Source organism: Apodemus sylvaticus, chromosome 5 (genome assembly GCF_947179515.1).
Source record: "Apodemus sylvaticus chromosome 5, mApoSyl1.1, whole genome shotgun sequence".
Taxonomy (NCBI): Eukaryota; Metazoa; Chordata; class Mammalia; order Rodentia; family Muridae; genus Apodemus; species Apodemus sylvaticus.
This window is the reverse complement of record NC_067476.1, coordinates 137,286,827-137,342,410: the sequence shown is the minus strand read 5'-3', so window position 1 is coordinate 137,342,410 and position 55,584 is coordinate 137,286,827. Positions and strand designations below refer to the sequence as shown.

Sequence of the window (55,584 nt, the reverse complement as noted above, 5' to 3'; positions counted from 1 at the left end):
TAAATGAACAAATCTTGCTTTTCAGCTTCAGTAGTTCTGAGTCTGCCTAACTGTTCTTGTTAACCGAAGCGCCTCAACTCAGGGTGTGTTTTTTGTGTTTAGAAGCTCACCTGAGAAAACCTCAGTGCTACACTGGAATTCAACCATCCAGTGAGTCCCTCAACAGCTAATTAAGACTTTCTTTTGCCTTAAACCCAGGTTTGAGTAGTCATCTCTGGTGAACACCCACAACAGAAACAACTGAAAGGAAGAAGCTCACTTTACTCATGGCTTTGGAGGTTTTGGTGCATTGCAGTGGGGGAGCGGAGAAATTCACATCATTGTAACCAGGATGGAAGGAGCAGAGAAGGTGGGGAGAAGAGGTAGGGGAGGGGGAGGAAAGGGGAGACAGAGAAAGAGGTGGGAGGGAGAACCCATGAGAAATGGTTACAGCTGTGATTTCAAAGAGATGTGTAGCCCAGCAGCAGCTCACTTTACTCTTCTGTAAAATGGGTCTCCCTGTGCTGGACTGTCTGAGGAGGGGGCTGCAAAGCACAGAGGTAGTGCTCAGAGAACCAGTGATCTAGCAGCGTCACAGCCTCCCTCCCTCCCTCCCTCCCTCCCTCCCTCCCTCCCTCCCTCCCTCCCTCCCTCCCTCCCAGTTTCCTTTCTTCCCCAGTATTTTTTTCATGTTTACTGTGATTATCATCATCATCATCATTATCATCATCATCAATTTAAAGCTAACATACAAAAGAAGAGGTTTAAGTCAGGTGGGGTGGCACACACATCTTCAATTGCGAGGCAGAGGCAGAGGCAGAGGCAGAGGCAGAGGCAGAGGCAGAGGCAGAGGCAGAGGCAGAGGCAGGTGATCTCTGAGAATTCCAGGCAGCTGGGGCTACATAGAAAGACTCTGAGAAAAACAAAAGAAGGGGTTCTGCTGCAACATTCTCAATACGTTGGCCATTACGCCTTGTCCCCCATTGCCCCCATCTCCTCCCCCCACCATGCTGGCCTCCTCTCCCCCTGTGTCACACATATTCCATTACTTTGTTTACCCCTCCTCTCTTTAGACTTCTTCCTCCCTCTCGAAGCTCACCATCAGGTTAGCTTGAGAGCAAGTCTGTGCGGGCTTGATCTAGATCCATGATTGACGTGGGAGGGCTCTGCCCACTGTGGGCGGTGCCATCCCTAGGCAGGTGGGCGTGGGTGTATTAAAAAACCGGTATCTGAGCAAGCCAGAGGAAGCCAGGAAGCAGAGTTCCTTGTGGTCTCTGTATTAGTTCCTGCTTCCAGATTACTGCGTGAGTTCCTGATTTCCCTAAACGGTGGACTGTGACATGGGGTGCTGGTGGAGAAAAGGATGACTGTGGACAGGGCTACCCCTTCCCCTGTCCTTCCTTTCCCAGCTTCCCAGACACTGCTGCCCCCTGGTGACATAGATAGGTATAGAACAAGGCAAGGGTAGAAGCAGGAGTCGTTGCAGGACAGAACTGTGGAGCAGGTAAGGCTTTGAAGGAGTGTCTATGCTGAAGACACGTGATTTCACTGGGGTTGGTGAGAGAACGGAGGGACAGATGGATTGATGACAGACAAATCTACCCACCTTGAGGATCATCACTGTGTGCCTGGGGTTCGCATTTCACCGAGCTGCCTCCACCACCATCCTGGGAAGGCCACTGGGACAACATGCTCGCTCAGGGTCCAGCAGCCAGGCAGGCATAGTCCTGGAGACATGCCCTGTGACTTGCTGGCACACTCGGTGGCTCCACTTCAGGGAGGGCGGAGGAATCCAGGCTGTGGCTGGAGGCACAGTCCTGCAGTCTGGGCCTCTGGACCCTGGCTTAGCAGCACTGCACCCAGATCCTGCTCAGAGCTGGAGGAGGGGAACATGGTCTGTGTGGACAAGAGCAGGCTTGCTGGGAAGCCGTGGATGGTGCAGCCTCCAAGGCTGGGCCCTGAGTCTGAGAAGCAGCTGGAGCTGCACACTGCGGGTAGGGAGTGTTCCTTCTTAAGTTCTAGATATCTAGATATTGGAATTTACGCCAAAGCCTTTGGAGTCCTTTTAAGGACATCTTAAGACCAGTTTTCACACATATTTTCTTGACCCGATGCTGGTCAATGGCTTAAACTCAAAAGGCACACATGTGAAAAGGCAGGTCCCTTTCAGCCTCCCTCCAGGTCCAGGCTTTGCCCAGCTCCCTAGAGCCCTCAGGGCATCGGTTCTAATGTCTTCTTCACGCAGGCTTGGCGCACAGCTACCCTGCACACGAGGTGCTTTCCTCTCCTGAACTCTGACGTACCTGCTTCTTCTCTCAGCAGCACATCTCTTTTCTGTGTTATCCATCACAAGGCCCGTCACAATGCCTTCATACCATGTGGTGTCCAAGGAAAGTGAGTCTTACAGAGCCCTCCTTTAGATCTGGATATTTCTGGTTTTCTTGTGTGTGCAAACATACAGAGTTGGGGGGGGGGGGAGGCGGCTTTGAACCCAGGAACCTTTGCAGTTTCACTCGTGGGACAGCCTAAGTGAAGGGGAACCAAGGGGCCAGGGTCAGAGGTCATGTGCCTGGCCATTTGATGGGCACGGTCAGATGCCGTCTACAGCAGCAGGGCTGAGGCTCACTCCTCTGAGGAAGGCAAGGAGAGAGACCTGCCTAGTCACCCTTCTGACTCCATGAAAATGGTGTGATGTGTCATCATGATGTCCAGTGGGAGGAGCTGTCCTGCTCTCTCATGTCTGTCATGCAAAGCAAGTCTCACCTTTTAGGGGCCCTACAAGCGGCAGGAAGGGCCGTGGGATGTCCCATGAGGCCCTGGGCAGCGGCTGGTCCTGGTCACTGAACGATGTGGCTGTGGTAGAGGGTTTTATTTTTTAATAGTCCAACTCTACTACTTATTCTTTAAGCCTTAGATACCATGTTTGTGAAAAAAAAGAACTTACTGAAGAGGAGTTCAGGATGAATTTTGAGTTCCATGTTAAATGGCTGCCCTAGCTTCTGGCTCCAACATCATGTTTAGTAGATGTTTGTTGAATCAGTGCAGGAATGAGTAGAGCCATCGTAGGCACTTGTGTATCTAAACTCTCTCACATATTACCTTGTCGAAACCTCACACTGACAGCGTGGAAACTACTGGTACTCCCTTTCACAGATGAGGAGATTGAGGGCCAGGAGTGTAGGCTCTTGTCTGTGGCCCACAGCTGGGCAGGGTGGAGATGGTGACTGTGGCCATGTCCTGTTCTTACATGTCTCACATCTGCCCTAGGAAACAGATGCCAGGATCAAGCCACTGCAGCTGTGTACTCCTGTGACACAACTCTTCCCCTCCCCCCCTCCCCCCACAGGAGCAGGAAGCATGGCATCTGCATGACGTGTCATTATCTGGATTTCCTGCGAGAGGACCTCTCCTACTCTCCTACGCTATGTAAAGCAAGGCTCATCCTTCAGATATGAAACAAGTGTCAGGAAGGGCCATGGACCTCAGCCCAGAGATGTCCGAGGACCTGGGTTGGGGCTGGTCCTGGCCTGTGTACGATGTGACTGTGGTATGTAGGAGGAGGTGCTGATAGTAAGGTCTGTTTCCCTAACTGGTTCTTGATTTGATCAGTCAAGGAGGTGGAGAGCCAATTGTTGGACAGAAGGGACAGGTGGGACTTCTGGGTCTCAGGAGGAAAAGGAGATGCAGGATAAAGAAAAGGGGCCTTTTGCCCGGGCTCTGGAAGGAGAAACATGAGACAGCCACGTAAGATCTCAGGGAAGCTAGAACCAGCGGCCTCTGCCACCAGCGGATAGCCAAGGAGGTCGGTGGGGACTAACTAATAAATTTAGGGCAGGAGGTTCTGTGTTCAGCAATTGTGTTAGCCAATAAGTTTTAAAGCAATAAAACTAAATCGTGTTTTTATCCGTAGATGTAAAGGTCTCGGGTGGGGCTGGTAATGTAAACCCTCTAGGGTAGAGTTGGGTGGGTGGGGGTTTGTTGTTGTTTTAATGTTCCAACTCTACTACTTTCTGAGCCTTGGGTTTCCTGTTTGTCATGCTCATTTTATTCATGTCCTGAGGGTCAGGAGCCCTCACTGGAAGACTCCAAGCTGGGGGCAGGAGGAGCCGCTGCCCAACTGGCTTCTCCCACTGCAGGGCAGGGTACGTGTGTTCCACCTCAAGGAGGAAGAAGGGCGGAAACCCAGGGCTGCGGGGTGGGCTGGGTGATGGAGATCCAGGACAGGAGCGGCAGCCTCAGGATGGAGCCTGTGGTCCAAGATCTGGCAGTTTCCGAGGCTGCCATGTCGGGATGGGAACTGATCCTTGGGCCCTTTGTGTAAAGGGTGACTCCACACATCCACACATCCCCCTCACGCCTTCTGCCATTGTCTGGCTCTTGGGGCCTGGCCAATGGGCTAGGGACAAATGTTTTGACTTTCTTCAAGAATGTTTGTCTCCTTTGCAAAAGACCTTTTACCATTGGAGCTGACGGAACACACTGGAGGTCTGGATCTTTATAACCAGTATTTTGCAGTATGAGGCACATAGTAGACATCTTATGCTTTTTTTTTTTTTTTTTTTTTTTTACTGAGTGGATGAGGCTGATGGATCTGGATGAGTTTGTTTCTTTATAAGGTGGCTGAGGGGAGTGTGTGTGTGAATACACAATGTAAAAGTGTGTCAGGAAAGTGTGACTCGTTACACTCTCTATCGATGGGATGATTAAGCAAACTGAAACACAGCTGTAAGGCTCTTAACATCTGTACCATACACTAGGTGCTAAACTAATATGGGTAACATCTCCACCATCACTATTTTTATTGTTAGAATGTACATTTCCAAGTCAGAAGGGTCCCACAGTCTGAATGAAATTGTCTTGAAACTAGCTGGGGTATTCACTGTCACCTGGGGCTGGTGTCTGCAGGCCACTCATGGCTGTCACCTGGGGCTGGTGTCTGCAGGTCACTCATGGCCGTCACCTGGGGCTGGTGTCTGCAGGTCACTCATGGCTCTCCTGGAATGTTAGACTCTTTTGTCTTCTGAGTCAGGTTTATGTTCTGGGCTTGGAATGGCTTGGGAGCTGGGTCTGGAGTCTAGACATTGTGCACTGCAGTGAAGGCCATTCCACTGAAGTCACTGTTCAGCTGAGTGGGAGGCAGCCTCTCGCTACCCCCCCACCCCCAGGACAGCAATATGCCCCTAAGTTCAGCAGAGTGGGCAATGACCAGGCTGGCAGTTCCTGAATGAGTGACTCCCTCTGGTGGCTGTATATGGGAACATCAGGCAGCTCCGGGTGACCTGGTACAACCCCGCAGGAATGGAATAGGAGGGGCCAAACAACCTCCTGGGCCTTTTCCGTGACTCCAGCCAACTGTAGAGCATTTCTGAATGTCCCGAGCATTGCCTGGTGAAGCACCTGATGACACGGGGCTTCTCTTTCCAGGGAGGTGGGAGAGGTGTACGGTGAAGGCATAGCCCTAAACTTGAAAACATTGACGTTTAGGCCCAAGACCTTCCACTCTTGTCCTGAAACAACTATGGAATTTAGGGCCTCCAGTGTTCTGGGGTTTGACTCTTAGCAGGAAACTCCAGGCAGGACATATCTGTATTTCCTCCATCTATCCAGACCCAGACCTTTGAGCTGTGTGGTCAGAGCTGGGCCTGTGGCCCTCAATCCAGATCCTGGAACCCCAGGTGCCCTTCCTCCCAACGTATCCTAGAGTAAGTTCTTTTATCTTATTCATTTCTCAGCTTGTTCATATTGTATAGGTCTGGGTGGGACCCTGAAATCTGAAGCTGTGAAAACCCCCTTAAAGCCCAGCATGTGGCAGAACCTTCCAGATGCAGGCAATGGAACAGAACAGCCCTACCTCTTCATTCATCACAAGAAGCAACAGAAGTCCAGAACTGGCATACATGGCTTGGCCCGACTCCAGCTACCTGCTCACAGGCTGAGCTTACACCAGGTCACCAGCAGCCCAGGTTATTCCCTTGAGTCAGTGAGACTGTGTTCTTTCTGGAGGCTCCTGGACTCCAAAAAGCCATGTAGATCATAAGTTGGGGCCTGGGCTATACATAATTCAGGAGTCTGAGAGTTTCTGGTTTTTGATTCTGGCTGAAGCTCAGGCAAATTCTCTCTCTCTCCATATATATGTGTGTGTGTGTGCACCTATTGTGTACTAGTGTGTAGAGGCCACAGGATAACCTCAGATGTTGCCCAGTGCTGGCCAACTTCTTGAAACAAGGCTCTTTACTGGCCTGGATCTTGCCTCTTGGGACAGTCTGACTGGCCACCAAGACCCAGGCATCTGTGTGTCTCTGCCTCTCCAGTGCTGTGACACAAGGGCGTGTCGCTATGTCTGGCTTCTTCATGTGGGTGCTGGAGGTCAAACTCGGGTCCTGTGCTCGCAAAGCAAGCACTTCAATGATGGCGGCCGTGGAAGCCTCCGTCTTAGGAGGACGTGGTCAGCACGGCAGCAGGAAGACTGTCTGTCCTCAGTCAGTCCCTGTGAACCTTGGCTCCTCTCAGCCAGATCACTCTGGTGAAAGCTGCCTCAGGACGTTTAGAGTCCGCTACTGTGAACCCCCAGGCATGGTAGTTCCTAACACTATCTGATGCCCAAGAAGTCCTCACAAGTGTCTTTCTTTTTATCTTTAAAAAGTTATCTGGGAGTCTTGAGACAACAAGAAGGCATTTCAGAGGTGTGGACTTCCGCAGAGAAGCAGGGGATCCAGCTGTTCTCAGTGGGGCACTCAGGAGGAGCACAGCTTCAGGGTCAGGAGTGGTCAGGAATGGTGCTGGGGACCCCCACTGCCAAGTGTGCAGTGACCGTGAAGGTCACTGTCAGAGAGAGTGACATTATACCCATGCAGCTTCAATCTCTCTCTCTCTCTCTCTCTCTCTCTCTCTCTCTCTCTCTCTCTCTTGCGCGCGCGCGCACCCATACCACATCCATCTCCAGCCATCTTTGGGCCTAACGCCCAGACTCCTCCCGGCAACAGTCGTAGCTCCTGGGCCAATGGCAGGGGCGAGGACAGACTTGCCATTTAGTTTGTTCTACTTGAAGGGTCTTTCCGGTATCCTTCCCACCTGGAGTTGGGGGGTATCACAGTGAAAGAGAACACTCAGGGTATCCGTGTGGGAGGTGTGTAAGTGGGAGGTCACCCCAACAGCTAACCCAGCAATTCTCTCTATTTCTCCAAACACACTGGAGCTTCCTCACAGAGATGTGATATGCAGACCAAAGACAGAGTGCCCATCACTTCCCTAGACCGCAGTCTCTACGGGTGCGATGGGCCAGGTAGCCGGGCGGTGGGTGAAGTGGGTGGGACCACCTCTAAGCTCCATTTACCTTCGATAGCCTTTGGGATTATTGAATAACAGGAATCACAGTTCCACTTGATCCTGGGTATGGCTCTCCAAAGGCCTTGGGAGGCTGGTCAGCTGCATAAAGGCCATGGGCACTATGAAGGGGAGACCAGAGTGGGGTGGGATAGGAGATGAGGGTGGAGAGGTGGGAGGGTGATCAGAGGATGTGTTGCAGCACTTCCAAGGGGATGTGCTGGTGGGCCTGGGCTGTGGTCTAGCCAAAGCGCCCCTCGCGGCTCCTATACCACCATCTTTGATAAGGGGGTCAGGCTGGGCCTTTGGAGGTCCCAGAGCCCGTCCCTGGTGGCCTCACTGCAGAGGCAATGGCTGAGGGCTGAAGAATCAGCCCTAAGGGAGTGGCCTGGTGTGAACGGTTCATAATTGCAGCTGCAGGGTCTGCCTCTCTGGCTAGAAGCAGTGCTCTCAGGACTTGTCAAGTTGCACCCAAACCGATTCCTTCTAAATTGTAACTTTGCAAAGGTGGAGTAAGGAGTCACAGAAGGATCTAGAAAAAAGGTTTGCTTTGGAGCCCAGAGAGGCACATGGAGGACAGAAGCTCAGCTTCTCTCTTACGTCTATCTCTGTTTGGGGGGTGGACAGTGAAGATCAGAAAGGAAGATGGAAGGAACTGAAGAAACAGGTCCAACGGAGAGAAGGAAGGGTTCGAAGAAGAAACAAGGACATGAAGAACGAGGCGAGCGCGAGAGAACAAGGGAGAGATAAAATCTAAAGGGAAGACCAGACGGAAGGTAGGAAGAGTGAAGGATATGGAGAAAGAGCTGGGCAGGGGAGAGGGAGGGGCCCGCGGCGGAAGTGCAGCCAGCCGAAGGCAGAGGTCAGAGCTGGAGCCGGTCACTGTGAGCTGGTCACTGACTGTGGGCCACGCCGGCGTGGCCTGCGCTCCAACCTCCTGTCCTTGCGCTGACGCCGGTCCTTCCTGTTCTTCTGCCTGGGATTTCTTTCTGCAAGAGAACACAGGTCCAGTCAAGGGAGGTCCTGAGAGATGAGGAAACCCCAAGTAATCCCAGCAGGCCCCAGCAGTGGAGTGCTGGGTTCAGAGTCACCCTGTTTTAAGTTTGAGCCTGTAGGTGAAATTGTTCCAGAATTGTTCCTCCTTGGTGGCTCCTAGGGCTCTGGGAGGACGCTGACCTGAGGGTGTGACTGAAGTTGAATGGAGCTGGGAAACAGCCCACAAGGCCTGAAGGAACCCGTGGGTAAGCATCCGTCAGGACTTAGGATGGCCTCATGGGGGTCGGTATGCCCCCCCTGCACCATGTACTACCTCACTGTTAATAAGGCTTCCTGCTAGAGATTTTCTTCTGCTCAACTCCTTGTCCCAGTCCCCAGCCCTGTAAGCAGAGACCCTGAAGTTTAGCTGCTGCTTGGTGTAGGCAGGATGTCCCAGAGAGTAAACCCACACAGTTACAATTTCTCTCCCATTTGACAGGAGGGGATAGAGGCTGGCCACACCTGGGAGGGGGATAGTTCAGAGGGCTGGCTGCAAATCCCAGACTCTGGTCTCATCTAGACCCCAGTGGGTCCCACAAGCCCCAGAGGAGTCCAATGTGAACACCTAATTAGTCTCTTTTCTCAGAGAAGGCGGGGCAGATGATTAACTTGCCCTGGAGTTCCTGGTGCCAGTTCTGAGTTCCCTTTAGTGAAGCTCATCGGGGCTGAGGCTGGATGGGCGACCAGATGGCGGGAGTGTGTGGACAGAATCCCTGCTTGCTGTCCTTAGGAGCGCTGAACGGCCCCTGGCAGGGCCCTCTGCTGGCCTCCCTCAGCAGTTCTTCTTTGCCCAGCTGTGCTTCCTTCCCCAGAGTGATGCTCACTGCCTGCAAGCCTCTGTGCGGATCTCCCTGATTCCCGGGACACTCCTCTTCCCAGCTGCTAGCGGCTCTTACGGATTGACAGGCGGAAGGACAGGTGCGTCTTGGAGCCAGAACAACCCTAAACTTCTAGTTTATAAAGTGTCTCCTCACCCAAGCCATTTTCACACACTCAATGTCTCAAGGAAGTCTCCTGGGGGGGCTGATGGCAGCCCTCAGGGACATCCACACACAGGGCACTCTATCTCTCCAGGGACAACTGTGCTTTTGCAAGGAGCCAGGGTCTCAGCATGTCCCTTTGCAGGGCAAACTCAGTGTTACCCCATAGACTAGGCTACGCACTTTTGGGGCTCCCCACTAAATCTAAATCTTTGGAGGCACTGGGCAGGCCACAGGTGAAGACTGGATCTTGGGACACGTGAGAGCATTGCCCTCCTGAGGGGTCCTTGTCAGCTCTGAGGGCTGGGATTGAGAGAGATGAGGTTTTGTGTCTTCAACCTTCCCCTATGAAGACTGCTAGTTACCAATGCTTACCTCTGCTCACACCACCACAGTCCCTCCCACCCACACATCTTCCCACCCACCTAGGCAATCTCCCACCCACCCATATACCCTCCTACCCATCTAGCCACAGACTCCCCAAACTACCCACCTTTCCACCAACCTACCCACTCACCTGTGCATCCCCCGACCATGCGTCCACCCACTCATCTAATTTTCTACTTACCCACCCTCTCAGCCTCTCACCTCCCACCCATATGCCCAACCACTCATACAACTACCTCCCTGGCCACGCCCCCTGCCCCCATCCACCTATCCTCCTCCACCCAGGCATCTACCCATCCTGCAACATTAACATCTGGATCCAGGTCCAGCACCAGAGACAGCCTTGCTCTCCTTGGAAACCACAGACTCACCACACACAACTGCAGAAGGAGCAGGGCTTTGCCCTGGAGTGTCCATGTTATGACTCTGAGAGGGGGAGCTCGGGAGAACTCCAGGTGGACAAGGCGACTGGGCTGAGGCATATACCCGAGGAGGTTCTGCAGGTTTGTGGGAGCTCATACTATGCACATGCCACCCACAGCAGTCACCTCAGAGTCTGCAGCCACAGCTCCCGGTATCATCATTTGAGAAAGCGCTTTCCTTGAGTTCTGGACGTCTCATCTCATCTAGGTCCCACTCTCTGTCCCAACTGCTCATTGTGTATGTGTGGGTAGTGTCCGTGGTGGGAGAATCCCTGGGTTCAAATTCCGCCTCTACCATGTCTCAGCTGTGTGTCCTTACACTGTTGATTACACCTTGGAGTCTTCTTTGCCTACTGGATAACATTCGGTTTCTAGGGTCACCTAGTCCTGGCTGTGTGACCCCAGGGCATGGGCCTCAAGCTCTTTGGCCTTCCATCTCCTAAAGTGGTATAATAACCGCATCTACATCAGTCACGGGGCAGATCAAAGGAACCAGTGACTAAGGCAGATCTAACACACCATGCTCCCGCGGTTAACACTGCTTTTCTGTGTTAATGCCAACGCTCTCACACTTTATGACCCATGCTGTTGGCCTCTCTTTGGTGGTTTTAGCGGTCTCCATCTGAAATCTGTGGTCTTCCCTGGTGAAGGGGTCCCTGTGGTATTTAGTGGGGTGGTATAGCCACAGGCCCGTTTGCCTGTTGCATAGTTGACAACATTGATTCCTCCGCTGAGATCTCTTTGCACATGCGCGTCTATGGTTTCAGTGTTTTACTCAGATCTCTATGGCAACCTTGGCTTTCTGCATCCTGGACCACAGACCCCCTCTCTCCTCAGGCCTTCCTGGGGATTCCACTAGAAACAGCAGACTATTCTTACAGTACAGAGGTCTAGACAATGCACACCAGTCTTCCTACCTATGTCTGGGACCCTTCTCTGGAAGTACCCAACAGGCTGATGCTTAGCTCACGGGCAGGGGCCTTTCAAGTGGCCTTGCAGATGCCATCCATTGTGTGTGTGTGTGTGTGTGTGTGTGTGTGTGGTCTCTCTCCCCGGAGTCTTTCCTATTGGAACCCTGCAGGCCTGGCACTCACCTCCTGGGCAGGGCCTCTTTATAGGACACTTCCTGGACTCAGATAACACTCGGCAACTCGCTGTCTCTTCCTGCTTGGCTGGACCAGCCTCTCGCACCCGGGTCTCTAGGCCCCAGCCTGAGCCACAGGTCTTTCCATTGTGGATGCAGGGACTCCAGCTGCCCCAAGGGCTCGGCTCACACTCTTCTGTGGGTGAAGGGAGAGACGGGCCGGTGAGTCAATTGGCAGTCTGAGGATACCATCTCTACATGCAAGGAACTCCGTCTGCTGGTAGCAGGGAACTGCCTTTGCAGGAGCCTGCAGAGAACTCAATGAGGCCTGTGCCAGAAGCCAGAGCTGGCTCCTGCCAGTGAAGCAGAAGGCTTCACAGAGGAGGTAAGAGCTGAGTTGAGCCTTCCTGGCCGGCAGGATTTGAGAAGAAAGGTGCGGGAATTGGGGACAGACAAGTAGCTGCCTGCTAACAGGTCCCCAAAGGCAGGGTTCTAGCTTTGAACTTGGCCGCATGCCCTTGATCAACCGTCGAAGGTTAAAGCTTCCTTCCACAGTATTGTGAGGACAGAAAGTTCTCCCACAGAGGGAATTACAGGTACATTCCACTCATTCCTGAGCGGGAGGCAACACGCAGCCCAGGGGACAGTAATGTCCCATCTTGCAGTCCTAAGTGCTGAGACCTGGAGCAGGAGCAGGTGTACACAGCACGGCTGGGAACAGGTCTCCAGACCTCAGGTAGCTAAGCTGTCATCCCCCAGTGGTTTCTTCTGACCAGTCAAGATGGAACACCTACTGATGTATAAGGAGAGAATCTTAGCCACCTCCAGAGATCCACCTATCTCTCATATTGCTGGAGTCACAGAGAGTGTCCACTGTGCCTGGCTTTTACATGGGTGCTGGTGACCCAGACCTGCACAGCAAGCCCCCTCTTCACAGAGCCACTTCCCCAGCCCCGTGCAGTTACTTTAAAAATAAAAATCTTCAGATGAAGTGACTTTCTTGAGATGGCTACGGGGTGACTCTGTTCCTTGGTGCCTTGTTGGTGAGCACACCCTTGGTAAAAAACAGCAGTGTCAGAGTTGGTGGCCCAGGACCCACGATCCTGATGGCTACAGTGGCACCAGAGCCCTGAAGATTCTCTGTGTACCAACGTGTGGCCGGGCTGCCCATCACCCCGTAACATTTCACAGAGAGTTTGCAGGCCTCCTGCCCTTTCCCCTACGCTAGGACAGGTGGCCGGGGCCTCACTCACCCTGGCACTCCCGGGTACTCTGGTGGGTCAAGGTGCCCGGTGGACAGGTGGGCAGGCATTTCCCTTTGTACAGGTGAAACCGCCTTTTGCAGCGGATACAGAAGTCCTGGCTGAAACAGCTCTCGCATGTGGCCCCGCATTCTGCAACAGAGCCAGGGACAACATAAGTGAGCTGCCTGTGATGGGGCCCCATAGCTCTGCCTGACTGGGAAGGTCTCTGCGTAGCCCCAAGCTCTGGAGCGCTGGGGTCAGGTCAGGATACCCGCCAGCAGCGCAGGCTTCACCGGGCTCCATCTGAGGAGCTCTCCTTCCTCATCTCGGCTGCGGTTGGGCACAGGAAGTGATACAATGAGCATCACATAGCAAATCTGGGCTGGGAGTTAGGCTCCCTCCCCTGTTACCCATGAGACTCAGGGGTTAATAGGTCACAGTGAAAATGGAGGAAAGGGTTAGGACTACTTGTCCTACTTGAGCTAGACCCAGAGGAGGTGAGGAACCTGCTAGAGGCCATACAGAACCCAGGTCCAAGTAAAGGTTCCTTGCCCTGTTTGTGCTGAGGCCTGATGGTGTCTTCTTAGAGCTGATGGAATCAGAGAGGTGTCTACCTAGCCTAGGGCTTCAGGGACAGCGAGAACTAGCAAACCTGGGGCTTGGACACGGCTCTGCTTCCTTCCAGGGTATATTTGGGGAGAGGGTGGGACACAGGGCAGCTCCGACACTGGCAGAGATACGTACTCTTGCACCTGTTGGCCTCCTGGCCACGGATCCCGAAGAAGCCGAGGGGGCAGTCATGCACACACTTGCCGTACTGACGGATGCCTTCGCGGCGGATGAAGAGGAAGAGCCTCTGCTGGCAGGTGGAACAGCCGTTCTCCTCCGAGCATATGACACAGCCCGTGCAGTTGCCCCCCAGACCAGTGCCTGCTGCAGCCAGACCAGGTGAGTGAGTGAGAGAGAGAGAGAGAGAGAGAGAGAGAGAGAGAGAGAGAGAGATTACACATGTGAGCTACTTAGATGGACTCACTGGGCTGTTAGCTGGATACAACAGAAGACTACATTTCCCAGCATCCCTGACTATTAGATATCACACGATCAAAATCTGGCCAGAGGGACATAAAAGTAAGCATCTATAGGCCACTGATATGAGGGAAATCAATGTGTTCTTTGCTCACCCACTGTTACCTGGACTTTTCTGTTATAAGCATATTTCCTCTTTACTAAAGCATTAGTGTGTGTGTGTGTGTGTGTGTGTGTTGCATAGGGATGGGTGGGGTCATCACCCTCTTTCTCAGTTTCTGAACAATACTCCATTCCCACTCTTACCATCAGTTTCAGGGAGTCAAGAGGAAGGAGTAGGGAGGAGGGAAGTGGGAGGAGGGAGGTGGGAGGAGGGAGGAAGCTGCAGAGCTGGGGAGAGGGGAGCAACGCTCAGTAGTGGGGCTGGATGCTCTATGCCAAGTCTCTCATGGAGATCTCTGCCAAATCACGTGGGATACTGGTTTTCACACCCCAGCTCTGCCACCCATCTCTCCTTGTGCCTCTCTGAGCAGAAAGGGGTCCTGAAGAGTGGGACAGCAGGAAGCCCACCAGACTTCACAGCCAGTGTGAGAAACTCGCCCCGAGGGAACCCATGGAGGACCCAGGCCGGAAGAGAGGCGACATACAGACCACAGGGTCAGGATGTGGGAAGAGTTGGAATCATTAAGCAGGCTTCACTCTTGCAGGAGTCGCTAAGAAAGATACGGAGGTTGCCCAGAAGGCATTAAATCGTTCTACATTTACATCTCTTCAAGCTGGGATACTGAGCGAGCTGGTTGCCTGGCACACCTGAGCCCATGGCTCCCCACAAGAGGACACCCTTGGCCCTCCAGCTCCCAGCCCTCCCGTTCCCTTAGTGTGTATTTTCCCCACTGAGGTGCCTCTGGTACGTGAGGTACCTCCCTAGAGTAGAAACCAGGGGCCACCCTTCCTCTAGTCAGCAGAGGGCAGTCTTCTCAAGGTCTGGATGGTATCAGAGCCCAGTACACAGTGAGGGACACATGGGATTGTGTGGTCTCTGTTTAGACTTGTTTGGTTTCTGTCCCTCTCTCCTATCTCCCAACTTAGAAACCTGAGAGCCTCCCACCTCGTCACCTGTTTCTGTTGCTTACACCCAAGGAGCTGACTGACGTGGGTGGCCCTCAAAGGGTCACACTGTAGCACATGTGCACCCTCTGACACCCCCTGGGTACCACGCAAGGGTGCCAGTGCCTTCGATGCTCTTTTCCCAGGAAAAGAATATGCAGTGGGACTGAGGCCTCCAAAAGTATGAGGCCATGAGAGGGCCCCGGACTAGAGAAACGGAGCCACATCACCAGAGCCAGACAGAGCCAGGTCCTCCCACTCATTCAGTGCACAGTGCAGAGAACACCAAGGACAGACAGGAATTAGAGAGAATCCTTCCTTCTGCTAGGTGCGTGAGCCCTGGAGAAAAACCTAACAGCATCTAGTGGTTTTGAAGGCATGCCTTCTCACGCCCAGTAGTTCAGCATCTGAGCCACTACAGAATGGCTGTGTGATTGGTTAGCTCCACATTGATTTGAAGGAGGATGGAAAAAAAATATGGGGACGGAGAAGGGGAAGGAATCTCTCTCTCTGGGGTCTAGCTGAAGACTCACCAGGCGAGAAGCATTAATCTCAGTCAGCCGTGTTGACTTGAGGCCTTCTCTCCTTCCAGATGGAAACCTGAAATTTTCTAGAACTCCTTGTTCAGCCCCGGTGGCTTGTGGTTTTACTTTACCAGTTATAACTCCAACCAAGAGACACCCCGGAATCTCAATGATCAAAAAAGGGACCAGAAATATGGGAGAGTCGGGGACCTCATGAGCCCTCTGAGCAGAGACTAGGGAGATAGTTTAAGGGACAAGAGCACTAGCTTTGAAAGCAGGAGAACCTGACTCAGATCTGCAGCACCCACAGAAAAGCCATGTAACTTCAGCACCGAGTGGCGGAGACAGGCAGATTCCAGGAGCTTGATGGCTGGCCGGCCTAGCCAATGGTGAGCTCCAGGTTCTGTGAGAGACCCTGTCTAGAAGGACAAAATGGAAGGTAATAGAAGCACACACACACACACACACACACACACACAAGCTCCCAAAGTCCTTTTATATCATCACCATTAGGACACTTCAGTGTGACTCTTCTTTGAGAAGCTTCCCTCCCCAGTGCTCTTGGGAGTCATATTCTTTCCCTGAGTGCCTTTCTATTTTTTAATAAACTCCAGCTCCACTTCATACTAGATTGTCCCGAAATGCTTTTCTGTGTTGAAGCCAAGGGTCTGGTTTTATCTAAGTTGAGATTAAGAGAACTTCTTAGATGCCAATGGTGATTGTGGGGGGTTGCTCCTCTATCCCACAATAGCCGACAACTCTAAAGGAGGTTTACCTCAGGCCAAAGTCTCAAACCAGTTCCATCCATGATGGCAGAGAAATCACGGTGGAGCAGAGCATTCATGGCTGTGACAGCATGTGGCAGTGGCTGTTCCCATCCCAGTGGGCCAGGAAGCACAGGAGGGAGACAGGAAGTTGGACTAAGGAAAATCTTCAAAGGCTACTTTTAGTGACAGACTTCTACCAGGCTGGCCCCATCTCCTAGCCGTCCGACAGCCTCTATAGTTTCTCTAGCTGTGGAACAGCTTTCAAATCACCAAGCTGAGAAACACTTCAGATTTAGATCGTCACAGGAGGTCCAGGATAAAGCCCGACAATCTGCTTTTCTACCAGGTGACTGGCCACCACTTGTCAGCAGACCTCGCCTGGGAAACCGCAGGGCTAAGAAACCCTTGTGTATCTGTGCCAAGAGACCCTGACAGAGATGTTTACTGCAGGGTGGTTTAACAGCACACAGTCACAAAAGAGAACCCACTGCGGGAAGAATGGATAAACACGCGGTGGGGTAGTCATACGCCACAGCCATACACCACACACACAGCAGGCCCACGATAAATGGCTGAGGCAGAGTTAGTTATGATTGTGGATGCAGCTCAAAGCCAACATGGAGGAGAAAGAGCAGGCTGTGTGGTGAGTCATGCAGAAGACGCCATCTGTATCAAGTTCAACAGCACAACCATGATTGGTAGTGTTGCCTGTACATGAGGTATCTGAGGAGTGAGACATCTAAGGGGTACACGCACGCTTAATTTGGGATGGGGGCACCTCTGGGGCAGAGGTGGGGGTGGGGGAGCTGGGAAAGGAGAGAGACCTCACTCGTATTTATCCTATTTAATCTGAAGCAAATGTGGACATGGGGAGATTGGGTCAAAGTGGCCGATGAGGGTGGTGGGTGGGAAGATGGCGGGAGGAACCGAGTTCTCACTTTCAGCAGCCGTACAGAAGCCAGCAGTCAGTGTAGAGTGTGGTTGTAATCCCAGTGCCAGGGAGGCAGAGACACGGGCTTGCCAGCCGGGCAGGACAAGACAGCCACGAGAGAGCTCTGACTCACACACACACACACACACACACACACACACACACACCAGTAGAGAGTGACTGTGGAAGACACTCAGGGTTGACATTTGGCTTCCACACGCTCACACACACAGGCACACATGGCACAAGTGTACATATATGAATGTGTATATACTACACATATATGTGATGAATATATAATGAATGTTTATTATATTCATTTTTAAATTTTTTTTAGTATAGACTGAAACAGTTTGCGATAAAATCCATTTAAAGAAAGAAAGAATTTAGCTTCTCTGGTGCACCGGAATAGGGGAGCACTACATTTTTAAAAAGACAGATTATAATTTGTGTGTATGACTGTTTTGCCTGTAGGTATGTATGTCCGTGCGCCGTGTGCATGCCTAGTGTTCACTGAGGTCAGAAGAGGGCACTGAGTCTCCTGGAGCTACAGTTATACAGATATATTGTGAGTCTGCCACGTCAGTGCTGGGAGCTGAACCAGAGTCCCCTAAAACAGTGGCCAATGATCTTCACCACTGAGCCATCTCTCGTTTCATAGGGATATATTCCTTCTTCCCTTTTCCTCCAGATCCCCTGCCCAACACCATCCTGCCCTCAAGATTAGGCAACAGGTAGGGAAGGAAACACAGTCTGTAGGAGGGGGTTTGGGAGCAGTGGAGACCCAGCTACTGTAGCCCTGGGCTACTCACCTCCATCATTCACTCCCCTTGTCCTCAGGAAGGGACCACTGAGTTTTAACATATTTGTCTCAGACAGGTCGTTTTCTAGGCCCCCTTGCTCTGTGAAGTGGTCACATGTCTAACCCAGGCCAGTGCAGGGCTGTTTCGACCAGCAGCAGGCGATGAAGCCGTGACCTGGCCTCCACAGCGTTCAACAGAGCAGGAGTGGCAGGCACCACAAAAATAATGTCTGAGAAGACAAAAGTACCCAGAGACCTGCTCAGGGCAAAACTGTTCCTAGTGCCAGGAGAACTTACAGATCTCTCGGCCTGACACTTGTAGTTTCACTGGAGACCCTGAGACTACAAGGGCAGGGACTTCCTCAAGGGAAAAACAAAGTCTCAAATCTAAGGAAACCCTCTTAGAGCTGAGGCACCCTTTGGAAGTTACTGAGTGAACACGCTGAAGGCAAAAGAACCCAGAGGATCCTTCCCCTGGGGTGAGGAGGGGGGGAGAGAGAGGGGGGTGAGGGAGAAGGAGAGAGAGGGAGAGAGAGGGGTGAGGGAGAAGGAGAGAGGGGGAGAGAGAGGGGGGAGGGAGAAGAGGAGAGGGGGAGAGAGGAGAGAGAGAGGAGGGAGAAAGAGAGGAGGGAGAGAGAGACAGAGAGAGAGAGACAGAGAGAGGAAGGAAGTAGAGAAAGGAGGGAGAGAGAGGGGGGAGGGAGGGAAGGAGAGAGAGAGACAGAGAGACAGACAGAGAGAAGTGGGGTTTCTGACTCTGACTACATTCTTGACCCAGCATTCGGCTAGAGTGCCCTCTAGTGTTTCTAGGCTGTAATGGCATCTTTTGAATTGTCATAGTTGGACTTCATCACATCTCTATCATTAGACAGAACAGTGGTGTCCCCTCAAGGTCATGGGTGTAGGAACACCAGTGCTCACTTTATGAATGAAAAGTTATGACTACTGGAGTTTGGACAGTGCCGCTCCAGAAAGATCCAAGCACAATGGTTTTTAAACCTGACTGCATCAAAGTCCCGGTGAGGCTCAGGAAGTGGTTAGTTTGGGTCCACGTCTGAAATGAGCACACTGGGCACTTGACATTTCAGTGTCTTTCTTGTTACAGTTTCCTTTTCCTGAGCAAAGGAGCCGGCCGCCAGGCACGTGCCTTCCGGTCCTGGCTCAGCCGGGCCACTTAGACAAACCTTGGAAAGTGACTTTGGATGAGGGCTGGTGGTCAGGACTGTGCTCGGTGGCTAAGGACAGTGGTGGGGTGGTGCATGGGTCTTCCCCGGGGTAAAGTGGCCGCCGGTGGGCACTGGCCTCTTTTCTAGCAAAGGCTAGCCCTCAACTCACCTGACTTTTGAGGCACATGTGGAGCCATGTACACTTTGGCTTAAGCAGATAGATCCTCCATGTATCCTTGACCTTAGCGACCACTGGTCCAGATCAGGCCTGTGTCCCAACAGAAACTCTCTTGGGCTTTTCCTTTTACTTAACTCAATAGGAGTGTGTGTTGTTTTGTGTGTGTGTGTGAGTGTTGTATTTTGTATGTTGTGTGTGAGTGTATGTGTTGTTTGTGTGGTGTGGTATGTGGTGTGTATGGGTGGTGTGTGTGTGCACGTACATGAGAGAGACACAGAGAGAGTGAATGTGGTGTGTTGTTTGTGTGGTACGGTATGTGGTGTGTGTATGAGTGTGTGCTGTTTGTATGGTGTGGTATGTGGTACGTGGTGTGTTTGTGTAGTGTAGTGTGTGTGATATTTCATGCATGTTTTCTGCTCTTTGGACCTATGAAGCTATGGATGGTGGAGGCTGGCGAGTGCTCCACACACCCAAGAACCTTCTGTGAGTGAGGATCACACACAGAAGGAACTACATCTGAGTTCAAAAGCGAGCCTCCATCCCGCCCAGCCTGCTCCACAGTTCTGTGCACTCTCCTCAATTCTCAAGACATTTGAGTTAGCTTTTCTGTCACTTGCAACCAAATGATTTCTGACTAATACAGAAGCAGAGGGAGAAAGAGAAATAAACAAATGAAATGCAGAGAGAGAAGCATCAGCCAGGAACCTCACAAGCTCCAAAAGGCAGCACGACTTCTCAGGGCCGTCCAGGCCCTCCCGGGGCTTGGCTTCCTTACGGCTCTGAAGAAAGGCACTTTTCCACTCGAGCTAATGCTTCTCTGTCAGCCTGTAATCAGAAAAGACCTAGCTTGATAGATAGGATAAAGACCCTGGTAGGAGGCTATGCTTCTGCAAGACAGAGGGGCCTACAGCACCACCCATTCCACTGCCCTCCATGGCACTCCAGGGAAAGCCTGGGTCCCTCTTCATGTCAGGTGGGTCTTGGCCTGAACCCCTACCCTATCCTGGATCAGGCACAAGCTTATAAATAAGCACATTTGGGCTCTAATTGCAACCTCATGAGCTTCCTTGGAGCGTCAGAGTCAACGCCCATGCTATTCCCCTGAGCAGTCGTCTCTCACAGTTGAGACTGGCTTCCCCCAGTGGAAATGACAGTTGACCCCAGAGGTCAACCTCATGCCAGCAGCTGAAGAGGTCTGAATGGCACGAGTCACCTGGGGAACAAGTCAGCACTTGGAACTTCACCCTGTAGAGCATGATAACCATTTTAGACTTGACAGTTTACAAGATGACCCTGGCTTAGAACTCTGAATGCACTAAGAAACCCAGTGCTGAGTCATCCAGATACTCACTCGATGAACAGTTGCTGAATCCTTTGAGATTTTTTTTTGGGGTGGGGGAATGCTAGGGAGTCAATGGATACCTGCTTTGGGGGTGGCACAGTGTGCATCTGGGCAACATCTGTTACCACCCCAAGCCCCACCTTTTCTAGGTCGAAAACGGCATGATGGCATTTATCTTGTAGGGCTGCCGAGATGGAGGGAGATAGGGTGTGCTGTGATCTCAGAGCCCAGCACACAGCCAGCATCTGAGAAACTGCAGCCATTGTCACCAGGTTGAAGAGGATGGTGGCACAGATGTGTGAAGGTGACCAGGTGGACATCCTGGTTCCTCGGTGACCAGGTGGACATCCTGGTTCCTCGGTGACCAGGTGGACATCCTGGTTCCTCGGTTCGGTGAACAACCTTAGACAAGTCCCTTCTCACTGATGCTTTGATTTCCCCACTTGAAGACTTGAAGTAGCAACTCCTAGCCCCCCAAAGCTTAAAGGGGCATATCGGCAAACCAGCCGACGGCGCCACACGTAGCTCATCCACACACTGAAGTGCCTATCCTGTCTCTACACTGTCACGACCCACAGTGGAACTGTGAACCACCATGTAGCCTCTTGTCTCATGTAGAGCAGACACATGGGAAAGACTAGAAGGTAGATATCAAGGACCGGGGACATGGCTTTCTGTCACCACTGGTCTTATCAGGTGGCTTTGGTCTTAGATAAAGGGCAGGTTTATTCTTTCCTCTGGGGACAAGGAATGACAAAGATCCCAGGGTCAGAGTCATCTGTGTCCTGAGACTGGGCCTCATCTAACACCTCATCTAACAGGAGCCAATGTCCCTGGTAGATTTGTCCATTTGGAAACTGACTGGCTTTAAGGTCACCTTCATATCGACATACACCACAGTCATCTTTTCCCCCAGGGCTCATGTGGACACCTGGGATTCTGACGACGACAGGCTGGCCCAGACAGGCTCATCTCAGCAGCCCACGGTGTGTCTGACATTAAATGCCCTTGGTACCCAAGCCAAGTCTACGCTTTTTTTTTTTCTAAGAGTAATTGGAACAGATGGCCAGATTTATAAAATCAAGAAATTTCACATAAAAATCTGGAACCTGGACTTCTGGAAAAATCCAGGGCGTCTGTCACAGTTGGTGTTGTGTATTTGGGGGGTGGAGGGGGGGCTGCCCACAGTGATGCTCTCAGGTGCCATGCGCAGACCCTCCAGTTCCTATGCCCATCCTGGTGCCAAGCATGAGGGAAGCGCCAGGTCTCCCTGTGACTGGGGGTCAGTCACACCCACTACTCCCTCAGTGGCATCAGGAAGCAGTGGATCCCCCGTTAGTTTTGATTTAAGACAGGGAGTTTTTGCTGTGCTGCTCAGGCTGACCGTGGATTCTTGGGAACCCTCCTTCGGTCTTCCAAGTATGTGGAACAACATGTGTGGGCCACCACACTGGGCCAAGCAGGATCCACTCCCTTTGGGCAAACATAGACTCTCCTGAAGGCTGGTGGATCGTCTCCAGTTGGGCCTTCCATCGACTCTATATTTTGGGGGGCTGTCAGGACCTGGAACACATAAAGCTTACATATCCTTCCTTGTCGTCTTGAAGCTATACTTTTAAATCTACTAGTGGAGAGCAGGCCCAAGGCTGGACTATATAGGTTCAAATCCCAGCTCTGACCCTTCCCTTTTACCTGTGTCATCACAAGCTAGCATTCTGACCTCTCTGTGCACCAGCTTCCCATTGATAAAGCAGGAATCAGCTCACAGACATGCATGGCGTTGCTGGGCAGGACTGACAGAGAAGAGGGTCTCAGTGACACTGCTGTTTAGCTGTGACCTCTACCACCTACCCTGCTTCCACCAATCCACGGCTGTATTTCTGACAATCAACGCAGAGCTGTTTATTTCGATGCCAACATTTTTGGGGGCAGAGTTTCTTCATAATTGGGGTGTGCCCAGTGAAGTATGCCTTGCATGAGAACATGGTTTGTCATGGTGGACTAAAGATTTAATACAGCCGTCTCAGGACTCCCAGGGCAAGAATGTGTTGGAGGAGGACAGGAAGAGAAAGATCCGTGGTCCCTGTTCCAAGCTAAGCCTAAGGAGGTCCAGGGCAGGACCTGGTCCCTGCTTTGCCCTTGGAAAGGATCCAGAACCTCAAAAGAGGAGCTGCAAAGAGAGGGCTAGTCAGCGCATCTCAGATATCCTCCTGGCAATGAGGGATGAATGTCACTGATGACCAAGGGAAATGAACAACATCTGGGCGCCCGCCTGCCCGCTCTGACTGCCACATATGGGAGGCAGTTGCCACTGCTGGAGGCTGGCTCCAAGGGCCAGCACATTCCTGCCTGGGGGGCAGATTGCACCATCCAGACTCTGGAGATAGCTCCCGGCTTGGAGGCGCCCAAAGAGTGCAGGCCTAGAGGCTTCTAGACCACCAGTCCCTCCTCAGCACCAGGGCGGGACAGCTAGAGGTTACACACCCAACAGAATCCAAGGGCTTAACCTTGATGTCACGTCACAACCTGCCCCTTCAAGACAACCCTTAGTGGGATCCACAGACCCCTCACCAAGGTCTTGAGAAGCCTTCCTAGTGGCATGCTAGGGCTACTGTCTTCTCCAATGTTCACCTGACCTTAACGGAGGTAGAAACCCCGCTAAATGAGGGCAGGAGCAATGCTGGCTACCTCAGGCCGGACCCAACCTTCGCCTTTCTACTCTCCTTTTGTCTCTCCCAGGAGCTATGGGATAGGTCAGTAAGGGCTTCTGAAATGAGGGAACAGTGGCTTGGGATCACTGTCTACAGAAGGAACCTCAGTTGTGGACCGTCCCTCCCAGGCCTCCTATGACAGGAAAGAAAAGGGTTGGTTGGGTCCTTGTGTGCCCCTAGTTGGTGTATACTGATATCTGTGACCACCTCTTACAGACTGAGATGACCCTGGATGCAGCATGGAGAAGCCTTTGCTCAGTGGTGCCCCCACCTGGCTGTCTGGCGGGGTGCAGGACATTGGCTGCTTGTTCCCAACGCCAAGTCCAATTTCTTCTCCCATCTCTGCACGGTCACCAGGTGCGTTTTGCCCCATTGCTACTCAATAGGAGAAGTTAGATTGGTGTCCCTGGTGGGAGGGGTGGGAAGCTTGCAGCCCAGAGCCCAGTCATCTTCAGAACCAGCGATGCAGAGACAGGATCCCTCTTCTTGGGGCCTTACTGGCGTGAGCTTGCTGGGTAACAGGAGCCACCAGCTGGCTTCTCCCAGATCGTCGCCCCGGAGCTCACCCTTCTGATGGCTGCCAGTGTAGAATCATTACAGAGCTGCCCAGAGGGCAACTGTTGGAGAATCAACCAGTCCGCCCTATGTGTCAAATGTATAAAATTGTGTAAGAAGAAACTGAAAAAGTGGGCCATGGAGAGAGCTTGGTCAGTGAAGTGCCTGTGGTACAAGCATGGAGACTCGGGCCAACCCTAGAACCCACATAAAAAGTGGGATGTGGCGAAAGCTTGTGATCTTGTAAAGTGTTGACAGGTGGAGGCAGGGGGATCCCTGGAGTGTGCTGGTCAATCAGCCTAGTCTCACTGGAGAAATCCAGGTTCCATGAGAGAGATCCTGTCTCAAAGAAAAACCAAGATGGATGACTCCTGAGGAATGCTAAGAGGTTGACCAATGCCCTCCACATACACAGGCCCACATGTGCACCTGCACACCCACTCAGGAACCCATGTGAGTATGTGTGTGTGCCCCATGGTCATCACAGACAACAGCAATTTGTGTACGGAGCTCAGCAATGCAAGGGCCAGAGCTCCAGCTGCCCACTTGGGGGTCGACTCCACTGGCCTTTCACAGCTGTGAAATGCAGAGGGCGGGATGGGAAAGGGAGGAGCTCATGCCAAGCCCTTCTGTTCTATCTCTAGAGCATCCCAAAGGTTGGGCTGAAATCCAGCTGGGCTGACGGCAGGAGCAGAGGGGGCTGTGCTTAGGGAGTCAAGAGCACCAGCTACGGAGGCAGGCAGCCTGAGTTTGTTCTAACGCAGATGAGTCTCCCCAAGCCTCGGTTTCCCTTCCAGTAAAGGAGGGATTGATATCCCCAGATGTAAGGTCCAGTGTGATAGCCTATGTGGTACACTCAGAACACCTGCCAGGTGACTGGCAGTGGGAGCTGTGGACACGTAACCCTCAGACGCGGCTTTCAGTCACTCACAGACAAGGGGACTAAGGCATGTCAGAGAGAAAGTTGCATGGGGTACACAGACTCTGAGTGAGTGGGTGGAGAGCCAGGCAGTCTTAGAAACTGGAGGTCACTATTATTGTAAGTGCTGAGAATGCAGACCCCCCTCATGGCTTCTGCCTGAGCATCTGCCCCTTATGAAGCAGAAGGCAGCTTTGGGGCATCTGCTTCCGGTGCTGATGGAACCTGGCCCCACTGCCAATGAGTGGCAGGGAAGGAGTCATGGTCAGGTCAGGTTGACCCAAGGATGGACCCTGTCCATGAAGACTGAGGAGACGGCAAAGGATGGCAGAACTGAGAGGCATGTTTGGCTCTCCAGGGAGCATATTTAGAATCTGATTTTTATCTGACCTCTCCCTATGGGATCCCTCCTCCTCTCAAATCCTAGAATCAGGAGAAGCCCCGATATGATCTCTTTTCTAGGGCTGTGTGTTCTTGGGCAAGTCCCTGCCTGATGGTCAAACTGTTCTTCCTAAAGACTCAAGGTTCACTCATTCATTCGCCTCTTATCCATCCATCCATCCATCCATCCATCCATCCATCCATCCATCCATCCATCCATCCATACATCCATCCATACATCCATCCATCCACCTCTCCATCCATCCATCCATCCATCCATCCATCCATCCATCCATCCATCCATCCATCCATCCATCCATCCAATTCATCTTACTGTCTGTCCTTCCATCTACCCATCCACTCATCCATCCACACATCTACACACCCTTCTACCCATCCATCCACTTATTCATGCATGCATCCATCCACCCATTTGTCCATCCAGTATTTCTTGAACACCTACTTCATGTCAGGTTCTTTCTAGGCTATAGGAATCTGGGGGGTGGGTGAAAACAAAAAACAAGGCCCTCCCTCATACTGGATTTATTTTTAAAAGGTAGAGACAAAACAGATTTTGTCTGTACGGGCTTTTGAGAAAGTTACATGAAATAGCACTAGACTGGAAATGTAAGCTTCCACCAGATTCCACGTTGTTTACCAGTGGTCCTCACCGCTGCCACCCCGCCCCCACTGTGCCCGCTGCACGTGCACGCTCCATAGGTGTTCCTCTGAATAACCTTCCTCCTCTAAAAAGTAAAGGCAAGCTCCCTGTGCTCTTTCCACAGTCTAGAATTGGGGTCTTCTCCCCTTCCTGGACTTTCCGGGAAGGACCAGCTCTCCTTGGCACCTTTCATTCCTCCTCTGTTCCTCTCCAGCCTGGGGTGCCTGTCCAGAGCACTGAAGGATGGCCCACTGCTGACTAGCCAACAGGCACGGCCCCTGCTCCCACATGCTTCTGGTTTGGAGGGGTCTGAAGAATGGGGAGTCTGGAATGCCACACCCTAACTACACCCACATTTGTTATCTAACTTGATCCACTGAAGATAAGCAAAGTGGAGAGAGATGAAGTGGGTGGGGCAGGTGGGGCAGCCATATTGTCATCATTTGGCTAATTTATTATCCCAGTGTAGGGATGCCAACAGAGGTGACTGATTCATTTAAGCTGAAGATTTACCTGGAGGGGCTCGAGGCTTCCGGGTCCCATAATGGGATGCCTGCAGTCCAGCACAGGCACATCTATCTTATTGGGATAGGCCCTGAGTTCTCAAGCATTGGGAAATTTGAGGTGACAGCTGTAGCTAATTGGGTCTCCGCTATTTCTGCTCACAACAGACAGGCAATATCACAGTTTGGACATCGTCTGTAAAGACCCTAATGAGATGCAGGGGAGCATTTCAGGAGCAAGATCTAGGTTACTGGAACACATGTGTGGCCTCTCCATCTTTCTCAGCTTCTCCCTTGTGAGTGGAACAGTTTCCTTACTTCTCCATCGTAACTGTCACATAGCCCAGCAGGAGCCTAGAGCCATGGAGGTGTCCAGTGGGGACTGGAACCTACGCAACTGTGACCCAAGCAAAACTTTTCAGTTGTAAGTTAATTATCTCAGGTATCTCTCTGTGGTTACAGGAAAACCCAGTTGGAATGGCGAAGCCTGAGACAGCTCTGTCCCCATAGGGAAGTGGCCTACCTGTGACAAGGGGCATGGTCATGTGGCGAGGGGGACTGGAGGTTGCCATATAGCTTCCTGCACAGGAGAGGACTCTGGATCAGACCCACACTTTAAAATTTCAGCACACGTCTGGGTTTTGTTTTGTTGTTTTGTTTGTTTTTGTTAACCTTATATTTATCAGAAAGTTTTGAGAACTGCTCAGTTACCAAAGATTGGGTTTCAGAGTTAAACCAAATTAGAAAGAAAAGTAAGTGTAAATTTCATATTGTATGTTCAGCCTGGTCATAAAGCCAGCTATGGAGCAGGCCACAGATAGCCATCTGTAATATACAAGCAACTTTAAAAATTAGTTTTTCAAGACAGGATTACTCTGCTCAGTCTGGCTGTCCTAGAACTTGCTCTGAAGACCAGGCTGGCCTTGAACCCAGAGATCTGCCTGCCTCTGCCTCCAGAGTGTTGGACTTAAACGCTTTTGCCACCACCATCTGGCTACAAACAGCTTTTATAAATCAATAAGGAAAACACAAGGCAATGGGGAGCAAAGATATTCCGAGCAACTCAAAGAAAAACAACAAACAGGTCAGTGCCTACACGGCAAGCGGCTTCTTATCACTGACAATTTTCAAGTTGAAGATTTGAATCAGGACAAAAGCTAGGAACGCGCCTACCTCACACACACGGGGGCCTGCATTTGATCCCTAGAATCTACATTTTAGACAGTCGCATATGGAGGCCTGCACTTCTATTCCAAGTGCTGCAGAGGGAGAGACAAGAGGATCCCCGGGGTTCGCTCGCTGGCTTGGTGAGTCCCAGGTCAGTGAGGATCCCAGTCTCAGAGAGCAAGGTGGATGGGTGAGCATGTGAAGAATACCCGAGGTACATGCATGTGAAAGACTCTCCCCTAATGAGAGGTCCGGGAGCCATTTGGGGGCAGGGTCTAATGCAAGGCCCTCAGGTTACTGGGGCATATGTTTGGCCTCTCCGTCTTTCTCTTCAGCTTCTCCTGTGAACAGCTTGCCCCACCACGGGCTTCTCTACTATTGCTGCTCTGTACCCCATTAGGGGCCCCCACAGACCCATGCACACACACACACACATTAAAAAAAATCAAAATAGATTTTTAAAACATTACTATGACCTATTGTATAGGCAAACTGAAAATGACCAGCAACACCTGCCACTCTGCAAGGAGGTGGGCAGCAGGGCAGGAAACGACATTTTCCTGAGTGTCCTCCCTGAGTGGAGGATGGGAACTGTTTCAGAGGCACACAGTGAGTCCCCAGAGTGCAGGGCTGAGGCCCCTGGATCTGAACCAATGCTTCTGGCTCTTCCTCTCCCCAGCTACCACTGGCTTCTCCTCATCTGGTCATAGGCACCTCCCCTGACTCAGAGGCCAGCTCTGCCACACCCATTGCCACAGCCTGTTGGAGCTGACAAAGAAAGGAGCTTTGCCACTCCATCCTGACCTCAGTGTGTGGACATGCAGAATAGGCAGGCCACATACAGATGTCTACAGGGGACTTACCGTAGATGACTTGTCCAGGTTCTGCACTAGAAATATTAAGAAAAAAACACCCATGCGCAGAACACACTGGAACTTTTTCTTGTGAGTCCATAAACAGTAAAATGAAATTATTTATAAACAGTTACACGGTCTGTGGTCTTGTCTGTGATTTCAAGCTTATATGGTGTCTTAGTTACTTTTCAATTGCTGTGACAAAACACAATGACCAAAGCAACTTAAAAAACAAAGCATTTACTGTGTGGCCTGTGGTTTGAGAGTACTGAGTTCACGACCACCATGGTGGGGAGCACGGCAGTAGGGCAGTGGGGAGCACGGTAGTAGGCAGGAAGGCTTGTAGCTGAGAACCTACTCACATCTTGATTCATGAGCATGAGGCAGAGAGAACTGACTGGGAACGGTATGGGCTTTTGGAAGCCTCCAAGCCTGCCTCTATGGCGCACCTCCTCCAACAAGGCCACGCCTCCTAATCCTTTCCAAACAGTTCCACCAACTAGGGACCAAGTATTCAAATATATGAACCTATGAGGACTATTCCCATTTAAACCACCATATATACCCATATGCTGTGTTATACAAGAGGCCTAACACCTGCAGACTGGGGGGGTCTCAAGGTGGTGAAATATCACTGAATAACTGTTTTGTGTCAAATACTGTTCAAGGCACCGGGAGACCTTAGTGAACAAGACTGCCAGCTCACATGTTTCCATCCAGAAGGAAGTGGGATTCCAAAGCCTCTGTGGACTATACAATCTTGGTAGAGGGACCAGAAAGCATAAATGTCCTCAGGCTGGAAGGATCAGAGAGCAGTGACCAGGTGAGGTCACAGGGTGGATGCCCAGACCGTTAGAGAAGGCTTACTGTAACTGATTTATCTAGGTTTTACATTAAAATTACCACAAAAGTACCTGTTGACAAAGCAGGCAGGGACTTTTTGATATTCCCTAAATAGTTACAAACAGTTACATTGCATGTGGCCTTGTATATGATCTCAAGGTTATAAGCCAGGATCATTTTAATTTTCCTGAGCTGGGGAGTCACTGAACAGGTATGCTCAAACCGGTGTGCTATCCCAAGCACACACCCCATTCCCATCCCCAGGCATTGAGAAGAAGGGACAGGAGAGGCTGGGGAGGGAGGTTGGGGGAGGGAGGTTGGGGAGGGAGGTTGGGGAGGGAGGTTGGGGGAGGGAGGTTGGGGAGGGAGGTTGGGGGAGGGAGGCTGAGAGCACTGGCAGAGACATGGTGTCATCCATGTAGCTGGGAGGAAGAGCAGACTCAGGAAAGAGGAGCTATCAAGTTTGCTTGTGTGTCAAAGAATTAAAGGGTAGATGGCTCTGTCCACATGGCGTACCCAGTGGATGACAGCTCCTTTGCCTCTTGTCCTCAGTTTCAAAGGGACTTTGGCATAGAACTTCATTGTGCTAGCTAGTTTTATGTTAACACAAGCTAAAGTCATCTGAGAGGAAGTTGCCTCAATTAAGAAAATACCACAGGCGAGCCTGTAGGGCATCTTATTAATTGGTGATTAATGGGGCAGCCCATTGTGGGTGGTGCCATCCCTGGGCTGGTGGTCCAGGTTTCTATAAGAAAGCAGGCTGAACAAACCATGAGGAGCAAGCCAGTATGCAGCACCCCTCCATGGCTTCTGTATCAGCTCCTGCCTCCAGGTTCCAGCCCTATTGGAATTCCTGTCCTGACTTCCTTCCGTGATCAATGGATATGGAATTGTATGCTTTTTGGTCATGGTGTTTCATCAGAGCAATAGGAACCCTAAGTAAGACACTCTTGGCTGTCCTTCTCCAGCCCTCCATGCCCCAGCCACTCTCTCTCCTCCCAGTCAGGGGTGTTTTTAGTAGCAGTTCTCAGCTTTTAGGGGACCCCCAGGCAGGAATGGACAGGGAGAGGCTGGAGTTTCTACTCTAATCTGCATCCCCCCCTGGCTGTTTGCTGTGCAAGCTTTGACCAGCCCTTTACCACTCTGAGCCCCTCTCATCTGTACAAATGAGGTATGCATCGCCCGTGCCTTGTAGGTCTGGGATGAGCCCTGCAGCTAGTGGGCATCACTAAAGTCACTGTCACCCTCCAGATCACTGCACAGGGTGTGTGATACTCAGGGTGGCTCACAAGGCCACATCACTAAGCACCAACCTTATCTTCAGAACCTGAGTTCCTCAAAGTCCCCCCCCCCCAACCCCCAACTCATCAGATCTGTTTAAGATCTTCAACTGGAGTTAGAGCCGTGTGTGGCATCAGTTTTGAGCCTTCCACACTCTAGAGAAGCCAGCCTCCTGGGATACATGGCTGTCACCATCACGAGCCGAGTGCTTTGTGTCTTCCAGATGGGCCACAGGCAGTGACCCTCAGGACACATCTCTGTTCTGTGGCCCTGTTACCCTGACAGACAGCAATGACATCCGGGAGCGAAGGATTTGCACCCAAGCATGACTGTAGCAGAGCTGGGATGTGAGTCCAGGCCTGCTCAGCCCTAGTCACAGGTCCTTGCCTGGGTCTGACACAGGCCATTCTGTTGAGAACCCCTGTGTACTAGTGTGCAATCCTCATTTCAAGGCTGCTTTATGACTCAGCCCACAGAGGCACCGGAGGAGGCATGACCTGGGCGGGACATTAATCAAGAGTAGCCGCACCCACGTCCTCCTTGCCACTGGCCCCAGAGCTCACCTGAACTCACTAGACAGCTGCACCACTCCTCAGTGTCAGAACCCTTTCCAGCCGTCTCTCTGTCCCTGCCATCAGCTGTATGGAATATGGAGGCTCTGGAGACAGGGCTGGTCCCCTATGTGGTCTGGGGTCCCAGACTTAGCTTGATTTCCTCTAGCATTGCTGGGGTACAGGCCCTTCTGAAACAGGCATCAAAGCCTTCCCAGAGGTCATGGAGTGGAGTCTAAGCCCTAGAAGGAATCAAGCAAGGACATGGAGGTGATCTAGCCTGGGCATCAGCACCCAAGGGAGCAGGTCTCCCCAGCAGAGGCCAGATATGTGTGGAGGGATCTGGGGCAGGGCATGCAATTCAGACTAAGAAAGAAGGCTTGCGCCCTCAGAGATTGCTTGCGGATCCCATCTCTCCTAATCTCTGTGTGGCTTTGGCTATCTAATGCCTGCTCCCAGCTTCTCAAGCAAAGAAGTCTTGCAGGACCAAGTCATCTCAGAAGCCATAGTATGGATGGCCCGGAGGGGACTGGCATGCTGGCACTGAACCTCAGCTCAGCTGTCAATCATCTGGATTTAAGTTCTGGTTTGGCAAACCTTACTTTGTCAAGCTATTGCTTTGGAACATGAAAGTGCTGATATTTGGCTGTTTTCAAACTACAAAAATGGCAACTGCATATGCTGCAATTAGTGCTTCTGCTCTAATTCTGTTTGCTGCTCTGTGGGATGTGGGTAACTCAATCTCCATGAGTGGTGGCCATGAGGCTGCTGCGCTCAGTGGTTAGAGCTTAGGTGCCAGGGATACAAAGGATCTGAACCTTAGCTGTGTGGCCTTGGGTAAGTTACTTAACCCCTCTGGGTCATGAATTTTCTCATTTATATAATGATACCCACTTCACAGGCTTATTAACCCTGTGAGCACCCGGGCGTCAAGGTCCTTCAGCAGCTGGCTGGTCCTCTCAACGTGGGTCAGTCAACAGCCTCCCAGCCTTGTTGAGTCCTTGCAGAGGCCTAGAGAAGGCATTACTCTTACCCCATCTGCAGAGGCAGAATGCGGTGGAGAGGATCATTGGTGGGAGGATTAGAAATGGCTATTCCTGTAGGTCGAAAAATCGGAGACCAAGGGACGTGTGAATTTTGTGTGGAAGGAGCTGGGTGAGGCGCATGTTCTAGGAGTCACCACACCCACTTCACATCTTGACAGCGTCCACAGACATGACTCTGGATGAATGACTAGCGCTGAAATTATGATAGCTTTAACATAGACCTTAATAACCCAGTCCCCAGACCCTGTGTGGTAGCTGCCCATCCCCAGGACGCTGGAGAACCCTGTGAAGGCATCCGGCCCTGGTTATTGGCTGCCTCCCTCCATCTATGGAAGGTCTCCTGATGCCTTCTGACACTGACGCTGCCTGGGGAAGGGCACAGTGGCAACTGAGGCTCCAAGGAGCCATCTTAGGTCCCCCAGGCTCTGGAGCAGGTTGTCTATGATGCACTTGGCCACTTGTCCTCCTGTACGTCCACGGCTATCAACAGCTGATGACCTGAAGCTGTCCTCCCCCTGCTGCCACCTCCGTATTCACAGGTGTTGATCTCTGGTTTCCTTTTTATTTTTGCCTCCCCACCTTCCAAAATTCTGCAATCACACTCAGGAACTCCTTAGAGAAAGCAAGCATGGCCTGCTCTGCCAACTGTAAAGTTCTGTGCAAGAGGCTGGTTAGTGACAGTACTCAGCACTCACAGTAAGTGGGATTTGCTCCTGTGAGTTTTGGAACAAGAAGGATCCAGGTCTTTTTCACACACACACACACACACACACACACACACACACACACACACACACAATGTGACTCAATCCCCTCTGAATTAGTTTTCTTCCTGTGTACAGCAGGAAGGAAGAACTGTATCCACCAGACGGGGCTGGACGGAAGGCCAGTGTGAAGACACGATGGTGTCTGTCACAGCCATCACTCTGGGTGTGACATCACATCTAATGCAGAAAGACCCCCCAGGGCCCAGACAGATGACTCCATCTTTCCAGGGGCTAACATCCAAGTATGCTGGGTACGGCACCAAGCTAAGGGGATTAGAAGCTCTCAGGCGCTGTGTGTGTGTGTGTGTGTGTGTGTGTGTGTGTCCTGGAGGAAGTAGAGCTGTAACTCAGACTTCCTGGGCTTACTGACCAGCTCCTGGATAGTGCCGTGTGGCCCACGGGGCCTTCATCTCCTCTTGGGAAAATAGAGACCCGCTACCTTCATAAAGTCCAGTATCTTACATCTGCCCTATATTAGGCCAACTCGAAAGGGGTGAATGTTTCAGGCAGGCATAGCTGGGAGAATGGCATCCACATGCCAGTAACAGGAAGAACACAGGTTCAGAGGCTGGTAAGAGAGATAAAGCAGTTGGTGTGCAAGTCTAGTGACCTGGGTTCAGATCTCTAGAACCCCTGGGAAGCCCAGGCAGGTGAGGTGGCCCACATATAATTCCAGCACTCAGAAAGTAGAAACAGGGGATCCTCCAAGCCAGCTAGCTAGCTAGACTATCCAGACTCAGCAAGATCCGGTTTCGGAGAGAGACTCTGTCTCAGTAAAATGAGAGCCATTGTGCAAGATACCTGGCATCAGCTTTAGGCCTTTACATTCATGCACACACATGTGAGCATGCAGATTATGCAGGCATGTATACCACACACACACATGAAATATATTTTATTAACACATATACTGTACACACACCTATACTCATGAACACACATACCACATATTATACTCATGTGCCTGTACTATTCCACATGCTTGCATACGTGCTCACATACCTGTGCACACAGCCTTACACACAGGCATGCAGTGATATACTTCTTCATATTTAAAAAGCACTCTGTTATTTTCTGCAGGGTATGGTATGCCACAGCCTCTGGCGTGATCCTGTGTGGTCCACAAAACCTAGAATATTTACTCTTGTTCTTTACAGAAACACCCGAAGCTCTACTCTCCTGTCTTCCACTCCTGTCTTCCATGTCATTTCATTAAAAAGTCTGTCCATAACTTACTCAGATCTCAGTCTGAGTACCCTCGTAAGCAAACCTCTGATACGTGACACCCCAGCTCAGCGATGTCCCTTCATGGAGTCCTCAGCTGAGCTTGGAACAACATTAGCCTGTCTATCAAAGGCTGGGCTGAAGAGCATCGGGTGGTCTATTGTGGAATCCTCCCTAATGGACTTCAGGATGTGTTGGGTACTGTGACATCAGTGACATTTGGTCCTCAGGATTCATCAGAGCCTGGCCAGGGGAGCCCAGCAAACCCCCTCTGTGACCAACACTGGCCCTGTCCACAGTGCGATTTCCATCGTCTCCCTGTCATGTGGTCTCTAGAGTGGCTGGGCTCCCCTTTCGCCTGCCACACTGATGCCCTACTTAATTACCTGATGAGGCTCCTCTTGGACATGACAGTCAGTCCCAACAGAGTCCCTTGTTAGCTCTCGGCACAGGTCAGGGTGCCTCCAAAGCTTTGGTTCTGTGCCCCAACTCAGCTGCTGGGAGTTCTCCACAGGCCACTGGCCCTCAACTTCCTTGCCTGAGAAATGGGTAGTCCACAAGGCACGGCAGAAGAAGTCCAGCCCCTCTGCAGTGCTCTGGTACATGGCCAGCCCTCTCTCTGGTCTCTGCATCCCTGGGATTGACAAGGGTGATGAGATGGATTTCCAGTGCCATGGCGGAGTAAGTGGAAAACACCTCTCTTTGTACCCACGCTAGTTTTACAGTGGCTGAGAAGGGCCAGGCCAGGAGCAGAGCTCAGGATCAGCTGCCTGTCTGCCTCCTGTGCAGGCTTCTGCTTTCTAGATTCAACTGGCTGCTGTTTTACCCAGAGACCTGGGACTCAGGGCATGACTCCCCCTACACCATTCCATAGCATATATCAAGGGACCACCCTGCTCTGCCTCAAGGGAACTGGCTTCCCTTTTAGAGCCACCCCAATGTCCATCCGAGTCTGGCTCTATCTGCATACCAGCTCTCCGAGGACACACCCTGCTCTGCACCCAGCCACTGCTCCAACCTGCAGACAGGAGGCGTAGGTAGCCTGTGCCAATCCCTTGTCTGTCCGAGTGTCAGCCTCTCTGGATCTGCATGTCCGGCCAGAGCTGCCATTCAGACTTTGCACAAGGTATTCCTTGTGCCCAACTGGAGTGGATGCCACCCCTTGTCATTGCATGGTAATCAAACGGGCTCAGGGGAACAAGCAAAAGTTCTCAGGGAAGCCAGTGTTCAGGAGGTATCCTCTACTGAGCCCTCTCTGCCCTAAGACCTTTGCACACCTTTCTTCTGGGATGGTGGTACATTTCTCCTGCTACCCAAGGAGGTAAGTTCAGTGGTTTCCACTTCATAGATGAGGGAACCACAAATCAGAGAAATCGTGCGTCCTGGCCAAGTTCTCATGCCCCGGGAAGGAGAGGACAGAGGCTTTGGACCGCAGCCTCACCTACAGGAGGCTCCAGATCTGTGAAGTGGGGACACAGCTGAGAGTCCCCCCATTTTGCTCCACTGCCCTACTGCCAGGCACACCAGCTCATTTCAAGAGTAATGTCCCCATCTGGTTCTAATTCATTTATATTTAATTAATCAAAGTGTTTTGTAAGAGACCCTTGAGGTCCAAGAACCCCTTTCAAGCCCTTCCCTTTCATTCTATTTTGTAGAAACAGAAAAATTAGGTTTCATCAAAAACCAGTGATGACGCTGGAGCCGGAGGCGCCCAGGTCCCCGAGAAGCAGACCCCAAGGGAGAAAGTGTGGACCAGGCATGTCTGGGGCAGGCAGGAAATCGGGTCAAAGGCTAAGGTCAAGGGCAGGGTGTGGAGGAGGAAACCCAGGAAATCAGGGAAAGGGGCACCCCCTTGCTACCTTGGATGTCTCAGCTTAGCATCCCCCAGGCTTCCACACAACCTGGCAGGGGACGTGGATCCCTGTGACACTGCATAAATAGATGAATGAGCGAGCAGGCAAGCAGGCCAGCAAGCAAATAAGGCTCTGCTGATACCCATGCATCTGAAGGACACGTTCTCTCGCCAAAGTCAGATCAGAAGACCCTGGGGACCACATGCACAGCCTCCCAATTCATGTCTGAGAAACAGTACTCATGTGTATGTCTGGGTTTGAGAAAGGGCAGCCTCTCCTCACTGCCTCTCCTTGGGCCCCTCAGAGCCCTTGATAGGCCAAGAACTCAGCTAAACCCAACACCACCCAAAACCATTTGCCCACAGGAACTGTGACTGCCTTGCAGAACAGGCTCTAGGGAGGTGTAGCCTCCACCTCAGAGCCAATGGGGAAACTGAGGCTGTGGGCAGAAGCAGAGGAGAAACCCTTTCGTCTGAGGTCACACGGCATGAATGGTTCAGGAGAGGGACTGAAGCCCGCGGCTGTCTCCTTTGTATCGTAGGAACAAACACAACCTCTCTGAAGATGCTGGGTAGGTGTGTATCCCTGAGGCTCAAAAGCAGCCTCTTCAGCTAAGTGGACCAATGCAAGGAGCGATACTCTGCTCCCAAATTCCTTAGGAGGTGCTAGTGAGCTGGGTTAAGGGGAAGGACAAACGGTTTTCATGTCCCCTCCCTCTTGTCTTCTTCCTTTCATCAGTGAGAAGCATCTTGGAAATCTAACTCTGCTCCCCTCCAGGTAGGTACACTGAGGTTCCAAGAAAAGATTAATCCAGCTCATAGGATCTCACAGAACCTACCAGGTGGATCCGAGTCTGCTGTATTGCTCATCTGCTGTGCAGCCTTAGACAACTGCCCTCTCTGAACTTGTCTCTTCTAAAATGTAAGCACCTTTCTTTGCACTCACTGGCCTTTTTGCACCTTTGACCTTTATGAACGACATAACAGCCAAGATATTGGGCTGATTGATAGTATCAGGCGTCACGAGGCACCAGCTTAGGCAGGTAATGCGCTACCTTACTTCATCTTAGCTGTGGTTCTCCTGACGAGTGGGAGACTGAAGTTTATTGCTTCCATCTTAAAGACAAGTTGGTGGCAGCCTGGCGGTGGTGGCGCACGCCTGTAATCCCAGGACTCTGGGAGGCAGAGGCAGGAGGATTTCTGAGTTTGAGGCCAGCCTTATCTCAGAAAAATAAAAAAGGCAAGTTGGTGAAAAGAAAAAGATTTAAAACATCCTTTGAGAATAGAGAAGTATCTTGGAGGACTAATGTGGAGGGTCTCATACAGGTAAAACTGATGAGGGCTTTCCCTGAGGTCACTCAGCTGGAACCTTCAGAGGAGGGGCATGGATCCAGCTAGGCTGGCTCTAGTGCCCGGCCTCTGGATGGTGGGGGTGAAGGACATTCAGGACCCCCAAGACCCTGCAGCCTGCCCGAGGTCCACCTGCATCTATATTCTCCCTGCTCCTTGCGTAGCTCCCTGAACAGTTGGCTCCCTAAGCCATGGCCTGCTATCCCACCCCATACCTGCTCTCCCACAGCCCTGTGTTCCCTGCTTCCTTACAGGAGCTACAGCATCTGTGAAAGGCTCTCCATGCAGATGGACTGGAAGTCCCTATCGGTAAGGCCACTCTCACACCCTACCATTCAGGTTCTTAGACCCAGGCTCGCAGCCAGAGACCAAATCAGAGCTTCCACCTGCCTGTTGGACTGCTCAGCCAAGCCTCCTGCTCTATAGAGTGAACTAGCCACTGTCATTAGGGACATCATAGGGATCCGAGGAAACAGCATGTGGCAGACTCCTGGCACGGCAGCCAGCCTATGGTGGTTGATTCAGACAGGCATGCAGAGTGCCAGGGTCTGCCCTGTTCAGACATAGGGCTTGCTGGTCCGCTTGCCCTCCCAACACCAGCTCAGGTTCTGCCGACTCTGCCTCTGCAGGGGCAGTCTCAACTCCACTCCAAAATACATCTGACTGTGGCATTAAGGAACTGTGGCATCGACACCAATGTTTACAGGGTCCAGGCACAGTTAGAGTCTCAGGTTCAAGTTTCCTACTGGCTCTAGGATGTCCCAAAGGAAAAGTCCTAAGGTTCTGAGAGAGGACAAACTTCTTCCAGATCATCCCCCAGAAGATTTCAACTTTCACACAGGTCTCACTCCTGCTGAGACCACTGGAATGGCTCACCCAGGTCAGGAGCCGTGATAGAGCCCCACATGAGCCCTGGGGTCATTGATCTTCACCCTGGCCCAGCGAGGATGCCTGCGCTGGCTTCTAAGTCACAAGCCCTGTCTTCTAGTGCAAGGATGGTTCCTTGGGTTTTGGTATCTCTGGAGTTACCCTTGGGACACTGCCGGGCTTGCCTGACTTCTAGACCCTTCCCAGTAGTGCTTCCTAGGTCCAGGTTTCTCGACGGCTCCCAGGCCTGACCCTGAGTCAAAAGTCCAGGCGTCAGGCACCAGACAAATGCCCATATCCGCTGGGCTACCAGGAGTCTGCTTTGTAGTGCCTGCCCCACCACCAGCCCGGCCACATCTGTACCTTGCTTCTTCCTTCGGTACAGGGCAAGCATATCCACTGCGTGGGCGAGGAGCAGCAGCAGGCAGAGTGGCGCCCGCATCTGGGCAGCCTGGTGCTCCTGGCTCCCCGACGGCCCGGCAGCCTCTGTGCTGGGACAGCTTGTGGCGCGCGTTAAGCATCCGCGCGGGTCGCTGGTCGCTGCGGCCACCAGGGACCCGCCGGTGCGCCCAGGGCGCGGTGGGTCGAGTGAGGGCGTCAGCGCGGCCGCGCGGCCGGGGCGGGGAGGAGCCGGCAGCTGGGCGGCGCTTAACCCTCGGGGGGCCCGTGCGGGTGCTAGCGGTCAGGCCGGCTCCACGCAGTCCCACGCCCCTCGCACGGGCACAGGCCGGCTCTAGGTACACATGCTCACAAGCAGCACTGCACACTCACCCGGACAGACCCTCCCTCTGCCACTCTGGTCTTCTTTCTCCTCCTGACCTCAGGACCCTCATGGTTCGTTTTTTCTGCTTATCCCCAGACTGCCTCACCTCCAACATCAATCAGACTGTTGCCAAGTGGTTGGCCTCTCTCTGGCTCACTGTCCCCACCTGGCTAGCTTGGGTTCTGTAGTGTCCGGCCTTCCCCACGTCTCCTCCTCAGGGGGTTAAGTGTGAGCACACCACTGCTCCACTCTGTTTCCTTTTCTTTCTAGGTATCCCAAACACTTTCTAGTTGCAGACTCTGGTTCTGCACTCTTTGACCCAGTGTCCAACATCTCATAAATTTTCTTACCAAGGGGTCTGGGACCCAGGTTGTATTTCTTTCAGCCTTATCTCCAGGATTGAGTTGTTTTTAACCCTTTCAGTGCCAAATTGCTCCTCCAATAAAACAATATTCTCCTGCCTCCTGTTACCCTGCGATCCAAGCCCAATCGCCATGAAGCTGCCACAGGGAATGTTTGAGAGCCACGAACTAGACTTTCTGCTAAATATCTTACATGCATAAAAGCTTCAGAATAACTAACTTTCTATTTTGACGAATTGTTCATTCAAAGGGGGGAAGGGATACCCAGAGAGACCAAGTGATTTGCTCAAAGCTGCACAGCAGATTCATAGCTTTTCAGACACAGCTCAGCTCAGCACACAGTCTCATCACCAAGGGCTGGAAGAGAGCAGTGGAGACCCAAAGGACAATCTCGCTTCCTGTTTGCTACATGTGTGACTTGTAGATAGGGAGAGGTCCTGAAGCTGCTGTCCCGCCCACTCTTACACCCCTAGCCCACCCGCACATGCCTACCTCTGGCCAGCCAGGTTCCGATGTCTCTGGAGTCTGTCTTCTTCCTTTCAGCCCAAGTCCCCAGCTTCTCACAGTAGTTTGCAAGCTTTTCAAGCCTTTGTATGTGTTTTTTTGTTTGTTTGTTTTTGTGAGACAGTGTCTTATGTATCCCAGGAAACTATTAAGTAGATACGGATGGCCTTGAACTCCTGATGGTCTTCCCTCCATTTCCCAAGTGCTCACCTACCAGATGTGTAACACCACTTCTAGCTTCCGCTTACGTCCTGACCATTTTGTTGGCCTAGCTTCTCCATGGATGGATGGCCTAATTCCATTCCTCCACTGACTCTTTCAGAACCCAGTCATAGTGTGACCCTCTTCCAGGATGGTCCCCCCTTTTCTCAGTCCTGTACCTCTTCTGGGCATCCATATTTCCCCTTACCAAATTGGTAAACATACATATTTCTGTCTCTCCCTTCGCCCCAGTTACCCATGCCTCCCCTTGGTTCCCACTCTTCAGGTACAGGTCCTTTCCAGGGCCTTTGCTATGACTATCTAGAAAAGTCCTCCCTTCGTCCTCCCAGAGCTTGGCTGCAGCATGGCCTCCCCCCAAACCCTCTCCCGTCACTGCAGAAGTACTGGACACTCATTCCACGTGCTGCCTCACTCTCCTCTGCTCTCTACAGTCCCATGCACCACGGGCCGGGTTTTGGCTGCAGCTTGCTTGCTTGTGAGTTACGTGGGGTAGCAACCATCTGTGTATTCTCGCATAAAATGATCACTGGACACTTTTGAAATGAATGTATGAATGAGTGAGATGAATGAGTGAATGGCCAAGCGTGCACTGATTGTGGAACCTGTGGTTTGAACGAGAGAATGGCCCCCATGGGTGCACATGTTTGAGTACTTGGTCCCCAGCTGTTTGGTGGTGCTGTTTGAGTAGGTTTAGGAGGTGTGGTCTTGTGGAGGGTTGTGCCCTTGGGGGCGGGCCTTGAGATGGAGGTGGGCCTTGGGGTTTAAAAGCCTGCACTATTCCCAGCTCCTGGGCTCTCTTTACCCCTGGTGGTTTTTTGTTTGTTTGTTTGTTTTTGTTTGTTTTTTGTTTGTTTTTTGTTTTTTTTCTTTTTTGGTTTTTCGAGACAGGGTTTCTCTGTGTAGCCCTAGCTGTCCTGGAACTCACTCTGTAGACCAGGCTGACCTTGAACTCAGAAATCTGCCTGCCTCTGCCTTCCAAGTGCTGGGATTACAGGCGTGCGCCACCACCACCCGGCTCTATTGACCTTGGGTTTAGAGCTGTGATGTGAGCCCTCAGTGCTCACTCAGCTCCCAGCTCCAGCCACCATTCCTGCCATCTTGTTTCCACTGTTATGGACTCTAAATTCTGGAACCCTAAGACCAGATAAACCCTTCCTTCTTTAAGTTGTCTCCGCCATGGTGTTTTATCACAGCTGTAGAAAAGTAAAACCTCAAGAATTTTCTAATTTCGTGAGCCCAATGGACTTTCTGGGACCTCCAGGGTCCCAAACTCAGGGTCTTTTTCCTCCCTTAGATGCTCTGCTGTTTCTCTCGGGGTGGTTTGGACCCATCCCCCACCACAGCTACCCAGGGAAGACATTGAGGCTGGGGATGCTAATGGTCTGTCTAGGAACTGTAGGCCTGAGGATGTTAGTTAGAGGATACTGGTCACTGTAAGAGTAGTGGCTTTCAACATATGCTCCCAGGCTAAATCCTCTCCAACGTGTAGGCTCAGGCCTCCCCCTCTTCCACACAGTAGTCCCCTTTCAAACATGGCTTCCCCACAGCACCCCTAGTTTCAGGTTATGTCAGTTGATAAAGTCTGCAACTATGAAATGGAAAATTATAGAAACAATATTCATAACTTTTAAATTGAGGCCTGTATTAAGGAATGCACGCCTCCAGCTCAATCTGGTTCTGGATTTGAATGAAACCATTTTCTAGTGTATCCATTCTGTACACATGAGCTTCCTGGTAACCATGTAGGTGACTCAGCTGTGCTTGTGTTCACAACAGCCTTATGTCATTTATCTATTAATGGTCCCAAGTACTGACACTATTGATTCACATATGCCAGAGAGAATCCAGAAAGTACCTCCTTTTAAGTAGAAAGGCAAATACCATATAGTATATCTTGAGATGGGGGTATATTATATTCATGTGACTTTTATTAAAGTATTTTTTACATTTTTTGTTTTTTTATTAGCTGGTATTGTTAATCTTGTACTGTGTCTAACTTACACGTGGGACTTTATCATAGGTTGGGTGTATAGAAAACCCAGTACATAAAGGTGTCGTGTAGCTTGTTCCAGATGTGCACTAGGCGTCTTAGGGATGTGCATCATGGGAAAGGGGGACCACTCTACATGGTTTTAGGCTTCCTGAGATGGGCAAGGGTTTATGGAGAGGGCAGAGCTATGCATTTATGGTCTGTTGACCAGAACTCTGCCTCTGCGTAGGGGTGGCTGGGAAATGTAGTCTAGTCCAGTAGCTGGAGGCCACACAGCAGGAACAGGAAGAGTGGGAGGACATCTTCAACCAGAACACCTGGGCTTCCCATTAGGCAGAGTCCAGGCTCCCCAAAGCTCCCCTGGCCACCAGCCCAGGTTTGCCAACGACTGCACTGTTTCCAGAACGCTGTGTTATCTCACTGCACGGAGCTTGGTTTTGGCGTCACCACAATCAAGATTCTTAACAGAGCCCCCACCACAGGACTCCCACATGGTACCCTCATGGCTCTGCCCTTCCTCTCCCTCCTCAGCACTAATCCCTAGCAACCACCCATCTGTTCTCCATCTCTGCAAATTATGCTGTTACACAAATATTATGTAATGGGATTGTGAAGTGTGTACAGTTTGAGAGATGCTTTCTGCACTCAGCATAATTTCCTTGAGAGTCACCCCATTTTTGCTCCTGCGCTACAATCAGCTGCTGTTTACTGCTGAGTGGTCTTCAGGGTGATGGACATTGGGTGTGGCCATCTAGCCATTCACTCCGTTAGAAACACTTGTATCATTTTTTTTGAAACTTGCTTATTAAGAATAAAGCCACTCTCTTTGAAAAAAATGTGCCAGATAAAAAGTGCTGCGTTGGATATTGCGATTTTCAAATGTTTTCTCCTGCTCTGTAATTTGTCTTTTCATTTCCTTACCAGACGCTCTCACAGAGCAAAGGTTTTTAACTTCAGTGGGTCTACTTACCCGCTTTTCCTCGTCATAAATTATGCTTCGTCTTTGTTTTCCCGTTGCTGTGACAAACCCAATGACCTTTCAAAAGCAACCCAAGGAGGAAAGGGTTTATTTATTTCACCTTACAGGTTACAGTCCATCGCTGAGGGGAGTCAGGAAAGGAGCTCAAAGCCAGAGCTTAAAGAGAAACCATCGGGGAACACCACTTCTTGGCTTGCTCTTAGAGCTTTTTAATACAACATAGGGATGGTATTGCCCATAGCGGGCTAGTCCTCCTACATCAGTTAATGATTAAGAAAATGTCCCACAGACATGCCCACAGCCCAATCTCAAGGAGGCAATTCCTACGTTGAGTTCCCTCTTCCTAGGTGTGACAAGTTGGCAGCCAAGATTAGCTATTACATTTTAACGCTCAAGTCCAAGAACATTCTGATGCCAAGTGTCAAGGGCTTTCTCCTAGAATTTCTTAAAGATTATACGACACCTGATGGTGGCCTGTGCCTTTAATCCCAGCATGTAGTAAGTTGAGGCAGGAGGATCTTTCTGATTTCACGCTAGCCTGGTCTACAGAGCTAGCACCAGGTGGACAGCCAAGCCTACATGAAGAAACTCTGATTGGAAAAACAAAAATAAAAATGAAAACAATATATCTATGTTTAAATTCATGATTCATCTTGAATAGTTTTGGTGAAAAGTGTGGGGTTTAAGTCAAGGTTAATCTTCTTTTTGAGAATATCCAGTTGCTTCCGTATGGCATGTTATTACTTAGCATTCTGCCTCCATTGAACCACTTTAAGTCTTTTATCAGAAACAAATTTGGGATTTTCTATCCTGTTCTGCAGACAGCATATCTTTTTTCCTTTCAACACGACATTGTTGGGACTTGGGTGGGGCTAAATCAGTCTGTGCTTGGCATATAAGCATGAGGGCCTGAGCTCAGATCCTCAGTATCGTATCTACAGCACGCCTGTGCTTACTGGAGAGGCGGAGTCAGGCAGTTCCCTGGGGATCCACCCCAACCAGTAAGCTTGAGGCCTAAGATAGAAAGACACAAAAGACCCCACACCAGTCACCCCTGGCCTCTACATACAAAGCACAGGCACACTACTACTGCTACTGCTGCTGCTGCTGCTGCTGCTGCTGCTACTACTACTATTACTACTATTACACTGTCTTGATTACTGTGGCTATATAGTAAGTCTTGAATTCAGTTAGTTCCACTCCTCTTACTTAATTCTTTTTCAAAATTGTTTTAGCTATTCTACTTCTTTTATCTTCCTGTATGCATGGAAGCAAACTCTTAGAATGAGTTTATTTGTATCCACAAAAAGTCTTACTGAGAATCATATTACTTTTTTTTATTACTTTTGCCTAGCGATTTGGGAGAAATATCTTCGATCTACTGAGCTGTCTCATTCACAAAGATGACGTGTGTCTCTGTTGACACGGCATCCTTTGGTTTCTTTCTTTTTTCTTTATTCTTTTCTTTTTTGTTTTTGTTCTGCTTTGGTTTGTTTTCCGAGACAGGGTTTCTTTGTGACAGTCATGGCTTCTGGACTCACTGTGTAGACCAAGCTGGCCTTGAACTCACAGAGATCTATTTGCCTCTGCTTCCTGAGTTCTGGGATTGAAAGCTTGTGCCACCATTTCTGGTCCATCCTTTAGTTTCTTATGTCAGAGTTCCACTATTTTAGTATAGTGTTCACATCCATGTTTGGTCAGGTTCAAATCTATTTCATTGCTTCATTCCACTGACAAATTTAAATGCTGTTGGATCTTTAAAAAAAAAAAAAATTTATTTATTTATTTATTTTATGTATGCAAATACACCTTCATTCTTTTCAGACACACCAGAAGAGGGCATTCTATTCCATTACAGATGGTGTGAACCTCCATATGGCTGCTGGGAATTGAACTCAGGACCTCTGGAAGAGCAGTCTTAACTGCTGATCCTTCTTTCCAGCCCCACCTGTTGGATTTTTATTTTGCTGTCTCCATCTTCACTACTAACGTATAGAAATATAGACAATTTTGTGTATTGGTCTTCTATCTTGTCACTTGCTAAATTTGCTTATTAGATCTGTGAGTGTGTATATACTCACAGAGCTAATATGCACACACTTAGGTGAGTATTCTGTATATATGTTATTTTCACAGACAATTGTGTTGCCTCCAAATAGGGGACATTTCCCTTTCTTTCCGAACATGGTGCTTTCTATTTCTGTGTTTCTGCCTTCGTGACCTGGTGAGAACGTCTAGCACTGTGCAGAAGAGGACAGAGGAGAACAGACACCCCTGTCTTGTTCCTGGACTGAGTCCAGTCCTCACCAGTGAGTATGATAATACCAGTCTGGCTTTTGTGGATGTGTCTCATCAAGTTGTGGAAATTCTTCTGGTTGTTCTTTTCTGTTTGTTAAAATTATGAATGGAGCCGGGTGGTGGTGGTACACGCCTGTAATCCCATCACTCTGGGAGACAGAGGCAGGCAGGTTTCTGGGTTCGAGGCCAGCCTGGTCTACAGAGTGAGTTCCAGGACAGCCAGAGCTACACAGAAAAACTCTGTCTTGGAAAAAAAAACAAAACAAACCAAATCCCCAAAACAAAACAAAACAAAAAAGAATGGATTTTGAATCTGTCATTTTTTATGTACACTGATAGATTCATTCAAGTTTGTTTTTAATACTTATGAATAACATACATTACCACCTATGGAGGCACAGGCCCTCCTTGAGCGTGGTTTTCTTAGCTCTTTTTCTGAATGTTTTTCAGAACTTCTGTGAGTTTATTTATGAAGGCTAGTGCTGGTAGCTTTCCTTTGTGTTCTCTCTTGATCTGATTCATTGCTTAGCCCGGTCTTGGAAACCCCAGAGGAACAAAGCAGACAGAAAGGAATTGCATTGGCTCTGATGGCTACCCTGACATTGTGATTTAATTGATTGATTGATTAGGTTATTAAAAACTGAGTTTCTCCATGTAGCCCCACATGTCCTGGAACTCATTATGTAGACCAGGCTGTCTTTGAACTCACAGAGATCACCTGCCTCTGCTCCACAAGTGCTGGGATTAAAGGTGTGCACAACCACTCTGGCTTTACTCTGTCACTGTAACTCAGTACTTGAAGGTGGACAGGAACCCTGGCCTCCACTGCAGCAGTGAAGACTGTTAAATCAAGCTATATAAAGGCTGAAGTTGTGGCTTGGTGATAGAGCACTTACCCAGTGTGTCCTAACGTCCTGGGTTTTGATCCCCAGCACATAAGAGCAAACAAACAAATACATGAACACATAAAAAAAAAGATGTAATAAGACTTGAAGTTTCCTGACATAAAAGTCCGAATGTCTAGGATATAATAGAGAATTATTTGTCATAACGAGAATCAGGATAACCACAATTTTAACAAGAAAGTACACTCAACTAATGCTAATATCAAGATAATTAAGATGTTGAAATCGTCTGGATTTTCAAGCAGCCATCATAACAATGTTCTTGTAGGAAATTACAAATTCTCTTGAAACAAATAAAAGCGTAGAAAACTATGACAAAGAAAAAAAAAGGAACCCAATAGAAATTACGAAGCTGAAAAAAATAATAATTGGAAAAAAACAACTTGCTAATAGACCCAGTAATGGAGTAGAAATGAGTAGTGATGGACAAACCCCAGATCCCTCCTCCAAGGGACAGGGTGGCCCAAGGCATTGCCCATGCACTGTCTTTCCCTTCCAAAGCCAGCAGGAACTGAGACTTGCAAGCTTGGCTGCAGGTGGTTCTGACTAAGCAGCTGCCCTTCCAAGGCCAACTTCCTTTCTGTTTTGGCCCATTTCTTGCCCTGAACCTATCCTGCGCCATGTTTTAGGGGATTGGTTTCCCATGAACTTGACCCCAACTCTTAATGTCAGGATCTGTTGAGATAATTCTAGATCTAGATCAACACAGAACAAGAGTAGTTCTCAGGATAAGGGATAGGTGGTACAGGTAAGCCGGGAGCAACTCCCCACCCAGGTAATGACCTCACTGCACATGGTCCTTGTCTTTACCTGCTCAAAATCTGTAAACAGGGACATCAAACCTCTCACCTCCTCCTCAGGACTTCCTGTCAGTCAACCAATACCCTCAACCTCCATCTTCATTCCCTGTGTGTCTAGCTTTTCGGGAGGGGAGAAACAGCCCAGGCCTTCCTTATGGGTATTCAGGCACACAGCTCCAAGCCTCCCCGCCCCTCCTGTGCTAACCCCTGAGGAATCCCAACCTCCACCCACCATCAATTTGCTTGTTGTTATTTTAATACCAGTGCAAAATAAATTGAGAAATTACCCACAAAATACAGGTTTCGAGCATCTTACTTGAAATTTCTTTCCATAAACAAACAAGTATGATGAGATGCCTCAGTACCACCCCCAGACTCTCTTAACCTTTCGTGTCCTATGGGGGTGTGGAGTCTGCTGAGACATGGCCTGTTGGACAAAGACACACTGCTGGGAGCCATGGTCCCCTCTAGGGCTGTTGCTGACTTATGTCCACCCTCCGTTCTATGAAGAATCCCCTAGACACGCTTCTCACCTCCTTTTCTCAGTTCCCACAATCAGCATAGACCCTGAAGCCACACTCCCTGATTGAAGCAGCGATTCCCCAACTGAAATATGGCTTCAAACAAGTGACTTAATTGATCTCTGCCTCAGTTTCTCCGCAGCAAACAGGGATAGCATCAGTCCACGAGATTGCAATAGCAAGTGGATGAAATGGTTCAGTGGGTAAAGCCTTTGCTGTTGGAGCCTGACTTAGAGCCCTGAAACCTTCAAAAAGATGGAAGGTGAAAAAAAATCACATGAGCTATACATCCATGAGGTTCATAGAGGGCAGCATAAGGCCATGCTGTGGGACTTTAGCTATTGTGAGTTTCACAGTCAGAAGAGGATGCAGGAGCTTCGGGAAATGAGGTCAACCTAAGCGACATGCCAACTGTTCTCCAGGGTTCCAATAAACTGGCATCTGGCAGTCAAATGGGCTCAGGGTCTCAGAAGGGCAAGAGTCAGGGTTCATTTTTGTTGGGGACCCATGATGGCTCCTGATCCTTGTCACACACTGAAGCTCGACCCCGATCCCAGACAGAACGTTCCTGTTTGCTCTCCGCTGCTGTGATAAACATCATCTCCAAAGCAACATGGCAGAGGAGACAGTTTATTTAACCTTTCAGGTTAAAACCAGTCATTTAGGGAAGCCAAGGCAGGAACTTCCAGCAGAAACCATGGAGCAACACAGAATCCTGGTTTTGCTCTGTGTTCATCTTCAACTGTTTCTTATACAGCCCAGGCTGCCCGGCCAGGGATGGTAGCACCAGATCGTGGTGAGCTGGGTCCTCTTACATCAATCAGCAAACAAGAAGGAGCAGCACAGACATGACCCCACACACAGTTTCTCAGAAGCAGTTCCCCAATAGAGGTTCTGTCTTTCCAGGTATGTCAAGCTGATAAGCAAAATTAGCTATTGCATTGGTGAAATGGAACATGCATGTTCCAAGGAACAGTTCTGGTCTCATTATTAATTATAGGCTGAAGACATGGTTAAAAAAAAATCCTAATCTTAGTTAGAACTCAGAACCTTGAATATTGTTTTTCACCAACCCTTGATGCCAATCCCAGATTGGGCTTTGATATTTATGGTATACTGATCTCTAATCCTTGAGACAGACTGAATCTAATTTTGACCCCGTGTTGACTCAGGCTTGTGGCTCCATGCTGAGTGTTAGCTCTGGCCACTGTCTAACCACATTGGGGACCTCCAACTTAGATGTCCACCTCTCCTGCCACCCACCTTCCCCCAGGGTTAGCTCATCTGTCCAGGAAATAGTGAACCAGAAGACTGAGCATTCCTTGGAATAGCTCCAGGTGTCAGGGAAAGATACAGCAGCCATCACATGAATAAGACCCCGTTTCACCTCCTGGGCTTGCAATTCCCAGGCGTACCCCAAGGAGAAGAGCCCCCAAAGATCCGAGTCTTCTGATGCCAGCATGATGACGCGAGCTATTGTCTGGGTGGTTTTCAGTTTTGATTATTGAATAAGTCATTTCTGGTTTTGCGTCCAGCCTTGGTCAGCCTGGGGTAGCGTTTTTCTTCTCTCTGCTGTTAGAAGTTGTGACATTCTTTCAAACAAAGGGCGAAATGGAAAAACAACAGTGAAAATATTTCCAAAATATATTCACAGTCAAGTTGATCCCTTGGTAATTGACTGAGGAGGATTGAAAAGTTTCCCATCAGGAGGGGACAGTAGGTCTGTGGTGGGTGGGGGACACGAATGTGGAGCCCGAGTGTGGCTGCCAGTCTTTGTACTGAAGAGTGAAGGATAGAAGAAGTCAGGGTTAGAGAGCTGAGCTCATGAAGGTGAGAAGAAAAAGCTCTGTGCCCTGAGTCTACAAGGAGGTGCTAAGAGCAAGCTCGCGAGCTACTGTGTGTCTGGCAATCTAGTCACAAATGCCTGCCCAAGGACAGGGTGGCTGTGAGCAGGTATCGATGCAGATGCAAGAAAGAACAACTCCTTCCTTTGTCTTTATTTATGACCACTGTCGGTGAAGTGACAGGACATTTTGATGAGTCACAAAAGCCAGAGGCAAGCCATGGGCTGGACGCGTCACGTAGGCGACTTTAGGCAAACTGCAGAGCCACGTAGAGCTTCAGTTTCCTCGTCTTTAAAAAAATGGAGGTGGAAATTGGGTTTTGAAGATTGAATTTGCTAATACATGTGGTTCCTGGTGAGTGATGGGTATGTTAGTCATTTTTCCTGTAGCTGTCAATAATGCCTGACAAAAGCAACTGAGTCTGAAGGTACAGCCCTTGACCCAGAAGCCCGGGAGCTTGAGGCGGCTAGACACATTTCACCTGCAGTTAGAAGGGTGAACCATGGGATTCAGTTTGCTTTCTTCTTTTTATTCAATGGGGGACCCAACCCATGGAATGATGTCATTCATGTTTAGGCTTCTCCACACCCAATTAACCTAGAAATTCTTCCACAGATATGCCCAAGGGTTGTTCCCATGATGATTCTAAGTCCATCAAGTTGACAATCAAGGTTAATGATCACAACAGGTGTACAAGGGGTTAGCTTATTAAGGGTAAACAAACTACTTCATGTGTACATGCAATGTTCAGGCTGCAAGGACAAAACAGGCAGGTCTTGTGAGTTGTGGCGCGGTCATTGGGTCCAAGGTCTCCTGTCCCACGGTCACTGATGTGAGCTGTTGGTTGATGAGCTTCTTCACTCTTTACCCAGGTTAAGGATGATGTCAAGAAACTTCCAGGATAGGTAGACTAGAAAATAAGGGACCTTTGTAAAGTCACTAGAGTTTTGGAATCCGGGGCTGTGGGAGGATCATGGGCATCCAGGGGAGATACTAGGAGAAGCCTATAGAAGTAGTGCCTGGAGTGAGTTGGCCAGGGCTTATAGAATTTCATTCACTCATTCATTCATTGAATAATACTGGCTGAGTACTGATCCACCTATAGTTAGAATTCAATGACACCTCTGCAGACACATCACTACATTTCATGCATTTAGCTCGATAGCTCCACAGAGGTCCTAGAATGTCTTGGGCCTAGGACGTCTGAAACCAGACTTTGTTTTCCTACCTGGCTCTGATTCCCAGAGCAGCCTGTCTACTCATTTGTTCACTAGATGTGTGGACCAGGGCTTCCCTCTTCTGCCATGCCCCTGGCTCCAGTCTGTCTCCTATGCTACAGCACTGTAACTGTCTATCTTGATCCCCTTGATTCTTACCTTTCCATGTCCGAGCAGCCTTCTGTAAACACCCATGATTCTCCTGAAAGCTTCCAATGCCTTAGCTTTGGACTGAGTAATTAGAGTGCAAAAATACCTCAGCCAGTGAGATATGGGGGTGGTGGTGGATATGTGGTAGCCCCAATACTCTGTCTTGGCTAAACTTCTTCAGGAATATGCCCATTTGTTGCCTTCATGCACCCTTTGGGGCTGGGCTCTGTCACCCACTTCAGCAAATTTGCTTGATTCTGTGTTGGAAGAGTCCTTTGCATCTCTTTGTTTTCTCTGAGCCAAGAAATTTTATGAAAGCCACAGCCTGTGTCCCTAGCACCCATCTAGGAAGTTGCTTTAACTCAACCTGAGAGGCCTTGGCCACCAGGATGATGTTCAGTCCTCTTGCCATGTATCCAAAGACCCTGCACTGTGTCTACCCTTTTCTGTTTGGCCCATGCTATTGTCTCTGGCCTAGAGAAAACTTTCTTTTCATTATTGCTTGCCTGAGTTACACCTATTCTTCCAGACTCAGATCAAGTTCACCTCCAGAAAATTCTCCAGACTACATTCTTCCACGGAGTGTCCCTGGGGCTGAGCCTGCTCCTGGCTTGTGGCACAGATAACATTGGGCTTTCCTTGTCTGTTCCTCTAGTAGTTGGCTAGGTTAGCACTCCTTCTGGGCATGGTCTTGAGAACTGGGAACATTGTGTGGAGGACCTCAGGTGGTTCTCTACATAGGCCTCTTCCTGGGGTCATTGGCGTGTCTTTCTGGGATTACTGCGCAGCTTCTGATGTCCCAGGATAGGCATGCATGCTAAGCACTTCAAATAGGGACAGTTTACTTGTTACATCATCCTTAAGTGACATATACATTATTACTTGTGGTTTTTCAGCAGAAAAAGCCACTTATCTATGTCAGGGACAGAGCTAGGACAAGGCCTCAGGTCCCCCTATTCCTGAAGCCCTGCTGTCTGTTTGGTTATGCAGGACTGGGCTCATTGGCATCCTCCTCTGCCTGAAAAGTGGTCCCTCTCTCTCTGCATCTGCTCCTCCTGTGGCTTCCATCTTCCCCAGACCATTGTTATATGAATCATGGGACTGCCCACCTCCTTCCCTCCAACTGTGCAATCTCTCCAGACTCTTCCAGTCCCTCTGCTTCAGTCTCTCTCCAGCCATCTGGTTCCCACTATAGGTAGAGTCTGAGGCATACTTTTTGTGATGTTCCTTGGTTTCATGCCCTATATTCTCTGACTTTCCTGTGCCCTTCTGAGACTGATGGAAATATAAACCTGACTCTGGAGCCAGAGGAAGGACTGAGCAACCACTGGAAGAATTTTAAGTACACTTCTGGGGAAAGATACACTGCTGCCACCACAGTAGCATCAACAATAGTGATATATGCTGTTGGTCCCCAGTGTCCACAGAGGCCACCACTTGGAGATCCTACTCAAGCTGCTGACTTGTTGACAGCTGGGTTGCAGTCTCCCCTTTGGCCTCAGCTTCTTCATCTCAAGAAAGCTGGAAGAGTCTCAAGAACATTGTATCATCAACTTCTTGACGCGACAGATGTTCCAAACAAGTTGTTAGATCATGATACCTGCTTTAACGGGAGCAAAGATGGTGAGAATTACAGAATTCAGGGTCCATCAAGAAGAAAGCTCTTCTAATGCCCCCAGGGAACAACAAATAAGCAAGCAAAAGAAAGACCCATGTTATCAGTTGTGCTTCAGAGAAGCCCTGTGAGGTGGAATTTGTTGTGTGTTAAGCAGATGTGCGGAGAGTGAGTCAGAGAAGAAGAGTAGCTTCAGCCAAGGTCATGAGTGGGAAGACTGGAACAAAAGCCAGGGGACCATGAGACTTCAAACCCAGTGCTTTCCATTCTGCTCAATCATTTGTCCCCTACCACTACGATCAACTACCCTGAGCCCTGATCACCCACGCCCACCTGCAATCACTCACCCTCTGGTCAATGGACACTATTATAGAACCTGGTCCTCCAAGCAAAACAGCCACCATCTTCATGAGATCAGATCAGACTCAAGGGACTATCAGAATTGGGTTTGTTGACTATTGATGTGCCCACAGAGAAGGAGATACTGGGTGAGGACCATCACCAGAGAGTCTAGCCACCCCTGCTAGTCATTTATATGTCATTCTACATGGTCTTGGGACCTAGGGAGGTTGTAGAGTATATAGGAGCTGGAGAACATTCATTAAAGGGAGCGTTGTCTGTGTGCTTGTTGGAAAGCCATCATCCATGTTAGGTGAAGTCTTTCCAGTGAGTCTGTTTTGGGGTCATCCTTGCTCCAGTAGCTAACTCCTTACCCATGTTTTATGAGCCCAATAAACTCATCAGCTCTCCAATATGAACTTTGGAGGAATCATATTTTGATCTGTCATTGGAATCTTATAGGAGTGGCTGGACATTTTTATGTCTCCCCAGGGAAGGGATTTTTGAAACATGCACTATCCTGCCCCCATCTACAGACCCCCATATGATTTTGGATTACCCACCTTCCTGTCTATTAAACAACTGCTTGAGCCTGAAAGTCCTCCAGTCATTACAGCAGGCACTCAGGTCTGACTTTGAGAAAGACAAAGTGTTGTCCCACAGGGATCACATTCTAGTTGTAGGAGACAGATAACTGTGAAACAGGTACACTCTGCTGAAGGTATGAGACTATACAGCAAGGAGAAGTGAACCTGGAGAGTGGAGCCAGGAGTAATTGAGACAGGCTGATGGCTTATGAAGGTGACTTTTGAGCAAATGTCTAAAGACCATGAGGGAGGGAGGGGGTTCCATGATAACTTGGGAGAAAGGCAGAGGGAACGGCTATGCAAAGGTGGGGATGAGCTAGAAAGGCTGGTGTGGACAAAATGGTGTGAAGAAAGAAAAGAGATGGAGGGGAAAGAAGAGCTGACAAGGGTTGGGTTCAGTCCACCGGAGTTGGGCCACAGGGTCTTCACTGTGCTGGAGTGAGTTCTCATCTGCCGGAAAAAACCATTGTCATCCTGACATGGCTGCTTCCCAGACCTCCTTCTTCAGTGACACCTGGAGTGGAGGTTGGAAGGTTGAAGTCTGTGCTTCAGCCTCTGCAAGGGCTGTTTGTATTTTATGTCAGGGGAGGATCACAGGCTCTGACTTTGCTACCCTTCTCCATCAGCTCCATTTATGGAGGACTAAGATGAGCTGCAGGGAGGTTGTGTAGGCCCTGTTGAATTCACCTTGGCTTACATACTTGTTCAAGTTTGGATATTGACTATCCTCCAAATGCCCTTATCCCCTCAGAATTAGCAGACGAGGGGACCCTCATGGCAGGCCCTTAGGTCTTTGGAGTTGTTTTCTTGGGTCATGGGACTCCAATTTCTTCCTTTTCCACAAGACCAGATGAGCAGTTTTCTGTGCCTTGTGCCCCTGGCTGTTGCCATTTTGTGCCCTTCTGTAGGCCTGAAGGAAGTGGCCCGCCAGTAATGGGGTAGACACATTGGGGGGTCTACCCCATTGGGGTAGCAAAGCACAGTCAACCTTCTTTTTCTCTAAGCTGATGACCTCAGGTGTATTGTTATATTGACGGAAAGCTAACACAGCCCCCACTCTGGTCTTTCAAGACCTTATTTGCTGGAGTGTCTGTGAGCTGGCAGATAATGGAAGAGAGACCTGGTAGATTTGTTTACGGATGGCTTAGGAGGCGAGGCCAACCATCCAGCCCAGCCTCCGTCTCATGGCTGATCAGCAGCTATGGCCACCAGACCACAGTAAGAGACTATAAGGCCGGGTTTCTCAACTGACTTCCTTCCGACCAGTTCTTCTTGGAAGGAGAGGGAAACCAGCCATGGCTACCTCTGCTTGATGGCTTAACCTTGGGAAGCTTGGGAACAGATGTGTTCTCTGACCCGTGACTAAAAACTAAGCACTTCTCTTGGAGTTGTCATTGTGTTTGGGGCCTGAGGCCCAGGGCTTTCTTGGGTCCACCATGGGTCAGTGACAGGCCCACTAATCATGGTTTGGGGAAGCGGGGATTGATTTAATGATGGAGATCTCAGTTGGCAGTTCTAGTGGTTTCTCTGTCCCTGTTGTACAACGGCTCTGAGGCAGTCTTGGGGAGGAAGGGGAAGGCGGAAGCTGGTCATCCGCTCGTTGGGAACAGCATGGAATGCAAAAAGAGAAAGCCAGCCGCTCCCTGGCTGGGGAAGAAAGCTTGGTATGGAAGTAATTCTGTCACGCCGGCCTCCTCCGAGCACTGCCCAAATGCTTTTCCGATTTCCAAACTTAATTAGGAGCCATTGCTGCAGCGTGAGTCAGAACTTAATAATGAGGGTGTTTATTAAGAAATGGGTGGAAAGAGCACAAGACAGTTGGACAATTCAAATCCCGGTTGTTTGAGTTGTTGGCTGTGTGGTCCTGGGCGAGCTACCTGCCCTCTCTGAACCATTTTCTTGTCTTTAAGTTAGAATTGACTTGGTAAGACCTGTGGGAGTGCAAATGGGTCAAGGATATAAAGTCTACTGGTGAGGCTGGGAAGATGGCTTAGTTAGTACAGTGCTTACTGTGCAAATTTAAGGACCTGAGTTTGGTTTCCTAGTACCCACATCAAAATCCAGGTCTGCAGCATACATCTGTAAACATAATCAATGAAAAGCAGAGACAAGATCCCTAGAGCATGTTGGCCAGCCAGGCCAGCCAAATCTGTAAGCTCTAGATGCTAAGAGAGCCTGCCTCAAAATCTAGTGTAGGAGTGATGCGGAAGACAGCTGGGATCACACTGGTCTCCAGAGCAGGTGTTAAATAAATATCACCTTTCCCCTCAACTAGTTTCTTTCAAAATGAGCAGGAGTGTTTTCACTTTATCATGAATGTTCATCTCTTAGAATCCCCAGCCTTGCCAGCCGTGGCGATTCAGGTCTAACCTGATATACCTTCTGCCCTTGCAGGGTCCTGACTCTCCCAGTAGAGCCAAGCACTGTGGTAAAACATTCTTGGATGAAGTGGGGGAGTCCAGAAAAGTGGGGCATCCTGTGTTGGGGTCTCAGAGGAAGGACTCCCTAGGGAGAAATGCCAGCTAGCATCTGGTGAGGTGAGAGCTAGGGGAAGAGCTAGAAAAAGCAGTGCAGGTGGGTGGGGGCCACTGAGTGGCCAAGGGAAGAGGAAAGTGGGGCGTATCTATTAGAGGAGGGTCAAAGCCACCATGCTGAGGTG

At 50.2% G+C, this 55,584-nt stretch overlaps 1 protein-coding gene across 1 annotated transcript; it reads right to left on the bottom strand.

The window, feature by feature from the left end:
* Positions 1-8,181: 8,181 nt before the first annotated feature.
* Positions 8,182-38,271, bottom strand: Rspo4 (R-spondin 4). The gene is made up of 5 exons (XM_052181713.1): positions 38,193-38,271; positions 13,199-13,387; positions 12,464-12,604; positions 11,221-11,406; positions 8,182-8,291 (listed from the first exon to the last, which is right to left on the bottom strand). Exons 1-5 carry the CDS (start codon positions 38,269-38,271, stop codon positions 8,182-8,184), a joined length of 705 nt encoding a protein of 234 aa, XP_052037673.1.
* Positions 38,272-55,584: the final 17,313 nt, after the last annotated feature.

Bases quoted from the DNA above. Each gene is read 5' to 3' on its own strand.
- Rspo4 (XM_052181713.1), bottom strand. From the start codon at position 38,271: ATGCGGGCGCCACTCTGCCTGCTGCTGCTCCTCGCCCACGCAGTGGAT. The intron at 13,388-38,192 runs GTACAGATGTGG...GTCTGGCTGCAG, and splicing joins GTACCGAAGGAAGAAGCAAG to CAGGCACTGGTCTGGGGGGC. The intron at 8,292-11,220 runs GTGAGTGCCAGG...GTTCTCTTGCAG, and splicing joins AAAGAGGCCCTGCCCAGGAG to AAAGAAATCCCAGGCAGAAG.